Below are 72,089 nucleotides of genomic sequence, written 5' to 3'. Positions count from 1 at the left end.
GACCATTCCACCATCAGTGTTTTTTAAGAGCCTCTGCCATGCTGCTACTATTGGCTCTTAGGACTTGAATTTCTTCAAGAATCCTCCCAGTGCTTGAACTTTCTCTTACACTTGCAACTTCTTCCATCTTTGTCTTGATTTCTTGAAGTTCTTTGAGAGCTTTCTCAAATTCTAATGACTTTTCTCTGATTTCTGATGTCTGCTGTAGTTTGCTGAGAGCTGCAGTGTTGACTTCTGTTTGTTTCTTCATAGTTTCAACAGTTTTTGATAAAGCTTTAATATCAGATCTTTGGTTCCTGATCTCTTCCAGTATCAGATCAAGCTTTTCTTCTGTTGCTGTCTTTCCAGTATAGACAACTGTGATGTCATCAAGCTCCTTGTGAAGTTGTTCTGTTGACATAGCTTATTGTTGTTGGGTAATAGGAGGAACAATTGATGTTCCACCTCTAACACCAACAGAAGACACACTTGCTGCTGTTTTAAGGTTAGGAGGTTGGAAATATTCCCAATCCTCCATTCCCTTACCAAAATATTGAAACTTATTCAAATTCGGGTTTTCCTCAAATCCTTGAACCTTTTCAGGTTCTCCATGAGTTGTTGAGAAACTCTTGTTTTTCTCATCCAGGTTTCCTTGATCAGTAGACTTATCTCCACCTGTTGCCACCTCATTCTACTCCTCATTTTCTGATTCAGAGAATGGGTCTTTGGATTCACTCACAACTTGTTTTTTAGAAACAGTAGCTCTATGTTCGATAATGTAATCTCCTTTAATTGATTCATCATAATCACTATCAGAATTTTGAACAACATTAAATTTAGAGTATTGTGCACCTGTTTCTCCCATGTGTGAGGTTTCTGCATGATGCTCTTCTGCCAAAGGACTCATATGTACATCTTCATCATCTTGTTGAGGTTCTGACTGAGCCTCCTACTCTGTTTGTGGTGCACTTGATTCTTAGGCATCATGCTCCATTGGGGGCACACTTTCAAAAAATTCTTTATTCTCTGGTTTTCTGTTCAACAACTTTAGATATTCTGCTCTGTAGGGTGAATCCTCTGGTATCAGATTCATCACACTTTCTGATAGAGCAGGCACATCAAAATCTGATTTCCAAGAGCCCAAAGCAAACCATGGTCTCATCACCTCAATACTCCACATATTTTCTGATGTAGGAATTTCCATATTCCTTTCAGAAAATGCATCAGAAATCATGATTGACAGAAATATGGGAAAAGGTAGATGTGAATCTATCCTTCCAGTGTTGGTCAATATTGATCTCCTGATCAGAGTAAATATTTCTGCTCCAAAATCAATGTTCATTCCTGTGATGAGGCTGAACATGATTGTCAGAACATTCTTATTTATCTAATCTGTTACCCCAATTTTTTATGATTAGCATTTGTTCAAAATCTCCACTAGCACTTGCAGAAGGCAGAGCTTGTTTCTTTTAAATTCGCCAATCTTTGAGATTTTTACCTTGTATCCCATCACAGCATCAAGTTGTGCAAACATATCATCTTTTGTTGGTGCTTCATCATAGTTTTGGCTTATGGGTAACTCCAGACATTCCCTTATTTTCTCCGGTGTGATTGCTATGAAGATATCTCCCCATATGTGTGTTGTAAGCTCATTTGGATTTGAGAGTTTGAGTGTCTTCACCACTTGTTGTATAAGCTTTTTCGGTACATCTCTAGTCTTTGTTAGGGCTTGAGCAATAGGACACCTTGTTAGAAATTCGATCAAAATTTGGCACTTCGTGTCGTATTCTTCTATGTTGTTGTTCATGGCTTCATTGTTGCTTTTCAAGGGTAGGAATTCTGCTTCATTGATGAATTGAACAGAGTGTTCAACTGGTGGCATGTCGATGTTGATTGCAGCCATGGTGAATTGAGTTTTTTTGCTTCGAAAAAGGGTTTTTAGGGTTTTTGCTTTTGAGGAAGGAAGTTGGAGGTGGAATTCTCTGCCTTTGAAAGATGTATTTATAGTGTTTTGAGACAGAGATCTTTGAGTGTTTTTCGTGGGTTGTTTGTATTTAAGGTGGTTTATTACACCTTAATGATGTTTTAACCCGTTAAGGAAACAACCGTTTTACAAAACCCTTGGTATATCTCCTAAAATTTTAATACAAATCTTTTATTGAAAATCAGAGATTTCAGGGATTTAAGAGATAAACACTAATATCCAACTTGCACCTTTTCTTCCTGTGGGACCCTTTAGTTGTAAAAAGGTCCAATAAAAATCCTTTTTGAAACTGACTTTGTTCCCAACAAGTCTTTGTAATGATGTGTGTCAGAAAATCCTTAAATAAAACTCTTGAGCGTTGGATTTTCTCTATACTTCATCAGAATTCATTGGATTCAAATTTAGAGATTGAATCATATGTTTTTTCTTTTTTTTTTTTTTTTTTTGAGATGAGAGGGAATAAGTAAGGTTTTGAAGATATTACTTACATAGCATTTCTGAACTTCAAATCTTTGCTCTTGATCTTCAAGGAGTGTTTGTTGTGAAAAATTTCACAACGTTATTGTTTCGTTCTTTTGAAGATTAACTAACCAGAAAAATTTTAATCCTTGACAGAAACTTTTATGAATCTTTTTCTACTTTATTACACGTTTCTTTGAATCTGGTTTCAAGCAATGTTAACTGATATTTCTTCTCATTTTTTTTATTTATCAGTCTTTCTGGTTATTTTAAAACTTTTCTGATGTTTTATCAGATTTTCTGGTGAATCATCAGATTTTCTGATGTTTCATCAGATCCATCAGATTTTCTGATTTTTACCAGATTTCTTTAACCTTCATCAGATTTTTCTTCATTTTATCAGATATGTCATTTTACTTCCCCCTCGATCTATTGTGATGTTTTTGAAAACAAAACAAATATATACTATTTAAACAAACAAACAAAAAAAAACTATTCATTATAGGAACTCTTAACATACAACCATAAATAGGTTTTGTGTCCACTATGATTAGGTGATGGAACTAGAGAGGGGACATTCAAGTTTTCTTGTAAGACAACCTGGGCCCTTGGGTACTAGTTTCTTACTCCTCCGAAGTCCAGTTGGCTTGTTATCACCATGGTCACAAAACGAGGAAAGATCAGAAAAGGTTGACGAGTGTGCGTGTTTGCTTCCAAATCTCTCATGAGAAACTTGGAGAAGTTGTAAGGTTTCTCTTGTACAACTGCATGTACCATAAATAGGTTTTCTGTCCACTATGATTAGGTGATGGAACTAGAGAGGGGACATTCAAGTTTTCTTGTAAGACAACCTGGGCCCTTGGGTACTAGTTTCTTACTCCTCCGAAGTCCAGTTGGCTTGTTATCACCATGGTCACAAAACGAGGAAAGATCAGAAAAGGTTGACGAGTGTGCGTGTTTGCTTCCAAATCTCTCATGAGAAACTTGGAGAAGTTGTAAGGTTTCTCTTGTACAACTGCATGTACCACCTCCATCATCCTGTAAGACAACTCATTGAAGTGTCCAATCTTCTTTGAGAGGCAGACACTGAGCTTGTCACCAAATACTGGAACGGTTGAATGAAACCAGATTTGCTGATCTGCCTCGAAACCTTGGGTGTGCGATAACCCATTTCCCTCAGGGTTTCTTCCAACGTTTCCCTTGGGAAGAAGGTGGTGTCTGGGTCATCAGTCAACTGGAGGGCATCTCTAAGAGTTTCCTCCTTTAGAATGATTGTCCTGTTCATCACCTTGCTTTGTATCCACATGATGGTGCCTCTGTAGACGGTTTCTGCATTCCACCAAAACTCTTGAAGAAGTGAAGGGTAGATTATGACATGAGTTGATATTGCATGGCCCAAAGGACTTTGCTTCAACATGTTGTACACCACCCGGCAGACTTCCCATGCAGGTCCTTCAAGCTTTGACCTTAGTCTAAGGTTGTGTGTGGTGTGAAGGATGAGAGGAAAGTGCCCGGTTCTGATTTCTTTTGCCATTGAGGTTTTTGAAAGTGAAATTTTCTGAAAAAGTTTTGAAGTTAAGGTTGTTGTGATAAAGAAAGTCTTAGAGAGTTGTTAACATTTATAGATGAAAGTGATAGTTATGCCATAAATGGTATTAACAACTAAAGATTTTCTTTTCCTTTTCTTTCTCTTCATTTAATACAATATCTGGTTCAGAGAGTATATGGCAGAATTTCAAGCCCCCGTTTGTGAGTAGCATTAAATAACTAGGCAGCTACTTTTATAGCCCCTAATCATTTTTATGCCCCCGTGTCTTTCTATACTCTTATGAAAGATGACGTTGCATGCTTTGGAAGTAAAAGAGAAATGATTTTTTTTTTGCAGAAAATTTTACCTGTCACGGTTGATTTTCCCTTTGGTGGCTTTGAATTTATCTTAATGCAAGTGACTTTCCCACTTTTTGATTTTTTTTAATTTAAACTATGCAAAAGAAAAAAAAAATTCAAAAACAGAATTATCTACAGTTATGTGTTTATACAAATATGAGATATGAATAAGGATGGTAAAATTTATGAAATTTTCTGATAATCAGTTGTGATTTTGATGTTTTAACAGATTTTCTGATGTTTTAACAGATTTTCTGATGTTTTATCAGAATTTCTGATGATTCATCAGATTTTTTGATGATTCATCAGATTTTCTGATGGATCAACAAATTTTCTGGTAAATTATCATATTATTGATAATTTATCAGATTTTCTGATATTTCATCAGATTGATGGATTTCTTTATCAGAAATCTGTTGGTTCATTCTTTGATCATCAGAATTTGCACCCTGATTATCATCGGTTTGTTTTTAGTTTGTGACTTATTGTTTTCTGAAACATCTTCATCTTTTATGTTAACCATGCCAAGTTTGCTAATTAGAAAATTGTGTCTCTTTTCATCAAGAGGTTTTGTAAAAATGTCAGCAATTTGGTTTTCTGTTGGAACAAAGTACATCTCTATTTAACCTTTTTCAACATGATCCTTTATGAAGTGATATCTGACATCTATGTGCTTGGTTCTAGAGTGATGAACTGGATTCTCTGTAATTGCAATTGCACTCTTTGAGTCACATAGAATGGGTATCTTTGTCAAATTTACTCCATAATCCTTCAGCTGAGTTTGCATCCACAACACTTGTGAACAGCAACTTGCTGCTGCTACATATTCAGATTGAACTGTTGATGTTGCAACACAGTTTTGTTTCTTACTTGCCCAACATACCAACTTTTCTCCCAAGATTTGACATGCACCAGATGTGCTCTTTCTGTCAATCTTGCATCCTGCATAATCTGCATCTGTGTATGCAATTAGTTCAAGATTTGTATCCTTAGGATACCAGAGACCAAGTTCTGATGTGCCCTTTAGATATTTAAAACCCATTTTGACTGCTTTTAGGTGAGATTCTTTAGGATTGCATTGATATCTTGCCAGAAAACATGTAGCAAACATAATATCTAGTCTGCTTGCAGTTAAGTATAACAATGAACCTATCATCCCCTATAGGTTTTAATATCCACACATGTTCCTTCTTTATCAGAATCAAGTTTGTTCCCTGTTGCCATGGGAGTTTTTTAAATTGAGCAATTTTCAAGTGAGTATTTGTTCAAAATTGTTTTTACATACTTAGATTGTCTCAAAAATATTCCACCATTTCTTTGTTTGACTTGTAAACCTAAGAAAAAGGTTAACTCACCCATCATGCTCATTTCAAAGTGGTTGTTCATTAATTTTTGAAACTTTTTGCAAAACTTTTCATTTGTTGATCCAAATATAATGTCATCAACATAAATTAGGACTAGAAAAGTGTGACCCTTGTGTGTTTTAAGAAAAAGAGTTGTATCAATGGTACATTTTGTGAAGCCAGAATTGAGTAAGAAGTTTGAAAGTGTTTCATACCATGCTCTAGGAGCTTGCTTCAAACCATACAAGGCTTTGTTTAATTTATAAACATGGTTTTGAAATTTGGGATCAACAAAGCCTTCAGGTTGATGCACATAAACTTCTTCCTCAATCTTACCATTTAGGAATGCAGATTTCACATCCATTTAATATACTTTGAAGTCTTTGGATGCAGCATAAGCAAGAAAGATTCTTACTACTTCTAATCTTGCCACTGATGCAAAGGTTTCATCATAGTCAATACCTTCTTGTTGACAATAACCTTTAACCACTAACCTTGCCTTATTCCTTGTTATTATGCCATTTTCATCTGATTTGTTTCTCAATACCCATTTTGAGCCTATGACAGATTTGCCATTTGGTTTTGGCACCAGATCCCATACCTTACTCTTTTCAAACTGATCAAGCTCTTCTTGCATTGCTTGAATCCAGTCTAAGTCATTAAGAGCTTCTTTGACAGACTTGGGTTCTATCTTGCTTAAGAACCCAGCAAAAGCACACTCATGTGCTGTGGCAGATCTTATTCTCACACCATCTTCTGGATTATCAATGATGTCAGTTTGAACATGTCCTTTTATCCATCTCAACTTGTTGTGAAAAGTTGTTAGTTCTGATGGATTTGAAGTTTCCCCCTGAACATTTGCCTCACTTATATTTAATGTATCAGAATTTTGATTGTCAGATGTATTTTCATTGTTCTGATTCAAGGTTTCTGATACATTTTCCATTTGTTCTGCAGGGTTAGCACGTGAATTTTCTATAGATTTATCTGTGAGAATTTGATCATGTCCTAGGATTTCTTCTGTTACTATTTCAAAGAGATGTTCAAGTTTTTCTTGTTTATCAGAAAGGTTTATTTCCTTCATATATTCATCAGAAACTTCTGTTTCTGACGAATCATCAAAAGATACATATAAACTTTCTCTGATTGTCCTTAAGACAACAATTCTATATGCTTTTGAGGACATTGAATAACCAAGAAAAACACCCTTCTCTGCTTTTATGTCAAATTTTTCAAGACTTTCAAAATCATTGAAAACAAAACATCTACAACCAAATGTGTGTAAAAATTTTACACTTGGTATTCTTCCATTTATAATGTTGTAGGGTGTTTTATTATGTATTTTGTTGATTATGGACCTATTTTGGGTAAAACAAGCATTTGCTATTGCTTCTGCCCAAAAGTGAGTGGGCAGTTTTGCATGAGCAATCATAGTTCTGGCTGCTTCCACTAAGGTTCTGTTTCTCCTTTCTACCACTCCATTCTGTTGAGGTGATATTGGAGCAGAAAAATCATGCTCAGAGATTCCTTTGCTTACAAGGAAGCTCTCAATTTTTGATTTCTTAAATTATGTTCCATTATCTGTTCTGGTCCTTTTGACTGACAATTTTAAAAGATTTTCAATTTTTCTGATAAAATTTATGGTCAGATCTGGAGTTTCACTTTTCTTTCTTAAAAACTCAACCCATGTGTATCTGGAAAAATCATCTACTATGACAAGTATGTACTTCTTTCCAGAAAAGCTTTCAGTGCTTATGGGTCCACAAAGATCCATATGCAAAAGTTCTAAATTTTGTGTTATTGAAGATTCAGAAATTGTTTTGTGTGAGCTTCTTTTAGATTTACCCATTTCACAAGCTTCACAAATTTTATCCTTCTTTGAGGATATGAAAGGTAATCCTTTTACCAGTCCTTTATTTGCTAGTTTGCTTAAATTTTTAAAGTTTAAGTGGGCTAATCTTTTGTGTCACAGCCAACTACTACCTTTGTTGATTTTTGAAAATAAACATAATTTTGGATGTTCATTTTCCTCTTTAAAATCAAAATAGTAGATTGACTGTCTTATTCTTTTTCCACTTAATAGATCTTATTATCATCCATACCAATTAGCAAACATTTTTCTAGTAAGAAGGTTACCTGAAAACCTTTGTCATAAAATTGAGCACAACTCAGTAGATTGTACTTTAAGCCTTCTACATATGCTACTTTTTCAATGGTCAAACATCCATACTTTATACATCCATACCCCAAAATCCTCCCTTTTACTCCATTCCCAAAATTAACCAATTTACCCAGTTTTGAAACAAAATTACTGAGTAACCTCCTGTCCCCAGTCATGTGCTTGGAGCTTCCAGAATCGCAGTACCAGATCTGCTGCACATGATGGTCCTGAAATGGTAAAGTTAGAGGGTTTTTGGTATCCAGACTTGCTTGGGTATTTTTCTGATGAAGTTTTAATCAGATTGTCTTCTTTTGATGAACTTTCATTAGAGTATCTGTTGCATGCTGAGCCATGAACAGATTTTTCAATTTTTGTTTGGAGATGGTGTTGAACCAGCTTCAGAATGTCAACACACATACAAGTTTCTTTATCAGAATTTTTTGATTTCTCTACTTGTGATGGAACTGTTGGATAATTTTGAAATTTTGAGTGAATCACTTCTGGAGTTTTTAAACACTTTTGTTTGGATTCACTCCTTTTTGCTTTTAAGTTGAGTTTTGAGATATCAAAAGAGTTCTCAGAACTTCTTGATCTGCATGATTCCGAATCAGATTCTGATGTAAATTTACCGGAAATCTAATGTGTTGCTTTCACAAAGGTGGTGGGTTTAATTTCATTTGTTTTTACATACCCTAAACCCTCACCTTTGTTCTTTGGTGTAGTTTCAGTAAAGTTAATGAATTCCTTTTGTCACACCCCGATTTCCACACGTTTCACCGGTGGGCCCGGTAGGGGATTACCGTGACGTAGTTGGCAACAATATAGTCAAACCACACAATACTAAATGCACAGCGGAAGCATAAAAATAGATATATTTCAACCATTCAATGTAATATCCAAGTATCACAAATAGTCGAAATAATCCACAGGGGATCAAAATAAAAAAATAGAAATAATGTTCAACAGATGATGGCATCCCAAGCTTGCGAGACTCTAACGATGCTAAGGAGTGGCGAGCCTATTTCGTGTAGAACCTACATTTAATCTTTTTGGGGAAAATACATCAGTTTACACTGGTAAATACATTCAACCAACACTTTTGTAAAAGCTTTAATAAAATTGATTTGAATGCACAAGGCACAAATTCTTTATAACTTGGGATAATTTATAAATTAAATCTTGTAAAAGAATTACATGTTCACTATGCGTTCAGTCGCCCGGGTCGTGCTGGGTTTAAGGTTAATAGACACGCCACAAAGCATAAAGACGTGGCGGGAAAACCAACGGTTATGCCTTTATAAAGATAGACACATTTTCGGGTGTACGCCTACACCCGCGTGTCGAGGTCGTGGCCATTTCGTAAAATGATGCCAAGGATATCCGGGACATGGTCATTAAGCTCCCAAAGGCATAAAGCAAACAAAACCAATTTCTAAACGGGTCACATTGAAAACACCCAACTACTAATGAGTTGGGGTCAATTGCCCGACCAAGCAGTATTTTTATATACCGTAACCCAAGCCCGTATAAGGGAAAATAAGTTAAAAGTATTTACCTGAGCAAGTAATAACCTCAATAAACAATGCAAGTATCTTTTACTGGTCTCCTATTCTGGAATGAAGGTTTATATCAACCTATTAGAATCCTAACGGGTCTTTAATTTAGCCTTAGCTTAGACCGGTCAGTTTCAAAGGACAAATACGGTTTAATCGCGTGAAGGGCGAAAACCGGGAATGGAATGTGGTTTGGACCCAACAAGTTTGAAGACTTGTTTTATATGGGTAATATAACCACACACTGGATTTTGAAGTGAAAACGATAAGGTTTGACCCGTTTCGGCTAGTTTATGCAAACTAGTTACATAAACCGAACCGTACGGGTAAAAGGCGTAACGGGTAACCGTAAGAGTCCTACACAGGTTTCCTAAGTTAATATGCTCTAAAGAGGTTGTGGTATCAGTAGGATACCTTCCATTATGCCCGTAACGAGTTTAAGTCCAATATACGCCCCGTAGGGGTATTTTGGTCATTTTAAAGGTTATAAAAGAGATTTCCGAGTTCTACAGGAAATCTGAGTTTTCCGAACAGTTTATAAAGTCCAAAATACTCTATTTATTATTTAAAATCAGTAGCAACTGGATTCGGGTCAAAATACCTTGTAGAACTCATTTTATTTTCGAGAAGGGTATATTCGGTATTTACCGAATCAGTGCCATAACCGCAGGTTACGAGCAGGTTAAAAATAATTAAAAATCTTTAAAAATTCCAAAATATTATTTTACATCAGTGTGTAAAAGGTTTGGTGTCGAAATTTGGGTTTAGATAGGCCTTATGCTAATTGCGCCGTTTAATTACTAAAGTTTCCGTAATTGCGCTATTTAGCATAACTCCTATTCTAGACCTCGGATTGACGTGAAATTTTAGGGGCATGCTTAGAAATCAGTAACTAAGGTTATTGTCCTTTCACATGTCCAAAATTCTCGTTTTAAAGTAAAAAGGGCGTTATGGTCAACTTTTAAGCATTTAACGGAAATGTGTAAAAGACTCGGACAAACAACGAACCGGTCACAGAGGGTTATACCATCATGTAACTTGGTCCTAAGAGAGTCCTAAGGCATATCTAAAACACACCATAATGGGTCAGAACTGAAGTCAAAGCAAAAGTCAAAGTTTTGCGACTTTTGGTTCCGAACCGGGTCAAAACAGTAAATGGTCGGATCAAACAAGCTTAGACCACTTATAATACTTATTATCATGTTTTATGAGTGTTAAAACAGGTTACACGCCATCTACATTACTGATTATGCATAAAATCGAAAGTTAGCATTCTGTTGACTTTTTCTAAGCAAGTTTGACTCGACATTTGGACTAGTTAGAGCGGGAATCAGAGGGTGCCCTTTTAAGGGTTTAAAGCCCACATGATTACCAACATATAACTACCTTTGATTCGGCTAATCACTGGACCATTTGTGATTAACCGTTAGGTCAATCGTTAATTACGACGGATTGACTTTTAAGCTATACCTAAGCAAAACTTAACCAAGAAAGGGTGGAGCATACTTACAAGAGTCCTATGCACGACCAGGGATGAGTAGTGAGAGTTCTTGAGCTCCAGAAGTGATCAAGAAGCAGTTGAAGGTGTGAAGAACAATGTTGCTACTTATGGTCCTTTTATACTAGTTTAGGCACCTTAGATCTTTGACAACAATGCCTACAAGTGTTTCTAGATGATCAACAACTGTCCCTGAGTGCTAGGGGACGTTTAGGGGGCGCCCATGCTCTCATTATTGCTCAATAAGTTGGTTAAAACACCAAACAGTGCTTCTGTCCGACTTTTCTGCATCTGGGAGGCTGATGCGGCCCGCGTAAGAGATCACTTAACTTTTACGCGGGTCTCCAGAATCCTTCTGACAAGCCCATATCTTCTACTGTCAATGCGGCCCGCGTAAGATCCCTTATTACATTTACGCGGCCCGCCTGAGACCTAAAAGTAAGATTTTTCAAATCTTTTCAATTATTACTGCTGGCCTTTGGCGATTCGAAGGGGTAACTTTGCGTTTTGGGCCTCGATAATTTACGTAGAAGGGCCTCGTGACTTTTACCCTCGCCGTTGAATCCCCGGTTAGTTTATTACTATCCGAAAAGTCCTAACTTTCAAAGTTGACGCTTTTAACCCCTCGCATACGAATTTGATCATAACTTTCTCGTTTTAAAACGGAACCTTGCGAAATTTATATCTACATTCTAGTGAGCGTAATTTACTGTTACAAAGTCTCGGGTTCGTTAAAGGGTCACTTAGAGGTATAACTTAAACATGTTGACACATTTAACCCCTGTAGTTTGTAATCTCTCACTTTCTTCCGCATTTCGTCCCGTACGATCCATGATTCATTCGTTTGAAGGTACGAGCATCATTTAGGGTTACTGTACAGTATATTTATCCCTAGTTGACATTTTTAACCCTCGGATTCACATACTTTCTATGTTTGTCAATTTTAGTCCCTATTTAGTATCTACTACCACGTGTAAACTTATGACACGTGTCAATACATTATAGGACGCAAAATTTCGAGGTGTTACATCCTCACCCCCTTAAAAGAAATCTCGACCTCGAGATTTATTGAAATAAATGAGGGTACTTTTCTTTCATCGTGGACTCTACCTCCCATGTGTACTCGGGACCTCTACGGGCATCCCATTTTACTTTCACAATCGGTATATACTTCCTGCGAAGTTTCTTAACCTGTCGATCCTCGATCGACACAGGTTTTTCAACAAATTTTAAGCTCTCATCGATGTGTACATCTGTATGCGGTATAACCTGTGATTCGTCAGCGAAACACTTCTTCAGGTTACAGATATGGAACACATTGTGGATACCACTGCTCTTCCGGTAAGTTTAATTTGTAGGCAACCGATCCGACACGTTCGATTACCTCGAAGGCTCCAATATATCTCGGGCTTAACTTGCCTTTCTTACCGAATCGCATCACCCCCTTCCAGGGTGATACCTTAAGTAATACCTTGTCGCCTACTTCGAAATTGAAAGGCTTACGCTTCAAATCTGCATAGCTTTTCTGCCTATCTCGGGCAGCTTTCAATCGATCGCGAATTTGGACAATCTTGTTCGTTGTTTCAAATATTATATCAGGTCCTGTCATCTGGACATCTCCAACTTCTGCCCAACAAACGGGCGTTCTACACTTTCTACCATATAGGGCTTCAAAAGGTGCAGCCTTAATGCTCGTATGGTAGCTGTTGTTATAGGAGAACTCGACCAATGGTAGGTGGTTATCCCAACTACCACCTAAGTCGATCGCACATGCACGTAGCATGTCTTCCAACGTTTGGATTGTACGCTCACTCTGTCCATCTGTCTGAGGGTGGTAAGCCGTACTGAAATTCAGACGTGTGCCAAAGATTGTTGGAAACTTTTCCAAAAGTGTGATGTGTATCTGGTATCTCTATCAGAGATGATAGACACAGGCACGCCATGAAGGGCTACAATCTTATCTACAAACAACTGGGCTAATATATCGGAGCTATGAGTCTCCTTTATGGTTAGGAAATGTGCTGACTTAGTCAGTTTATCAACTATTACCCATATTGTATCGTTTCCCTTCTTTGTCTTCGGCAATTTGGTGATGAAATCCATCGTCACCATTTCCCACTTCCACTCAGGAAGTTCAGGCTGTTGTAGCAAGCCCGACAGCTTTTGATGTTCAGCTTTTACTTGCGCACAAGTCAAACACTTTGCTACGTAGGTGGCTATAGACTTTTTCAAGCCTATCCACCAAAAGTTTGCCTTCAAGTCCTGGTACATTTTATCAGCTCCAGGATGAATGGAATATCGGGAACTGTGGGCTTCCTGAAGGATAACGTCACGAAGACCTCCATAAACAGGAACCCATATCCTTCCATTCAATCTCAGAATTCCATCTTTGCCATAGGATAGCTGTTCTTCAGTTACTCCTAGCTTCTCGTTAGGATAGTTAGCTTCTAACACAGCTTCCTTCTGTGCAGCTAACAATCTCTCATTCAGACTGTTCTTGATTTCAATGCTCTTGGCATTGATCCTAATTAGTTTCATTCTTTCTTTCCTGCTCAAGGCATCTGCGACTACGTTGGCCTTGCCTGGATGGTATCTTATTTCACAGTCATAATCGTTCAAAGTTTCCATCCAACGTCGCTGCCTCATATTCAAATCTTTCTGATTGAACAGATGCTGAAGGCTTTTGTGATCAGAATAGATCACAAATTTAATGCCATATAAGTAATGCCTCCAAAGCTTTAGTGCAAATACAATGGCACCCAACTCCAAGTCATGGGTGGTGTAATTCATTTCATGCACCTTTAATTGTCGTGAAGCATAGGCAATCACCTTGCCCTTCTGCATAAGCACACAACCCGTACCGGTGTGCGATGCATCACAATATACGACAAATTCTTCCATTCCGTCCGGCAATGTCAACACAGGAGCATTGCTTAGCTTCTGTTTAAGGATGTCAAAAGCTTCTTGATGCTTAGGGCCCCAATTAAACTTTATATTCTTTCTAGTTAAAGACGTTAGGGGTGCAGCAATCCTTGAGAAATTCTCAATGAAGCGTCTGTAGTATCCTGCTAGACCTAGGAAACTGCGAATCTCCGTAGGCGTCTTCGGCTCCTGCCAATTCATGACGGCTTCAACTTTGGCGGGATCCACTTGGATACCACGCTCACTGACTACGTGTCCAAGGAATTGAACTTCTCGTAGCCAAAATTCACATTTAGAGAATTTGGCATAAAGCTTTTCTTGATGAAGCAATTTAAGAATACATCGAAGATGCTTCTCGTGGTCAGCTTGACTTTTTGAGTAAATGAGGATGTCATCGATGAAGACAATGACAAATTTATCCAAATAAGGCTTACAAACGCGATTCATGAGATCCATGAACGCGGCAGGTGCATTAGTGAGCCCAAAAGGCATCACTAGGAATTCGAAATGACCATAACGAGTCCTGAATGCAGTCTTGTGCACATCTGTGTCCTTGACCTTCAATTGATGGTAGCCTGACCTTAGATCAATCTTGGAAAAGTAGCTCGCTCCTTGCAACTGATCGAACAGATCGTTGATCCTGGGCAAAGGATACGTATTCTTGATTGTAACTTTATTCAGCTCACGGTAATCGATGCATAGACGCATCGAACCATCTTTCTTCTTGACGAACAGAATTGGTGCTCCCCAAGGAGATGAACTGGGTCTAACAAAACCTTTGGCTAGCAGATCATCTAGCTGTGTCCTTAATTCTTTCATTTCCGTGGGTGCCAATCTATAAGGTGCTCTCGCAATAGGCGCTGCTCCTGGAATGATGTCGATACTGAATTCCACTTGCCTATCCGGTGGCAAGCCAGGCAGTTCTTCCGGGAAAACTTCAGGATAGTCAGAGATGACTGGAATGTCTTCAATCTTGGGTTTCTCCTCACCGATAGTCACCTGTGCCATATAAATGACACATCCTTTCTTCAAACATCTGGATGCCTTTAGCATAGATACTTGTGCAGGCAATCCATGTCGAGTATCTCCCTGAATGGTAAGTGGTTCTCCAGACGGAGTCTTGATTACCACTTGCTTCTTATTGCACATAATTTGGGCTTGGTTATGCGATAACCAATCCATACCCAATACTACGTCGAAGCCAGCTAGTTTAAAGGGTAACAGGGATAAAGGAAATGAGTGATTCCTAATGGATATAACACATCCATCTAAAACAGTTGAGACTGTTCCCATAGTCCCATCAGCTAGTTCTACTTCATATTTCACATTCAAGATTTTAACAGGCAATTTAACAACTCACAAAACTTATCATCCATAAAGGATTTATCTGCTCCAGAATCAAACAACACTCTTGCGAATACATCATTGATAAGAAACGTACCGGTTATGACGTTGTCGTTCTGGATAGCCTCTTGAACATTCATCTAAAAGACCCTGGCATTGGTCTTTTTCCCTTCTTCAGCCTTCTTCACTATCTTTGGGCAGTTAGTCTTGATGTGCCCTTTTTCGTTGCAACTATAACAAGTTGCATCTTTGAGTTTCTTGCATTCAAGAGTCCTATGCTCAGAGGACTTGCAAATCCCACATGCTTTCGGCTGGGATTTCGGTTCATATCTGCACTTTCCGAAGTGGTGCTTCTTGCAAACATTGCACTTGGGCCTATCGCCCGACTGTCGGTCATTCTTCTTGGTCTCCGGTCCCTTTTTGTGATCACGATTCCCCCGGTGCTTCTTGCTTGACCTACGTGAATCATCATCTTCACGTTTCCTCTTCTCACCATCAGCATTTCTCAGAGATCTCTGTCTTACTGCATCTAGCGTAAGAGACAGAGATATATCTGCCACGAATCTAAATGTAGCAGGCTTAGAAGCCTTCACGCTAGCTTTTATCTCTGGGGCCAAACCCCCAATGAAACGCGCAATCCGTTTGGGTTCCGGGGTCACAAGGTACGGAACCAATCTTGACAAGGTGTTGAAACTCGTGAGATACGCCTGGCAATCCAGGTTCTTCATGACCAGCGATAGAAAATCAGACTCTATCTTCTCAACCTCGTGCTGAGGGCAGTAGTTTTCTTTAATGAGAGCAATAAATTCCTCCCATGACATGCTATACAAAACAGCCTTCCCAGAGGCTTGAACCAATGATCTCCACCACGCTAGGGCTTCACCCTTAAATGATTGCGATACAAACTTCACCACATCCCTCTCAGCACAACCACTAATGTCCACCACTGTGTCCATTTCGTCCAGCCAGGTCATGCAATCCACAGCGCCCTTTTCCCTAGTGAAATCTCGGGGTTTGCAAGAAACGAAATACTTATATGTGCAACCCTTGGCGCGAGGTGCATTATCGAACACTTTCTTCTTAGGACGGACACTATTCTCATTTGATGAGTGTCGATCGTCATCCTTCTTAGGTTTAGACTGGGTCGAGGGTGGTTTGCTGTGATGCTCAGAATGGGTTTTTGGTTTAGAGTGTGGTGTAGATCGGGTCCTGCTTCGAGACTCGCTATACTCTTCGTACTGCCGATCTAAGGCCGTCTTAACAGCGTCGTCTACCAAAGCTTTCAATTCAGCGCCCGTTATATTAATTTGGGCGTTATCATTGTCATCCTCCTTTGATTGACTATTAACTCCATTTGGGTCAGCCATCGAGATCTTGATCTGCTACAAGGAATATGACAAAATTTTATTTAGGAGTTTATTATGGAATTGTCTTTTATGGCAATCCATTAACCATGGTAAACATAGACCATATTTGGTTAATTTGTTACTCACTTTATTTAGGATTTGAATATAACTTATCCTAATTACAAACAATATTGTTAGTGGCAAAAAAGCCTAGTCACAAGGACGTTTTATATATTATTAGCCAAGATTTCAGAGAATCAAGGCATGAAGGTTTGAACCATAGTTCTTTTACCTTTTCTGACAGAGAGTCATAGACTACAACTGTCTGTTGTCTTATATGACAATAAGTATGGCCCGTAGGCACTACATCACTAATGGATGATTTAACCCATGATTTATAAATCATTAACTTAGGTTTTGGAATCCTTTGAAGGATTCTTATATAAGAATGACGCGTGTGATTTTAACAAACCACATCTGCCAAGAATGTTAACATGTTTACAGAGGTTAAAAGGAATCTGAACCTTTTACTCAGGTCTCACCATCTTGGTCGGGTCTTATAATGACACCAGGCTATGTCTCACCATTAAGATTCTTTATTTAGGCAGACTTAATTAAAAGGAATGATTTAATTTATCTCATATAATAATGTATTAAAATGACAAAGATGAAATTTATAAACTTAACATTCCATTAATCATAATGATGATTACACACTGCCCTAAACGGGACTTTCAATAGACAAATACCTATGCAGAGGTTTACAGAAAACAAGTCCACGCAGGGACCAAATACAAGGATAGATGTCCGCACAGGGACAAAAGATAAGTCTACTCAGGGACTGAAAGGCAATTGTCCACGCAGGGACTAAACATAATAAATGTCCACGCAGGGACTAAAACAATTAGATGTCCACACAGGGACTTGATTGAAATAGGAAATACAATAGAACATATGAAGACTAATGATCTCGCTTCTTCTTCCCCTTTAGCAGGTTTGCTAGGCCTTTAAGGAATCCACGATTGTTCTTACGTTCTTGCTCAAAGTCTCGTTCTACCCTATTTAAACGGTGAAGGATTTCTTCCTGCCCCGGTGGGGAAAAACGTGGCTGCTGTGACGGGTGTTGAACCGGAGGTCTAGTAGGTGCTGGATACCCATGAGCTGCGTATCCTAATCCCCAAGGGTTTCCATAAGGTCCTTCGGGATGGTGGGCGTTGTAATTGGCCGCTACCAAATATGGGTCGGCGTCGGCATAATTATAGTGAGTGTGAGTCGGCAACTCAAACGGGTTATACGCGGTGGAACCGGCGTACGCATGTATCGGGTTATCATAGCCGAATGGTGGTGGAGGTGGTGCAACTGGTGCAGAATTCACCTCTGCTGGGTGGCTCGAAGGTTCACCCATTTGTGGTTCTTCAGGCAGTGGCGGAAAATGACTTGCACTCGAGTGGCGAGGGGTGCTAAAGTGAAATTCCCCTCCTCGAGTGGACATCCGCGCGCCTGATCTCCTACGCCTTGGAGGATCTGGAGGTGCTTGATGAACTGGTGGCGGTGGAGGCGGTGGCGTAACTGCCACGAAACGCGAATCCTCGGAAGGATCCTGCTGCTGTTGCTGCTGGTGAGGTGATGAATGGTGAGAGGGTGTAAAGTACCACTCGCACTGGTTAAACCTCGCCTGGTAACTGTCGGGACCTTGATAGGGTGTTCCATGAAAGGGTGACCCGTCAGAGATCTCGATAGGATGGTTGGGAGTACCTCTTGCAGGTTCGATGGGATCCGTGTCCTCGTCCATATCTACTGCATTATCTTTGGAGAAATGGTCTTCGGGTCCTAAAGGGTTATAACCTATTGGTTCTTGGACATAATCAGCCGGGTTGAACTGGCCTTGGAAGAAAGGAGTGGGATCGCCACAGGAACGGTGCGAAACAGAACGCTGGAGAGGTATAAACGAAGGTTGAGGGTTACTGGGCTCGCTCTCCGAATTTGGTCCAAAAGAGTGACGGTATGAAGGTGTCGAACTGTGTGAGGTAGACCGTCTTGCGGGCTCAAAGAGGTTTCTTCTACGCCTCTGAGGTTCTTCACTTCTTATGCTGGAAGGAGATCGCATATGTGAAGGTCCAGCCTCGTGATCATTATGACTAGTGATCGGTCCTTTGCCTCTTCCTCCTCTTCTATTGCTGGTGGCATATTTCCTGCTTAACAAATTTTTAAATCACAATAAACAATAAAAGACAAACTAGAATAACAATTCGAATTTGTCCTATGTTCTTGTCTAGACTCGAGTATGTGCAATTGTGTCATTGAGATTAAACACATAAGGATAGTGTTTAATTCACTCAACGTTCGCTCTGATATCAACCTGTCACACCCCGATTTCCACACGTTTCACCGGTGGGCCCGGTGGGGGATTACCGTGACGTAGTTGGCAACAATATAGTCAAACCACACAATATTAAATGCACAGCGGAAGCATAAAAATAGACATATTTCAACCATTCAATGTAATATCCAAGTATCAAAATAGTCGAAATAATCCACAGGGGATCAAAATAAAAAAATAGAAATAATGTTCAACAGATAATGGCATCCCAAGCTTGCGAGACTCTAACGATGCTAAGGAGTGGCCAGCCTATTTCGTGTAGAACCTGCATTTAATCTTTTTGGGGAAAATACGTCAGTTTACACTGGTAAATACATTCAACCGACACTTTTGTAAAAGCTTTAATAAAATTGATTTGAATGCACAAGGCACAAACTCTTTATAAATTGGGATAATTTATAAATTAAATCTTGTAAAACAATTACATGTTCACTATGCGTTCAGTTGCCCGGGTCGTGCCGGGTTTAAGGTTAATAGACACGCCACAAAGCATAAAGCCGTGGCGGGAAAACCAACGGTTATACCTTTATAAATATAGACACATTGTCGGGTGTACGCCTACACCCGCGTGTCGAGGTCGTGGCCATTTCGTAAAATGATGCCAAGGATATCCGGGACATGGTCATTAAGCTCCCAAAGGCGTAAAGCCAACAAAACCAATTTTTAAACGGGTCACATTGAAAACACCCAACTACTAATGAGTTGGGGTCAATTGCCCGACCAAGCAGTATTTTTATATACCGTAACCCAAGCCCGTATAACGGAAAATAAGTTAAAAGTATTTACATGAGCAAGTAATAACCTCAATAAACAATGCAAGTATCTTTTACTGGTCTCCTATTCTGGAACGAAGGTTTATATCAACCTATTAGAATCCTAACGGGTCTTTAATTTAGCCTTAGCTTAGACCGGTCAGTTTCAAAGGACAAATACGGTTTAATCGCGTGAAGGGCGAAAACCGGGAATGGAATGTGGTTTGGACCCAACAAGTTTGAAGACTTGTTTTATATGGGTAATATAACCACACTCTGGATTTTGAAGTGAAAACGATAAGGTTTGACCCGTTTCGGCTAGTTTATGCAAACTAGTTACATGTACCGAACCGTACGCGTAAAAGGCGTAACGGGTAACCGTAAGAGTCCTACACAGGTTTCCTAAGTTAATATGCTCTAAAGAGGTTGTGGTATTAGTAGGATACCTTCCATTATGCCCGTAACGAGTTTAAGTCCAATATACGCCCCGTAGGGGTATTTTGGTCATTTTAAAGGTTATAAAAGAGATTTCCGAGTTCTACAGGAAATCTGAGTTTTCCGAATAGTTTATCAAGTCCAAAATACTCTATTTATTATTTAAAATCAGTAGCAACTGGATTCGGGTCAAAATACCTTGTAGAACTCATTTAATGTTCGAGAAGGGTATATTCGGTATTTACCAAATCAGTGCCATAACCGCAGGTTACGAGCAGGTTAAAAATAATTAAAAATCTTTAAAAATTCCAAAATATTATTTTACATCAGTGTGTAAAAGGTTTGGTGTCGAAATTTGGGTTTAGATAGGCCTTATGCTAATTGCGCCGTTTAATTACTAAAGTTTCCGTAATTGCGCTATTTAGCATAACTCCTATTCTAGACCTCGGATTGACGTGAAATTTTAGGGACATGCTTAGAAATCAGTAACTAAGGTTATTGTCCTTTCACACGTCCAAAATTCTCGTTTTAAAGTAAAAAGGGCGTTATGGTCAACTTTTAAGCATTTAACCAAAATGTGCAAAAGACTCGGACAAACAACGAACCGGTCACAGAGGGTTATACCATCATGTAACCTGGTCCTAAGAGAGTCCTAAGGCATATCTAAAACACACCATAACGGGTCAGAACTGAAGTCAAAGCAAAAGTCAAAGTTTTGCGACTTTTGGTTCCGAACCGGGTCAAAACAGTAAATGGTCGGATCAAACAAGCTTAGACCACTTATAATACTTATTATCATGTTTTATGAGTGTTAAAACAGGTTACACGCCATCTACATTACTGATTATGCATAAAATCAAAAGTTAGCATTCTGTTGACTTTTTCTAAGCAAGTTTGACTCGACATTTGGACTAGTTAGAGCGGGAATCAGAGGGTTCCCTTTTAAGGGTTTAAAGCCCACATGATTACCAACATATAACTACCTTTGATTCGGCTAATCACTGGACCATTTGTGATTAACCGTTAAGTCAATCGTTAATTACGACGGATTGACTTTTAAGCTATACCTAAGCAAAACTTAACCAAGAAAGAGTGGAGCATACTTACAAGAGTCCTATGCATGACCATGGATGAGTAGTGAGAGTTCTTGAGCTCCAGAAGTAATCAAGAAGCAGTTGAAGGTGTGAAGAACAATGTTGCTACTTATGGTCCTTTTATACTAGTTTAGGCACCTTAGATCTTTGACAACAATGCCTACAAGTGTTTCTAGATGATCAACAACTGTCCCTGAGTGCTAGGGGACGTTTAGGGGGTGCCCATGCTCTCATTATTGCTCAATAAGTCGGTTAAAACACCAAACAGTGCTTCTGTCCGACTTTTCTGCATCTGGGAGGCTGACACGGCCCGCGTAAGAGATCACTTAACTTTTACGCGGGTCGCCAGAATCCTTCTGACAAGCCCATATCTTCTACTGTCAATGCGGCCAGCGTAAGATCCCTTATTACATTTACGCGGCCCGCCTGAGACCTAAAAGTAAGATTTTTCAAATCTTTTCAATTATTACTGCTGGCCTTTGGCGATTCGAAGGGGTAACTTTGCGTTTTGGGCCTCGATAATTTACGTATAAGGGCCTCGTGACTTTTACCCTCGCCGTTAAATCCCCGGTTAGTTTATTACTACCCGAAAAGTCCTAACTTTCAAAGTTGACGCTTTTAACCCCTCGCATACGAATTTGATCATAACTTTCTCGTTTTAAAACGGAACCTTGCGAAATTTATATCGTACGTTCTAGTGAGCGTAATTTACTGTTACAAAGTCTCGGGTTCGTTAAAGGGTCACTCAGAGGTATAACTTAAACATGTTGACACATTTAACCCCTGTAGTTTGTAATCTCTCACTTTCTTCCGCATTTCGTCCCGTACGATCCATGATTCATTCGTTTGAAGGTACGAGCATCATTTAGGGTTACTGTACAGTATATTTATCCCTCGTTGACATTTTTAACCCTCGGATTCACATAATTTCTATGTTTGTCAGTTTTAGTCCCTATTTAGTATCTACTACCACGTGTAAACTTATGACACGTGTCAATACATTATAGGACACAAAATTTCGAGGTGTTACACCTTTGCTTGTTGAAAACCCTTTACATTTATTTCTTTATCATGAATTTTCTTGTACAGATCTTTCCTTTCTTTTTCATAAAATTCAATTTTTGCTCTGTGATCTAAGTTCTCTTCTATCAGTAACTGGTTTTCAATTATAACTTTATTCAGGATTCTTTGCAACTCATCAGATTTTTTACTTTCTGATTTCTGTTTATTTTGCAGACTTAGAAATTCTCACATCAATTTGTTTAACTTGTGTTCAAGGTCAAGATTATCTAGATTTACCTTATGTTCTGATGTTTCAGGTAGTTCACCAGAAAGTGCCATGAGACAGAAGTTATCCATCTCCTCTTCTTCTTCATCAGAAGAGTCATCTGTCAGCTATCTATCTGTCCCTGCTATCAAACTGACTTGTTGTTGCTTCTTTGCTTCTTCCAGCTTCTTCTCATATGCAACATCCTTCATTTTCTTAGTTTTGCACTCTGATGCATAGTGACCCTTTTGTTTACATTTGTAACACACAACTTCTGCTTTTCCCTTATCCTTTGATCTTCCTTCATCCCTAGATCTTTCTTCCATCCTCCCTTTATCACTTTTCTGGTATCTTTGGCCACCTCCCCTTAACCTCTGCTCAAAAGTTTTGGTGAGCAGTGCGATTGCTTCAGCAAAAGCAGAAAAATGTGGTGATGTATCAGAATTTTCAGTATTTTGGCAGTTTGAGGTTTATGGATCATTGATGGGTGTTCTTTGTGAGTTTGAGATTAAAGCTAAAGATCCCTTCTTTGATTTGATTCTTCATATATCTCTTCTTCTCTAGGGACCAGAATGTTATATAAGTCATGAAGACTCATATTACCTAGTTCTAAGGTGGAGGACAAAGTCATGGTTAGACTTCTCCATTCTCTAGGCAAAGCATCCAGAAATTTTATATTCCTTTCATCATTTGATTTTATAATCCCAAATTTCTTTAGCTCATTCAAAAGTTTAGCAAATCTATGATAAGTTTCATAAAGTTTTTCATTTGGTAAACTTTTAAACTCTCATAGGAGGAAACACAGTTTGTTCTTTTGTTCCTCTTCATCCTTTCCCCTCCTTCACAAAGATTTTCTAACTGATCTCATATATCTTTAGTTGATTCATATGCATCAACTTGAGAGAATATGTCATTAGGAAGAGCCATTATTAAAAGTGATTTTGCCCTTTCATCTGCAGCCATCAGGTCCTTGTCTTCTTGGCTCCAAAGGCTTTCACTTTTGGGAGCCAAGGAGGCAGGGACTCCTGGTGATTGATCAGTTGGTGGAATAGCTGGTATTTCAGTCGTTGGTACATATGGACCCCTTACAACGGATTGAAACAGAGTTCGGTCATGTCCATTAAGGAAGTTGACCATCCTGATTTTCCATTGTGGGTATTCCTCTCTGACCAAGGTCGGAGGTTTAGACATTGAACCAATGTTGAAAGCATTATTCCACGTTTGAAAATTTGCCATATTTAGAGAAAAAGAGATGAGCAGTTGATCGTTTGAAAATGATTTATTCAATGTGCTCTGATACCAATTGTTGGTCCCAGTTGGACTTAAAACTTTCTTTTCACGTAATATGGCAAGTGATTTCAACAAATATGAAAATAGTGTGCGCAAATAGAAATCAAGCTTTCAAGAAACAAAACCTACAGAATTTTCAAGTTTATATCACTTTGAAACAAAATGGTTTACAAGGTGATTGTGAGGTTATTATCTATTACAAACGAATACTTGTGTAATTCTGAGGTGAAAGGACAATGGAGTTTTTGTTGTATGTATTGAATGCTTGGCTTAACTCATCGTCCTTTGCTTGAAGAGCTTTCTATTTATAGAAAGCCTAGAGGCATGAATAAACATTTGTTTATTCATGCATATGTCCTGCAAAAAGTAGCTTCTTAACATATTCATTGAATCCAATTATCAAGTTGGCTTAGTCATCATGAGATCCAATAATGTCAAGTTGCTTTGATTATTGTGGCAGGTTAGAACTTTGTTCAGACAAGTGGGGTTTATCAGAATTTCTGATAACCACTTCATAGAAATTCTGGTGAACAAATCATCAGAAAGTTTGATGATCAGATTTGCCAGAAACTGATGATATTTCATCAGAAATATCATCAGATCCATCAGAATGACCTTTTCTGATAATCTTCTCTTGTTCTTAATCAGCTTCTAATTCTTTAAAGAAGATGTGTTGTTCTTTTCAATCGTCCTATCTGGTTCCTTCTTGTTGTTTGATCTTTAGGACTTTATCTTCTTCTTTAGATCAGGCTGAATTGGTTTTTCTTCAATACTTACAAATAAAGTTTCCTAACAAAGTACATTACAAGAAATTCAAATACAACATTAAAAAGGACAAATACAACAAGTTTAACATAACAAAATAATCAAATCTAGCATTTCAAGCGTGTTTCTAAGTCATTCCTACTAAATACGTCATGAGCATCATCATCAACCTGTAACATGTTAAAAGTAGAGTTCAACGCAAAAGCATTGGCGAGTACATAAGTTTTTAAATACTTAGCATAAGTATAAAAGAATTACTCGAATCCACATGACAAATCTGTATACAAGTTTATCTAGCATGCAATACTAAGTGTCAAACCCGAGTGTCCCCGAGAATTATGTACATCCCTCGCTACAAAAGTGAACGAGACCGTTTATGTATAACATAAGCTTAACAATACCCCGATGGGCGGCGTGCTACTCCTATAGCGCTATATATGTTAAGTTGGGCTAGCTAAGATAATGACAAGAAGCATGTATGTATCTAGCATGAACCTAAGCATAACAATAATCATGTATAACGGATTGAGAGAATAAAGTATGTTCGTGCGTGTTTGTGTATTTTGTAAGTTAACATGTTACAACCCAAAGTGTGTAAAAAGGAAATGGGTCAAGTGTACCCACGGTTTTGCAAGCTTCCACTTGGTAATTCCGTGAAGAGTTGATTGTTTGAGGATGGAACACCGAGTTCTCCTACACGAGGAAACATAGGTGTGTGAGTATTCAGATGATAACGGAGGATTCGGATTCGGAATTTATAGTACACGAGGAAAGTATGTATATGAGAAAATAATCATCTAGACTTAAACACTCGTTTTTGACACTATGCGTCCCGTATGGTTTGATGTGATTTCATGGGTTAAGATACCCATTAGAAGCGTAACGAGATATTTAAGTCCTAGATAATATAACTTATTACCATGACAAATAATCATTTAATTATTATCAAGGGTTCGGTTATGTATATATTTAATATATTTTATATAGTATGTAGTATGTCCAACATGTTTATCATGGAATTTCATAGAAATCAAGCATGGAGGTAGGAGGATAACCGTCCTTTAACCTCTTTCGTAAGATTGTACAATGCACAAGTTGTCACAAGAACAACTCGGATGGTCATGAATGAAGTGGAAAGGAAACACACATACTTCTCAAGGGGCAATCATCAAGTGAGGTGGTGGATCGAAAGTAGGATAACCAAGGCTTCCAAGTAATCACACTCATACCAAAGCACAAGTCTTGTTACAAGAACAAGCTTGGATGGTTCCAATACTTGTGGTTTAAAAACCCTTACAAAACAGAAAGTTTGGAGGCAATTAACACCTCCGAATTTGTGTGAAACAAACTTGGTTAGGGTCACTAATCATGGACTTGATTAATGGCATAAGAACACAAGTTTGTTTGAGGAAAACACAAGTTTGTTTGAGGAAAACACAAGTTTGAAGAAAGTTTATAAAGATTTCTTCCAAAACAGAAAGTTTGGACCTCAAAATGGTGATGTTCCACCTTGGTTTTCTATGGAAAACATGTGAAAACACTCCTAGAGGTGTTCCAAGCTTTGTAGAGGAAGAAGTAGTGAAGAAAATGGAAGAAAAGTGAGTATGAATTCACGTATGTAACTTGTATGAATCTACCTTGAATCTGATTATAATCTGAGAATTTGTTGCTATTTGAGAGTGTTTTAGAGAGGGTTGAAGTGTTTGTAAAGTGATAAAAGAGTGGGGAAGAGGTTGGTTTTATAGTTGAGCTTTAGGGTTAAGAGTTAAGTGTAATTAAGAGGTAGTTGCAACCATAAGAAACACACAAGTGACCGATCCATAAGCTGAAAGTTTCTTTCTGCGGATTAGCGGGGGTGGCGGGGCGCGACCGAGAACCCATATCCCCGTCGCACGGCTCGACGAGCTTGATTCCGGAATTAGTTTGCCGTTTGGCACCTTCAGCCCCTTATGTTTATATATTTTATGTTTTAATGGTATAGAGTGTGTTATAGTGTGATTTTTAAGTATACAAACATATAACTAAGTATAATATAAGTATGTGAATCATGAATAAGTACTCGTGTTCAATGACTTATAAATACAAATGAAGAGCGTATAAGTTGCGTATGTATGATGTGTATTAGCAAGTTTATCACATGTTCCCAAGAATTACGAATAAGGTATAAATGTATAATGAATTAAAACGTATAAGCATGCACGAATATATAAAGTATAATTTGTAAGAAATAACGAATTTTATTTACGATCAAAGTCTCGGATTTTACATCGATACAACGAGATACGATTACAAGGAATACAAGTTTCCAAAAATAGAAATACAAGACAAGCTTTCTAATTAAGGAAAGTACGAAAAAACGGAGCGTTACAGAAGTAATAAAGTTGATGTTATTTACGAAAATGCCACCGCACCATTCTACTCCATAGATTGTTTTGATCCAACGGATGAGGGGCGTTCTCACCGTTTTCACACTTTTATGTGTTTTTCTTAAATCATACCCCTATATATATGTGTGTGTATGCATGTTTATATTAATATGTTGGTGTTGGGTATTTTGAATTTTTTTAATATAAAGAAACCATTATTATTAAAATACAGGTATAAAAACTAAGACACCAATAAAACAAACACTAGAAAATCGTTATCATTTTAATATATTTCATGGTTTGAGATAAGATATAGACGTCTTGTTATTTCACTAAAGAAAAGATAAAAGACACCAACAAAATGAGAAGAAATAAAGGGCACCCAGTACAGTTGTCATGACTCATGAGTAACAAGTCTACCTTTTCTTTGTTGTCCATTTCTCGTTGATACTTACATTGACCTTGACCTTTGACTATGCAGACGTTATCTAGAAAATTCAAGGACTTTGGGTCTGGTTCATAATTTCAATCAAGTAGAGTAAATATTTGACAGTTGAGTAGAGTATTATAAACTGACTTCAGATTAAAATATGTGGTTTATAGTACTTGGCAAAAGATATCTAAATGGATTGACCAGCCTATTATTTTTACACATACAGTAATATAGAATATGATAATTTAAAATAAAACTATTAGAGCCTTATATTATGTGAATATGGTCTTTATATTATAAAAGAGTTAATTGCCAAAATCGTCCTGAGGTTTGAGCACATTTGCCATTTTCGTCCAAAATGACACTTTTGTACCGTTTTGCCCCCCACGTTTGTAACTTTTTGCCATTTTCATCCAAACCACTAACTTAGTTTATTTTTTCTGTTAAGTTAAAGGATATTTGGATGAAAATGACAAATATAAACCACAGGGATGAAAATGGCAAATGTGCTCAAACTCTTTTTAGTTTCTTTTATTTAGTTAATTTTGTCACATATATAATAAAAAAGAATATATATGCAATTTTTATACGAAAAAAATAATAGTTTTGTCACATATTTTTTTATAAATTTTCATCCATCCACTAATTAAGTTAATTTTTTTCTATTAAGGCGAAAGATGTTTTAAAAATTTTATAAATTAATTTTTTTCTATTAATTTTATAAATTAATACAGGATCTTTTATTTATTAAATTTAAAAAGAAATCTAAATACAATTATGAATATTTTTGTATTGTAAATTAGGTATAATATTCTTTTTAACGAGCAACGATACCATACTTCTTTGGTATTGGTACCAAACTGCACCATATCGGTACCAGTTCTCATTTTACATGTTATGGTTACCACTACTATAGAATGAAACATCAGACACGGTCAACGTTTTTTTAGACACGGTAAAAAAAAACCGTCATCAAAAAGTGAGATAAAAAACGGTTTTTTTGTTTAAAAATTAGAGGTTTAAGTAGATTTATTTTTATAAAATTGATCTATATAAACAATTGGAAATTAATTTTTGTATTAATTTATAAAATTTAAAACATCCTTCGCCTTAATAGAAAAAAATTAACTTAGTTAGTGGTTGGATGAAAATTTATAAAAAAATATGTGACAAAACTATTATATTTTTTTTCATATAAAAATTGCATGTATATTCTTTTTTATTATATATGTGACAAAATTAACTAAATAAAAGAAATTAAAAAGAGTTTGAGCACATTTGCCATTTTCGTCCATGTGGTTTATAGTTGCCATTTTCATCCAAATATCCTTCAATTTAACAGAAAAAATAAACTAAGTTAGTTGTTTGGATGAAAATGGCAAAAAGTTACAAACGTGGGGGGCAAAATGGTACAAAAGTGTCATTTTGGATGAAAATGGCAAATGTGCTCAAACCTCAGGGGCGATTTTGGCAATTAACTCATTATAAAAAGAAGTTAAATGCCCGGATAATCCTTGTGGTTTGGCATTTGTTCACCTTTAGTCCTTAACTTTCTAAAATTACAGCTATAGTCCTCAATTTTTTCAATTTCGTTCCCGGATAGTCCATGCCATGGATAGGGGTTAGTTTTCTCAGTTAAGTTGGTATGAAATGACCAAAATACCCTTATTATTAAAAACCCCAAAAGACATTTTAACTATTGGCTATTAGCCGCTGCCACCCCCAAGTATCATTTTAACGTCCGCCACCCCCAACTTAACACATAGTGTGTTCTGTCACCATGTCGTTAACTGATCACTAACTTTTAATCCTATTATTATACTTTTGAGGGTGTCCTAAGATCCATAAAACCTTCCTAAGATCCCTATGACACCCCCAAAAGTATAGCAACAAGATCAAAAGTTAGTGATCAGTTAACAATATGGTGACAGAACAAACCAAGTGTTAAGTTGGGGGTGACGAGTGTCAAAGTGACAGTTAGGGGTGGCAGCGGTCAATAGTCCATAGTTGAGGGTGATAAAATTCAATAACCCTTTAATTATAAATGCACTCCTAAAACAAGAGTACATTGGTCTTTTAAACAATAATATATTTTAGCCCCTCATCTTATTACACTTAAATCCCTGAGTTTAAACATAATTATGGGTAATTAGTTACACTTTTCCTACTTCACAACAAACTTATAATTCTTTTACGTATTCTTGTCATATCTTATAAATTATAATGTTTAAAAAAATCCACTTGCCATATCTTATAAATTATAATGTTTAAAAAAAATCCAAAAGTATTGTGACGACCTACTCATTTTTGTTGACGTTTCGATAATTGTCTTGGTCAGTATTGACGTGTGGATTAAAAGGTACAAGTAGATGATCTTTTAGCGTACAAGTGATTGAAGCCCAACGTACTTAGGGGTTGTTTGGTAGCCTCTGAATGGTCATTAAGAGGCTACCTCTTAATGGAACCATTAAGGATTTTACCAATGAGAAGGTAGAAGAATGTGACATGTGATGATTTACCATTCAGATGTTATCTCTTAACCATTCAGACTTGAGGTTACCTCTTATTCATTCAGAGGTTTTAAACCATTAAGAGGTAGCATCTGAATGGTCATTAAGAGGCTACCAAACAGCCCCTTAGTCATTATCCCATAATGATTAATAGCTACAGAATGTCAAGTGATTAAATACCGTCAATTTAATTCTCTCATCTAAATTATACTTTAGTCCCTCATTTTTAACAAAATTATATATAATTAGTTAGTAGTTGCATTTTATCCTCTTATAAAAAACTAACTCCCCCTCACGATTTTTAAACGGTCATAACTTTTTGCTACATATATATATATATATATATATATATATATATAGGGGTCGCTAAAATAAAAACCACCTCTAGTTGTAAAAACCATGAGAACCACTTTATGGCCCTTAGATCAACTATATGAATGGATGTGATTAAAAGTAGTTAATATTAATATTAAAAGCTTTTTGTCTTATTATGTCCTTAATATTATAATCCAAAAGGGTATTTAAGTAAAATAACTCTATTTTGTCTTTTTATATATATTAATTTTAAATTATCTTTTTTGTCCTATTCATTAATTACTTTTTATTACTTTTATTTTTTAAACATAATTTCTTTATTAAAAACATTTTTAAATTCAGATTTTTTTTAAAAGATTTTTATACTTTTTACAATTTAAGTTTTACGTTAAACTTTTTACGTTTTTTTGACACGCCGTTTTTAACGCCGTTTTTTAACGCGCCGTTTTTTTGACGCGCCGTTTTTCAAGCGTAACGCGCCGTTTTAACGCTGTTTTTTAACGCCGTTTTTTAACGCGCCGTTTTTTACTCGCCGTATTTTACGCGCCGTTTTTTACGCGCCGTTTTTTACGCGCCGTTTTTTACGCGCCGTTTTTTACGCGCCGTTTTTACGCGCCGGTTTTTTAAGGCGTCGTTTTTCTCAATCGGCGTTTTTTTAACGTGCCGTTTTTAACGCGCCGTCTTTTAACGCGCCGTTCTCAATCGGCGTTTTTTTAAACGCGCCGTTTTTAACGCATCGATTTTTTAACGCGCCGTTTTTTAACGCCGTTTTTTACGTGCCGTTTTTCACGCGTCGTTTTTCACGCGCCGTTTTAACGCCCCGTTTTTTAAAGGCGTCGTTTTTCTCAATCGGCGTTTTTTTAACCCGCCGTTTTTTAACGCCGTTTTTTACGCGCCGTTTTTTTAAGTCGTCGTTTTTCTCAATCGGCGTTTTTTTAACGCGCGGTTTTTTACACTTTTTTACGCGCCGTTTTTCCGAAGTTTTTTAACCTGCCGTTTTTTTCAAGCGTTGTTTTTTTAAAAACGCCGTTTTTCCACGTTTTTTAACGCGCCAAATTTTTTTCACGCTTTTTACACGCCGTTTTAACGCGCCGTTTTCCGAAGTTTTTTAATGCGCCGTTTTTTTGAAGTTTTTTTAACGCGCCGTTTTTCCGAAGTTTTTTAACGCGCCATTTTTTACGCGTTTTTACGCACCATTTTTTCAAGCGTCGTTTTTTTTAAAACGCGCCGTTTCTCCACGTTTTTTAATGCGTCGTTTTTTTACACGCCGTTTTAAACGCGCCGTTTTTTTCACTTTTTTTAACGCGCCCCTTTTTGTACACTTTTTACGTTTTGCGTTAAAAATTTAAACTTTTTACGTTTTACGTAAAACTTTTTACGTTTTACGTTAAACTTTTTACGTTTTACGTTAAACTTTTTACGTTTTACGTAAAACTTTTTACGTTTTACGTAAAACTTTTTACGTTTTACGAAAAACTTTTTACGTTTTACGTTTTACGTAAAACTTTTTACCCGTAAAACTTTTTACGTTTTACGTAAAACTTTTTACATTTTACGTTAAAAATTTAAACTTTTTACGTTTTACGTAAAAGTTTTTACGTTTTACGTAAAAGTTTTTACGTTTTACGTAAAAGTTTTTACGTTTTACGTAAAACTTTTCACGTTTTACGTAAAACTTTTCACGTTTTACGTAAAACTTTTTACGTTTTACGAAAAACTTACGAAAAAGTTTACGTAAAACTTACGAAAAAAATTTACGAAAAACTTACGAAAAAGTTTACGTAAAACTTACAAAAAACTTTTTACGTTTTACGTTTTACGTAAAACTTACGAAAAAATTTACGTAACACTTTTTACGCTTCACGTTTTTACGTTTAACGATAAAAAGTTTACGGTTTACGTTAACAAGTTTACGGTTTAATTTTTTTTTTTACAAAAACGTTTTTACGCAAAACCGAACGCAACAGAAAATCGCCATTTTTTTACGTTAAATTTTTTACGTTTTAACGCGCCGTTTTTTTACGTTTTTACGCCCCGTTGTCGCGCGTCGTTTTACGTTTTACATAGAAGTTTACGGTTTACGTTTTACGTTTTACGTTTAAAGTTTACGTTTTACGTTCTACAAGGTACATCATTTTTTTTTTACGTTTTACGTTAAAAAGTTTTTACATAAAAGTTTTCGTTTTACGTTTTACGTTAAAAAGGTTAGATTTTACGTTTTACTTTAAAAAGTTTACGGTTTACGTTTTACGTCAAAAAGTTTACGTTTTACGTTAAAACGTTTACGTTTTACGTTAAAACGTTTACGTTTTATGTTTTACGTTAAAAAGTTTACGTTTTACGATTTAAGTTTACGTTTTACATTAAAAAGTTTTTAGATAAAAGTTTACGTTTTACGTAAAATTTTTATAGTTTACGTTTTACGTAAAATTTTTATAGTTTTACGTTTTACGTTAAAATTTTTACGTTTTACGTTTTAAGTTTACGTATAACGGATTTTTCGAAAATCGGGGCAGAGTTTCCTCTGTTTTTGGACAATCCCGACAACTAAGTGTCGATTTTTTTTAAATACAACAATAAACCAATCACAATTATCAATATACATAGTTTTCGTCAAAATGTCAAAACATAACAAATTTCTAATCAAATTCCAGAGAAGAGTATTTTAGATGTTAAACATTAACCAAATTCCAGGTTCTTGTAATAAAAATCGCTAAAACGCAGAGTTTTCGTCTGCTAAAAAAATTTCACCTCTTGCCTCTCTATGAAACCTTGCTTCTTGAGGTCATAAAGCTGAAAGGAAACTGCAAACAAAAAAGAAAGAATAAGATTCTTGATTGTACAATATGTTACACATTCACACACACACACATGCATATAATCAGGATCAAATAAGATAAGTATTGCAAAGAACTGTAAGAAGTAAGAACTAATTGAAGTAACTTAATACTATATTAACAGAGAAATAAAAAAAAAAGATTTAAACTTACATTCAATCTGACCCGTCGAACCACACCCGAACCGCGGCTGACCAACTTTGACCGAGACCCGAAACCGAGCCGAAAACCCGACAAAATCTGAAGTGAACCCGAACCTAACCCGAACCAAAACTCAAACCACATCAGAATCTGAGCACGAAATCTAAGCCAAACTTGAACCAAACACACTCACCTCTACTGCAGTCGTCGCCGGTGCAGCTTCGGCGCCGGCCGGCTGCCGTCATCACCATCAACGTCATTGCTCAAACCCTCTCCACCACCACCAAACCCATGAGTCTTGATCTGAGGGGTTACCGGCTGCCGTCATCACCATCAATGTCATTGCTCACCCCCTCACTGACGTCGACGTCAAAACCCACCACCACCACAACACCGCTCATCGCCGACTAGAAACCCACCACCACCACAACTCCGCCGCCGCCCATCGCCGACTTGAAACCCACCACCCCCACAAACCCACCACCACCTGAACTACCGCCGCCATCAAAGCCTCACCAAAAACTTTTACGGTAAACTTTTTACGTTTTACGTAAAAGTTTACGGTTGAACTTTTTTTCCACAAAAACTTTTTTACACGAAAACTTGTTTACGCAAAGACGAACGCACCCATAAATCGCAAAGTCGGTAGGTGTCTCGGATATATTTTTATCGTCATCGACGAGGGAAAAGAATATAAAAAACCAACGACACCAAAAAAACAAAAGTGTATCTCGAAAAAAAAAGGGTTTGGCTCAGATTTTTTCCGATAAATTAAAAGGCTGCAAGGTGGGGTTGCGGGTTCAAAAACCTACCCTCCACCATCCTTGCCGTGCCATCGTCATAAAAAAAATACGTTTTTTTTTGCATCATCATTGCCAAGAACGATCGTCAATATCAAATGTCGGCGAAAAAAAGTTTCAGTCGGCACAACGGGGCACCCCCGGCACTAGCGGACACCACGGGGCACCACCGGGCACTATCGGCAACCGCTGTATAGACCCATCATGTGAACATAATCAAAACAAACAACTGTACAGGTACCACCGACATCGATCCAACAGAAACAATCAAAGAAAAACCCAACAAAAACATAATCAAAACAAAACAAGCTGTACATACCATAGCTCCAACAGAAACAACACAATAAGTCCGACCAGTAGCCACCACCCAAAGAACCCAATAAGTCCGATCAGTAGCCACCACCCCTAAACAAACACCCTCAAAAATAACTAGAAAGCAAAAATTCATCAGATTCTTGTTCATGACCACAAAGTTCATAAAAATCACTAGAAAAAGCATAGTTCATAAAAAATGACTAGAAAAGCAAAATCACCAAAAAGTTTAACAGATTCTTGTTCGTGACCCATATATCAAACCCACATATCAAAAATCAACAGATCAAACCCACATATCAAAAATCAACAGATAAAATCCACCGAATATGCAACTTGCTCGAACAAAAGAATCTGATGAACTAGTAAATGGCAGTAGCAACAAAAAACCCAAAAGAAATACCATTCACAGACTTATCAAAATGCCTCTAGTAATATCTTCATTCAAATCTTTACCAACATCACCCCCACAAAAACCCTAATCCAAAAAAGATCAAGAACTCAAGAAAAGTAAAACCCACTTGAGATGTAGTGACCGCCGCCGGAAACACCCACCGCCCATCTACCCACCATCGCCGTCACAGGTGTGGGTGACCCACACCTCAGCCTTCATCCACCGTCACCGACACACCGCCGCAAAAAAAAAGCCATCGAGAGATGAAGATGGGTCTGAGAGATTTGAGGGTGGTTGTGGGTTGCGGAGAAGGATGGGCATGAGGGGACGTTTGGCATCACCGTCGCCGGAGAAACGAGGGGGCGCCGCCGTCACAGGAGATAGGGTGTGGTTGTGGGTGACCGGTCGGAGGTCCGCCGTCACCGGTGATCAGAAACCCAGGGGTTTTCGTAACCTCTTTCTCGATCCTTTGAAACCACACTGGTTTCATATCTTGATTTTAAGAGAAAGGTGAGAGTCTTTTTTGTTTTGTTGCAGGTGAAATAAAAAGAGAGAGAAATGGAATAGAAGTGAAGATGAAACTGACATATATAATGAAAGAGGAGAGAGAAAGAACTATAAATGAAGAGAGATAAGAGGATTTGACATTTTGGGTAAAAGACCAAAATAACCTTATTGTTGGCATACTCTAATTGGTTGAGAGTGTTCTCGCGGTTCTTACAACTGGAGGTGGTTCTCATTTTAGCGGCTCCCTATATATATATATATATATATATATATATATATATATATATATATATATATATATATATATATATATATATATATATATATATATATATATATATATATGTAGAGGATCCTGTAAAAAAGGCCTAAAGTGTGAGAAGGGTAAGAAAGAATCTCAGCCATTAGATCTTTTGATCTAATGGTTGAGATCAATAGGGACCAAATTGTAAAATATTTTCATTAATTTGGACTGATTTGAAATATCTAGGGGCAATATAGTCTTTTAAACCCACTAGAAATTAGGTAATGCACATGTAACTTCCCCCCGTCTTTTTTAAACGTCAATAACTTTTTATACGTAACTTTTTTTTAAAAAAAAACAATTACACCATAATAACGAGCGTTTTTTTATCTTTAATATCAGTACCATATTGCTATATTTATATAGAGAAAAAAATATGTTTCGATCAGATGTTTAGTCAATGAATGGTGTTATATACTTGCTGAATGGTGTTATATACTTGTTGAATGGTTTATATACTTACTGAATGGTGTTATATACTTGCTGAATGGTGTTATATACTTACTGAATGGTGTTATATACTTGCTGAATGTTGAATGGTGTTATATACTTGCTGAGTGGTGTTATACACTTGCTGAATGGTGTTATACACTTGCTGAATGGTGTTATATACTTACTGAATGGTGTTATATACTTGCTGAATGGTGTTATATACTTCCTATAATTAAGGTGGCGGTTATGGGAAGTTTTTAATTAATTGAATTAATGATAAAATTACTTGTTTACCCTTTTCAATTAATTTAGATCTAATGGCTGAGATTCTTTCTTACCTTTCTCTGGTCTTTTTTACAATAACCTTACCCCTATATATATATATATAGAGAGAGAGAAAGTATAATGTACAAAACTGCTTAACGTACATTAACCTACGCGACAAAAAACATAACGTGCGTGATTATTTTTTTTACCATTATAACGTGCGTGATTATCACCAAATAACTGCTCCCATGCGTGATTAACTGATCCATGCGTGATTATGGCCCTGATCTGATGGTTATGCTTGTCGCGTACGTGAAGTATGATAAGGCTTTTTGTATGTTAACCTTGCTCTATATATATATATTACACCAAATAAGCGACTATTTTATTTTCTGTATTTTGATTATAGTATTGCTATAGCTATTTTTAATTAAAAATTGATATGTTACGTGACTAAAAATGTCTAAAGGTCAGTAATAACTGAATCATTAACCGAAACCGAACTGAAATCAACAAAAAACTGAAATAACTGAAAACTGATTAACCGAAACTCGAATTAACCAAAAATGGTTATCGATTTTTTTATACCCTCGTTTAACCAAAATTAACTGAACCGAACCATTCATATTTTCATATATTTCTAGCTTTTATACCTTCAATTCATGTATTTCATATTTAAACCCCCATTTTATGTATTTATACCTCCATTTCATATACCTATACATCCATTTCATGTATTTATACCTAAATTTCATGTATTTCTAATCAAAAGTTTTAGCCCAAGTTTGGTTTTGGTTATTAACTGAAATTCAATGAATCAAACCAAAAACCATCAATCTAATTGAATAAACCAAACCGGTTAACTGAAAACGTATTGTTTAATAAAATAGACTAATCGATGACCTCGATTTCGGTTGAGGATAATAATCTAACCCACCGAACAATGCACACTGTGGCAATGTTTATGTTTCCCGCCACATCGCGCGCGCACCTGTCGGTTATTAACCAAAGCCGGTTATCGGTGAGCAATAACTAAACTAAATCGTTAACCTAAATCACACTTAAAACAGACAAAACCGAACCGAAATCAACCCAAAACTAAATTAACTGAAAACCGAAAAGCGAATTAACCACAAACTGGTTATCAATTTTGGTACACTCTCGTTTAACCAAAATTAGCTGACCGAACTGAACCGAATCATTCATATTTTCATATATCTCTGGCTTTTATACCTCTAGTTCATACATTTCATATTTTATATCTCCATTTCATATATTTATACTTTCATCTCATGCATTTATACCTCAGTTTAATATATTTCTAAGCAAAAGTTTTAGCTCAATTTTGGTTTTTGCTATTAACTAAAATTAATGGAATCAAATAAAAAACTGTCAATCTAACCGAATAAACAGAAGTGATTCACCAAAAACCGATTGGTTAATAAAACAGACTAACCGATGACTTTGGTTTTGGCTTCAGTTAAGGATAATAACCGAACCGACTGAACCATGCACAACACAATGATACAGATTACCCGATTGTTTTGTTTTTGATGTAAATCTATCACAATGATGCTGCAATAAATATTATATGATTAAGAAAACTACCAAAAACGAGTATCGCAATGCGATGTGTCACTCCCGCTGCATCGCGCGGGCATCCTACTAGTATGCACATATGAAAAAACATAAACAATGCAAATGCCACCTAGAATGTAAGGAAATCTAAGCCTCTACCCCAACGCTCAGACCTAATGAACCTTCTCTTAAAAGTCTTTAAACTTAATTACACGTCTTCATAAACCTCTATCCTAAAGAGGTATAACTTTAGCAAACCTTGTTTAATCCATGCATATCTAGCCAAACTTGACACTCTACTTTATCCATCATGTGATATCCTTCGAGATGCTTAGGGCCCGATATTAATTCCATTTAAAATCATGTTTGCTTTAATCAATACTAATCAACTATCCTTACTAGTGTGAAGAAATTCTATGCATTCCAATAGATTCCGGTAACATGAGCAAATTCCTTGAATCCGAAATTCTTTTGGATCTGATTTCTTTAGTTAGACCATCTTAATTTCTTGTATGTCCTATCTTCATTGATTTTTCATTATTCATCTTCATCAACAGTATTCATGGAATCACAGGTCCACTTCTTATGCAACAAAAAACCCCAAACCAAATGGCAAAGCCCAGTCTTTCTCTTATGTTGGCTTTGATTTCTTGGTTTTACAAAGGAAAAAACAGAAATGTACACTCTGTTATAAATAAGTTATATTATGGTAACTATCCACATTCTAACTCTCGTCTCTTTGTCTCCTTTGTATTAATGTAACTATGTAAGAACCCTATGTATAGAGGCTTCTTTCTATTGCATATTTACTTCTCAACGAATAACAATTCTACATTCTCTCTCTCCATAATATATATAATCTTTGTTCTTAGTTATACTTTGTATGTGGGTTGCTAGTAGGACGTTATTTCACAACACGCTCGATTTATTTTTTTAACACAAATCAAAGCTTGAATCGAACCAAGCGTTCAACCAAAATTAAACCAAAAAAAGAAAAAACTTAAATCAAATGATGGTCGAGGATGAATCAAAACTCAAATTCTGAACTATGGTTGACCAATACTATAAGAAATCAAAATCACTGAAATATAGTATACGAAAACGAAATCCAATAACAGAAAATCAACTCTTTCGATGGAGCAATTGGCAAGAACAGTGAGAGGGATTTTGATAAAGGGGTAGTTTAGTCATTTATTTGGACGTTTCAATTTCTTTACCAAATTTATAAACCAGACACCATATCATTTATATTCAAATTCCAATTCCAATTTCATTTTCAAATCCTTCGAACGTGAAGCGCTAGAAGTTTTTACATATTAATTATTAATAATAATAATATTTTCTTCTTTCAACACCAAAAAATAAAATTGTAAACAGATTACAAACAACATAAATGATATAAAGAAGCTATATGTACAAAGAAACAAACTTTACTTGCAACTAAAGTAACTTAAGAAAACAAATCATATCTTGTCTATATGTAGAACCAAAAAAAGCTAGCTTAATGTACAGCATAAGAAACTTAGCTGTGTGTGCCAAAGAAGCTACAAACCTAAACCAGTAAACCCAGCACAGATCCATCAAAACCCGCATACAGGGTATGGACCATGTATAAATAAACAAAGTATACATTTGATGCATATTCCTACGCTTACCAACGTCGAGATCATTAATCATCATACCAAACGTCTATTAAAGTTGTTTGGTTTATTGATCGGCATTCTTATATGTTATCAGACAATAGGCCTAAAAGATGTGTTTGAAAAAACACCTAAGAATAAAATTAAGGCGGACAGGACGAAATCAAAACAAGAAAAAACATTTAAATATTTGCATAAACAAACGACCAAGTATTTTTTCAGAGATTTCATGACTACAATAAATATTGGTCCAGCCAATTGAAACATAATACTAGAATTACAAGTTCTCAAACATATCAAAAATCATGAAAGTAGGGTACATTTGGAGTTGATTACTTGTAAAAATCGAAGTCAGTGTCGGGCTTCTTTACATTGGTCCTGTATCCCTTCTCAAAGTCCTTGGGAAGAATAACGTACCTGTTCTTACGCACTGCATGCATACCCGCTTCTTGACAAATTGCTGAGATCTGTAGGCAACAAACATCTAATATAGCAAAGAAAAGGGGCCCGTAACATTAACATTCTAGTGACAAAAACATTACCTCAGCAGCACTGATCTTGTCTGGTCGAGAAACATAATCTTCCAAATCAACTTCATCACTCAGATTCATTTTAGCAGTGCAAACCTACACAACAATTTCGGTCTTGAGCATTGAAAATACATTCCGGGCGATATTTGAACCCCTTAGAAGTGTAGGGGATGGATCATGAAAAAACTACTTTAAATGAGAACCAAAAACTAACTAAAAAAGCCTAAGAAACATACCGAAAAAGATTTACAATTTTTTTTGTAAATTTTCGCTACTTTTTATATAAAAAAACAAAAATTGCACTCCACATGTGCAGTGCAATAATACAGAAAAGCCTAAACCGCCTAACCCACCCCCCAAAAACCTAAATCCCCCACCCCCCAAAAACCTAAATTCACCCTCCCACCAAAAGCCTAACCCCCCCCCCCCTCCAGAAAACCTAAAAGTAAACCCTAAACATAAACCCGAAAGAAAACCTAAACCCCTCCACCCGCAACCCCCCCCCCCACCCCACACACACACATCCAAAAACTAAATCCTAATCCTAATCCTAAACCTCCAAATCCTAATCCAAAAACTAAATCCTAATCCTAAATCCTAATCCGAAAACTAAATCCTAATCCTAACCCTAAAAGTTAAACTAAACTCAAAAGCTAACTTTAAGCATATAATGCACATGTGCAGTACACATATAATGAACATGTGCAGTACAAGTTCTTTTTTTTGAAAAAAATGTTTTTTTTTATATATAAAAAGTAGCGAAAATTTGTAAAAATAAAAAATTGGCATGTTTTTAGGCTTTTTTAGAGTTTTCTCATTTATCTGTAGCTATGCAGTTAAAATATCGGATATCCGTCAAGGACCGATATTTGAGATATAGGTTATCTCGGTGAGATATCGTTGGTATATCGGTAATTTTAATATAATGAAAAATTTACATATATAGCAATTTAACAATAATAATTCAGTAATATATCAGTGATATATCGGTTATATCGGTCAAATATCGGTGATATATCGGTTATATCAGTCAAATATCGGTGAGATATCGGTTATATCGGTCAATATCGCCGATAATATCGGTACCGATATTTGACACCGATATTTTACTAGGGGACCGATATGACCGATATAACCGATATTTCACCGATATATCACCGATATTAACTGCATAGATCTGTAGTTTTCTCATGATCCTCTCCCTAGAAGTGTAAATAGTGAAAATCTATCATTTCACCTGAAAAACAAGCCTCTTTTGTCGTCTATCGGGCAAAGGGAACTCGATCTTGCGGTCAAGTCTTCCGGGACGGAGAAGTGCAGGGTCCAAAGTATCAGCTCGGTTAGTTGCCATTATGACCTTAACGTTCACGGTTTGGTCAAACCCATCCATCTACATGAACAAGACATCAACTTTGGGGTTAATACCATACAACAAGACCACTAAATCTAAAGTTACATATTGGCCCTTTTGGCTCACCTGATTTAATAGTTCCATAAGAATTCGCTGCACTTCTCTATCAGCGCCAGTCTGTGCATCAAATCTAGCAGTAGCTATTGCGTCCACCTCATCGATAAATATGATTGCAGGTGCATTTTCTTTGGCAAGGCGAAACACGTCACGAACCATTCTCGGGCCCTACGTCAACCATGATATTTGAAAGAAATTATAACCTGACCGAGCGTATTAGATTCTAATTAAAATTAAATAGAGTAAAATGTCATTTTCGTCCCTAACGTTTGGCCAGCTTTGCGACTTTCGTCCAAAGGTTTGTTTTTCCGCAAACCTCAGGCACAAAAATGACATTTTACTCAATTAAATATTATTTCTCATTTATGGTGCATACCTCGCCTAAATACTTCTGAACAAATTCTGAGCCTACAACTCTAATAAAGGCTGCTGTAGTGTGGTTTGCCACTGCTTTGGCAAGCATAGTTTTCCCAGTGCCAGGTGGACCATAGAGCAAAACACCGCGTGGAGGATCTATTCCTATCTGCTTGTACAGTTCATGATGAGTCAAAGGTAACTCGACAGCTTCACGTATTTCCTGCTTCTGAATATCACACCCTCCAATATCCTATAGCAAAATTTTAAAATAAGGGAGAGTCGTTAACTTCATTCATTGGCTTTTTGAGATATTTTTAGCAGACTTACATAATCCCAAAAGACAGTAGTTTGGAAATTACTAAATTGTATAGCATACTTAAGCTAAAACATTCCCTGAGACCTATACAAGCTATAGAAGATACATTGATAATCGATATTCAAAACGCCTGTCACCTGAATCTTCCACTATTATATGATATATCCTAGGCTTAGACAACCAAGAGATGGCAGTGGTTTGTGATATTCTAGACAAGCATAATAGCAGTAAGCTTAAATCTGATAAAAAAGCTCCCACAGAGAAATACTCATAAGGTGCCGAATATTATTATAAGAATAAAACATAATAATGTTGAAACATGTAGGCTCTTTCCTTTTATTATAAGAAATCTGAAAATTAACTGTTTGTAACAGGATACAGTGATATACATTAGCAGGTCTAACGTCACCACAAAGCGCAAAATGTTAAAGCAAAAAGAAACAGGGTCAAAGTTTGGCATTAATGTATCTTTAGTTTTTGGTGGTTATGATGTATCTGAGCTATATGCCACAAAAAACAGGAACCTAGTTTGACGTATGTTTATTCTTGACACATACTATATTCCGTGTGAGAGTGCAAGTCAATGCAAATTCTTAGTGAAGCAATAATATGGCCACAATCTGACATTTGGACCACCCTTGATGGTAAAACCTCAATGCACTAAGGCTCTTTATAGTTTATACTTATACTACCCAACATAGTGAAAGCCTTTTTAACGTCTAACATAGCAATCTATCATATAATATTAAGTTTGAGATAATTTTCTTTGATTTGTATACAACATACAGACCAGAAGCATGCTCACTGTTTTAAAAGGCCACAAAAACAAATTACAGCACTACATGTCTACCTTCACATAAACTAATTCAAAACGCGTTTACTAAATATTTAGGTTTCCTAGATTCACTTCCTACTATCAAAACCTATATTCTCAAAAGCCCTTCAGGCGCACGCCTAATCCCTTAGGCGAGGCACGTCACAAGAAAAACGCCTTGCGGCCATCCAGGTGTTGTAGCAACATTCCAGCAAGGTTCCGGAAAAAAACCTACAAATTCCGGCCAAACTGATCTAAAACATCCAAAAATCGCCTGGCATAAACTAGCCTTAACGTAAACAAACCTAAAACATGTCTAAAATCCCTAAAAATGGTAAAATGTTTATGCTATGCCCTCGCTTTTTACGCATTCCACAGCTATGTAAAATCAATCAGAATTACGGTTCCAGCAACCATATTTCAAGAAAGCCCTACATAATCAATCAACAATCACCAAACCAAAAACATAAATAAAATTCCAAATTCAATAAACTATTTAGAATTACTCACATTATACGTAACATCCGGTTTCTCGGATTGACTAAGAAGCGAAATACTGGAATCAGCCTCAGGCGGCAACACATCAACAAGAGCATTCGAGTGCCGGTGCAAGGCAACAGAAGACGAAGGCTTCAACAACTCACGATTAATAGTACTCAAAATCCTAACATAATAATTACTACCAGTAGTAGATCCAACAATACCGTTATTCTGATCGATCATCTCCATGAACTGACCGATGACGAGCGGCACCGACTGGATCCGCTTAACCTCCTCCTGCGACCGCAGCAGTTCGCGTTTCAGATTCTTCTGCTCGTCTTTTACGTACTCTGTTTGGATTTCGATGAACTCGAGTTGACGGTCTATGGTTTTGAGGTGAGTGTAGAGGTCGTCGGAGTCGGTGGTGGTGGAGGATGGTGGTGGTGGAGGGTTGAGAACCATCGTTGCTGCCATTGTTTGTTGGGGGGAAGGGGAGGTGTGAGGTTATTGGGGGGTTCTTGTGGAGCAATTCATATGTGAATTCTTTACGGGAGTTTCTTGTGGAGCAATTCATCTGTGGATTCTTTATGGAAGTATATAAATTTTAGTTGTTTTATGGAAGTATATAAAAGAGAAAAGTGTTCGGATAGTTCATGTGGTTTACCCTTTTTTCATTTTTAGTCTCTAGCTTTCTAAAATTACAGCTATAGTTCCTAAGTTTTACGAATTTGTTCTCGGATAGTCTCTAGCGTGGATGGGGTTAATTTTCTCAGTTAAATAGGGTATGAAATTACTATAATGCCCTTAATAATAAATAAATAAATAACCTAAGCCCCACCTACCTACCCCTCTCCCTTTTTCTACTCTTTTTTCTTGTTCTGCTCTGTGCTCTCACAACCAAACAATAGCTGGTGACCTTTTGAATTCTTAAATCGGAGAGGGTGTTGGTGGCCTTTCGAATTCTGACATCGGAGAGGGCACACCCCTGCAGTGGCTGATAAACGGCGGTGGGGCTGAACAACGTTGGTCAGATGGTCCAATACCTTTGCAAGCTAACGTAATTTCTTAATCTGATATAACGAATTTTTGTGCAATTTGTGTTTGGTTAGTGGTTTTAGGGGTTCGACGGGGTTTAAGGGGTTCGACAGTGGTTCGATGGCGTTTTCAGGTGGTTCTACGATGGTTTCAAGGGGATTGACGATGTTTTCATGTGGTTCGACGGTGGGTGTTGAGGTGTAGGAGAAATTAGTTTCTCAGGTGCAGGAGGCCTCAAGCCGGTGGTGGTTCTGGTGGTTTTAGGTGGTAGGTGAAGGTTGATGGTGGTGGTGATTCCGATGGTGTTAGGCGGTGAGTGAAAGTGTACGGCAGCGGGTGTCTTGTACCTCAGAAGTGCTCGGAATTGAACGATGGCGAGTTGGTCGGAGTTTAGGATTCTGGCGAGAAGATAGATAATCGTAGAGGAGAGATTTGGATATTGTGTCAAGTTTGACGAGTCTGAATGTGATCTAGGCCCTCTATTTATACAAGTCTAAGGCAGTTAACAGTTGGGGATCGAGTTACGATTATGCGGAGGTGGTTGTTTAATCAGATATACATAAAAGGCATATTATGGGATGATACTTTGTTAGTGGGTTGGTATAAGATGGAGATAAGTGATTAATACAAAAAAAACACGTTCAATCGATGTGTATTAGTGTTTCCAGGTGGCCGGAATTGTCGCCGGACTTCCCGGCCGGAAAAACGAAGAGGAAGAAAGGAGTGGGGGAGAGGTTGTTATTTTTTTTAAAAAAGGTGGGGCCCACTTTATTTTAAATATTATAATTGTTTTATTGTTTAATTATTTCTGTTGAAGTAAGGGGCAATTTAGTAATTTCACATACACTTAACACCAAAAACTAACCCCCATCCGTGCCAGTGACTATCCGGTAACGAAATTGCAAAAGTTGGGGACTATAGCTGTAATTTTAAAAATTTAGGGACTAAAGATGAAAAAATGGTAAACCACAAGAACTATCCGGGCATTTTTCTCTATATAAAATTTTAAAAGCATGTTTATGTTTAAATGTTGTGATTTTAGTTAAAATATTATTTAAACCCTAGAATATACTTGTATTTACTCTATAACTAGATTTTATGCCCCATCTGCGTTACTGGGCGGTAATCCAAATATTTCTCAATTTAATAACATGTATGTTTGTGTTTTGGATAGGGCTGTAAACGAACCGAACGTTCAACGAACAGTTCATGAACCGTTCGGCGGGAAGTTCGTTTATGTTCGTTCGTTTAATAAATGAACAAACATGAACAAGAAATTTCGGTCGATTAGTTAAATGAACGAACATGAACGAAGGTCTCGTTCGTTCGATTGTGTTCGTGAACGTTCGGTAAGGTGTTCGTGAACGTGTTCATGAACATTCGTTGATTTGTGTTCGTTTATGTTCGTATGTTTGTGTTTTAGTTGAAGATCTTTGTACTTTTTTATGTTTTATTTGTACTTTTTATATTATTAAACTTTTATTTATTTTATTACCCTAACAATTAAACTAGGAAACCCACTTTCACCTTGTTTATGCATCATTTCCCTTTCATTTCTCATTATTTACATCGGCGAATACGATCGACCTTCGTTCCACAATAAGGGATTCAAGTTCGAGTGCTACTCTCTGGGCCATCTATCTTTATCCTTCGTCGCGTTCGCCAAATTTATTTGTGGTTGTTTGTGTTCGTGAACCGTTCGCGAACACGCTAATTTCCTTAATGAACGAACACGAACATAAAATCACGTTCGGTAAGTGTTCATGAACCGTTCGTGAACACATTTATTTCCTTAACGAACGAACACGAACAAGGCCTTGTTCATGTTGGTTCGGATCATTTACAGCCCTAGTTTCGGATACTTGTACATATTACTTATAACATAGTTTTAATAAAATTTCATCGAGATGTAGATAAAAATATGGTCATCAAAGAATTTTTTAACGCTCCGTATTGGTTCATCACGGTAGCAAGGGGAATAGGCTAAAAAGGTGAAATACTAAAAAGGAATACAAGTCGAGAGACTAAGGTGGCATTTGTTTTTTCAGAAAAACCTCTTCTGACCTCTTATGTCTGTGTCGCGCAGACGTTTACCTCTGCAGACCGTTTGTTTTTTAGAAGACATTTCATTAAAAATGTTTTCAAACCTCTGCGCGTTCTCTTCCCCACGCAGACATGGTCTAATGTCTTCCCACCTCTTCCAACCTCTTCCAACCCTCTTTCCAACACTTATAACCTCTTCTTCTTTCCTAATCTCAAAACACAGACATCTCTTATCAAAACCCTAGCACCTCTCCTCCACCCCTCTTCTCCTCCTAGCCGCCACCCTCCCCACCGGCCACCCCTTCACCGTCCTCTTCTTCCCCAACGTCCACCTTCTTCCCCACCGACGACCATCTTCCCCCAGCTGCCTCCCTCCTCAGCCGACACTCTCTTAACCGCCGCCGACGTTATCACCCCATCGACAGTATCACCGCCATCTTCCCCAAATGGCCTCCCTCCTCAGCCGCCATCCTTCACAACCAGCCACCCCCTTCACAGCCGACCACCCCCTTCAAATCCGACCTTCAAAGCCAAAAATCGACACAATTCTAGTATGTTTTATGATTATTTGAAGTTTGTTTTCAGATTATTTGAAGTTTTATGATTATTTGTTTCACAATTCTGGTATGGTATGTTTTATGATTATTTGAAGTCTGTTTTCATATTAAACTCAAAACAAACAGTCTTCTTCTTGCAGACTGCAGAGGGTTGGTCCACGTCTACCTCTTCTGCTACAGATGTCTGCATATATGGTCCACAGACTGCAGACATTTTACCTCTGAAAAAAGAAACAACACCTAAATGTGTATACTACCAAAGTTAAAGAAAATGGACTAGATACGCATTTACACAAATTAACCAATAAAAGAAAGTTTTTTTTTTAAATAGAGGGGCTAAAGATGTATATTAGAGAAGTCAAAGATTTAAAAGTAAAATACAAAATAATTAAAATAGGCCCCCCTTGTTCCCACACACCCTATATCTTATTTTCACATCCCTAGTGTATACGGGCCGTATATTTTAGAATGTTTTTGAATAGGAAAATGCGTAGAGAATGTTTTTTTTTATTTTACTATATACAGCCCGTATATAGTTATACGAGCCGTATACATGTGTATACGATTTGTAAAAACTATACGGCTCAATGGATTTATTTTGGGAGGTTTTTGATGTTACCAAGTGTATACTGGCCGTATAACTGTATACTGGCCGTATATATGGATGTTTTTCAAGTATCACGTTTTTTCCCGTAAAAACACCATCATTCTAGGGTTTCTAAACTCTTCATCACTTTTAACAATGTTGATCGGAACACGCCGCTTAAATCAGAGCACAAGTAGAGTAATGTTACCGATCAGTCCATTGATCGAGTAACTAGCAGAATAACCCGACACAAACAAGTGCTCTACAGTTTGTTATTCAGATCTCTATTCGGTCATCTTTCCAAACTACAACACACGATAACTTTAAACTTTATAGTGTGTGATTTGACCAGGAAATGATTGGAGGTGATTGCTACTTTTAATAAGCTGTCATAGTTGTCAAATTCGATTTCAACAAATCTTTTCCTTTTCCTTCAATTTCTAGAACATTCTCCGTAACATGAAGATGTGTCGGGTTCTTCTACTAGTGGTATTTTAATGAAGTATTGAAGATTGAATGTGCAAACCCAACCGTTTTTTTACTACGGAAACGGTGGCTATGCGAAATACAAACCGCAATCTTTTGTGACTACGGGAAACACAAGTTTTCTTTTTGAGCTTGATGGATGTCCATTATCTCAGTTGAGGCGGGCATTGTTTAAATCTGAATATAACTAGATGTTACGTGTAACTTCATTACACCCCCTCCTACAAAAGTGAAAATGACGGTACATCGTTCCACCTAAAATCCCCAAATTATCAAAACCCTAGAAATTGATATGGGGAGTTGGTAATCAAAATCAAGATGTCAGACAACGTGCCTTTCGAGATCCAAGAGGAAATAATCAAACGGCTTCCAGTAAAATCACTGATTCGATTCCGATCAGTCTCCAAATCATGGAAATCTCTCATCGATAGCTCCAATTTCATCACTCATTACAGGTCCTTGTTATTTGGAATCCTTTGATTAGAAAATTTGTTGTTGTTATTGTGCCTAATGTCGTAGATGATATGATGTTTCAAACCGTGCTCGCGTTTGGGGTTTGTATTGAGTCGAGTGACCCGAAGCAAAGAGACCGTTGTGTATCTGAATCAGGTTCTCAAACAAGATGTTACGTGTAACTTCATTAAACCAAGAACAAAGCCTATTTCGAAACACATGTGTTTGTATCAGCGTTGTTTATTGTCACGGCCCCCGACCCACCCTGGACGGAATCGGGAGCCGCGAGCAGTCCCGTGGTACCGGTGATTATTTTGAAAATCATTGCAGCGGAAATTTCATCAGGACCGTGAGTTAGGAAAAATATCAGAGTTTAGAAACACCGGATTTTATTTATTAAATAGATGGGATAAACCCATATTTTACAAAGGTAGCTTTTAATAAAAACAATATTTCTTAATTTGATTTAATTAATAAAATAAGCCACTTCTTGATGCCTTTCTGTGCCGGATCCATCATTTGTTCCCATCTACTGTAATTACCTGAAAAGCGTTTTTAAAAAGGTTTTGTCAGCGGGAAATACTGAGTGAGTTCATTCAGGTTTTATAAAAACAGATTTGTTATAATTCACAGTATTAAGAGCGATTACAATGTTTCTATCAACCAATTATCAAGAATGGGTATTTGTCACTCGACCGGATCTGTGACTGTGGTCATACCACTATTGGGTCCCGTCGCCCCAACTAGTGACGGTTTACTCACACAGAGTAATAATCACTCACATAGAGTGATACTCACTCACCTAGAGTGATAAAAATAGTAATGTGCACAATACCCCACATACCAGCTGTAATTTGGTGATTACAAAGACTTAATCCCTGTAACTATAACCTTGAAAATAATTTGAGGTATTGTAATACTTACTCACAAACGGTGAGAAAACAATTTAAAAAGAAGAATGACTCACATTGCAGATTAACGAGCAATTGATATAAGCCTACTGATTAGCCTTGCTTAAACCTAATTTAACACAATGCACACACACAGGTTAGTAACTAATACAGCAGTTACGTCAATTCACGAGATTAAACCCTCACAACGATTAGTCAGTGCAATACTTGATAATTCAATCGGATTCACAACGAATAACAGAGCATAGTCCGAATTCGAACAGCACTCAAATATTCAAGTCGAAATCACGACGAATAATCAAAGTATAAGCTCAATTGAGCAGCACCCGGACTATCGTTGGATAGTTATAATCGATCGGACGTTGAATCGTAATAGCGATCGAGTTATACCCTGATTGCGGCAGCGTTTCGAGATTAGTGTGTGTTTGTGTAGTATTTTGGCTATAACTTAGCGTAGAATTGGAATTTCTACGTCGAACGAACACCAGAATGCAAGTGCCAGGCCCTTCTATTTATACTGAAAATTTGTATCTCCCGCGTGTCGCGGAAGGTGACAGGGATTCTTCCGCTACTCGCCTGGGAAGTCATTTTTAGGGTAGGGTAGGTACGTGTCCAACTAGCTTAGGTGAGTCGACAGTTTTTATAAATTCAATTTCGACAGCGTATTATATGGATAATCATAAGCTAGGGTTTATCCCCCCTGAGTTTTAGGGGTCCTGATCCTGATTCCGATTGTTCTAAAAATTTTAGGGTTTATGCCAAATTACTTGGGTGTCTCAATTAGGGTTTCCTATAGGTTAAATAAAATAATTATTTATAGTTTCGGGTGAGGGTTGTTACATCCTCCCCACCTTAAGAAAAATCTCGTCCTCGAGATTTCACTGGAATAAATGAGGGTATTTCCACTTCATTTCTGATTCCAGTTCTCAAATATATTAGGGTCCTCCCTTGGGGTCCCACTTGACTTTGACTAATACTAGGCGTTTGTGTTTGAGAAATTTCATCCTTCGATCTTTCATTTGAAGGGGTTTCTCAACAAAGTTTAACTTTTCATTTACCTCTATATCTTGAAGAGGTACTACCAGTGATTAATCATTTCTTGAGATTGGAGACATGAAATATGTCCTGTATTCTGGCTAATTCTTCTGGTAGTCGTGAACGATAGGCAAATGGTCCTATACGTTAAATTACTGGAAATAGTCCTATGTACTTTTGGACTCAGTTTTCCTTTCTTACCGAATCGTACTATTTATTTCCAAGGAGAAACTTTCAGAAGTACTTTGTCTCCGACTTGAAACTTTAATGGCTTGCAGCGATTGTCCGCATAGCTTTTCTGGCGATCTCGGGCCGTTTTTAGTCTTTTCTTGATTTGGGTTATTTTGTCAGGGGTTTCTTGTAAAATTTTAGGATCTGATAATTAACTTTCTCCTATTTTTGCTTAACAAACTGGAGTTTTGCACTTGCGTCTGTACAGTGCTTTGAATGGAACAGTTTCGATACTTGAATGATAATTATTGTTATAGGAGAATTTAATTAAGGGTAAATGGTTATCCTACTTGAATGGTTATCACACATGCTCGCAACATGCCTTCCAAGGTTTTGAATGGTTCTTTTACTTTGTCCGTCTGTTTGGGGATGATAAGCTGTACTTAAATTTAGTCGTGTTCTCATTGCTATTTGGAAATTTGTCCAGAAATGAGAAGTGGAACGACTATCTCTGTCCGATACAATGGAGAGTGGAACTCCATGTAAGGATACTGTTGCATCTACATACAACTTGGTTAACCTTTCCATGCTAAAGGTTTCTTTCATAGTTTATAAGATGAGCTGATTTGGGTAAATCAATCCATGATTACTCAAATCGCATTATTACCTTTTCTGGTTTTGGGTAACTTAGTAACAAAATCTATTGTTAAGAGTTCCTATTTCCATATAGGCATTTCTAATTGTTGGAGTAATCCTGAAGGTTTCTAGTGCTCTGTCTTAACTTGTGAACAAGTAAGACACTTAGATACATGACTGGCTATGTCCATTTTTTTTTTCCTATCTACCAAAAGTTATTTCTTAAATCTTGGTATATCTTATTGTTACCTGGGTACATAGTATACCTAGATCTATGGGATTCCTTTAGAATCTTACTTCTTAATTTTCCCTGCTTAGGTACCCAATTGTTTTCTTAGGGAATCTCCAAATTCTATCACTTCCTCGTTTTAATTCTTTGGCTTGTCCTTTTATTCCTTCAGCATCGTCTTCGATTGCTGTTTCTTGAACTTTCTTTAGTTGCTCCATTAAATCTAATCGTAGATTTAATCTAAGAGCGTGGACTCGCCTTTGCTTTTTACGATACTTATGACTTAAAGCATCTGTAACTACATTTTCTTTTCTTCGTGATACTGGATATCACAGTTGTACTCATTTAGGATTTCCATCCATCTTCTTTGCCTCATGTTTAGTTTGTTTTGCCCAAATACGTACCTTTAGTTTTTGTGATTTGTATCTACAGATAATGTCTCCAAATCTTGAGGACAAAATTATAATTCCCAATTCTTAATCATGAGTTGTATAATTTTCCTCGTGCTTTTTCAAGTGCCTGAAGGCATACGCAATTACCTTTTTGCGTTGCATCAACACACATTCTACTCCTAATTTTGAAGCACCATAATATACTTCAAATCTTCAGTTTCTTCTGGCAATGCTAAAATTGAAGCACTTGTTAACCTTTGATTTACTATCTTAAGAGCTTCTTCTTGTCTAGGTCCCCACTCAAACTTAACTGTTTTATAGGTTAGCTTAGTTAAGGGTTTAGTTATCTTAGAAAAAAATCTTTAATAAACTGTCTATAGTATCCAGCTAAACTTAGAAAACTTCGAACTTTTATGGCTGTTTGCGGAACCCTCTATTTCGTAATTGTTTCTAGTTTAGAAGGATTCACATGGATACCTTCGTGATTTTTCACATGACCCAAGAATTGCACTTCCTGTAGCCAGAATTCATACTTCGAGAATTTGGCGTACAATTTCTCTTTTCTTAACAAAGTTAAGAGTGCATGCAAATGCTCACAATGTTATTTTTGACTGTTGGAATAAATAAGTATGATAACTTAATTTATATACATTTAAATGGTTATTATTATGGTTGGATATTGGTTAGTGCTGCCTTTTTTAAGCATAGGTGATCAGTCCATGCCTAACTAAGGCTAGGCTACTCAATATCTGCTTCTGACAATAACCAGAGTATTAAAATACTGATATATTATTACAAATAATGAAACTAACATAAACTTAAATGGGAGTATATCGGAATAGGAGGTGAATTTGTGTATCATTATCTGAGTAGATGATTGTTTTAAGATTGCTTATATAGAATAAATTAATAAGGCAAATTTAATATAAATAATTTTAAATAAATAATTAAATCCGAGATTAGCGCAATCTTCAGATTTTGTGGAAATGTCACCAGAGGGTGATCGTGATCAAAGAAACATTTTAGTGAAGTCGAAGGCCAAAAACATGTTATAGTTTCAAGAGAAACAAAGTGCTTATTGGGATTATTTTGAATTTGAATATGATGGCTTAAAATATCATATGGGACCTGGAATTGAATACAAATTACGAACAATTTAACTGGGTTTGAACAAAACGAGTTGTAATAAGGAGGTTTGAACATCATTACAACAGAAACCATGGAAAATCGAGTTTTTCAAGAAATTGATTTGATATTAAAGATTCATTGCTTTGTAAAACGAGGTTTTACTATGCAAAGATCAATTATAGCGAAATAATATTTGAACTTTTGATAAAACAACAATTGGTATAATGTCCTCCTATGGTCTTCCTAATTTGAATGAACCATAAGTACAATGAACGTGTGGATTTACCAAGAAATGTAAAAATTTGCTACTATGAAAGAAATCCTCATGGTATGATGTCTATTAGAAGGAGTAGAAACACGAGAGTTAACTTACTATAGGCAGAAGTCAGAATTTTAATAATATAAAAACTTTACTTGGATTTCCGTGTGATAACTAGTGTGATGTTATTATGGAATGTCGAAATAAAACAAAATAGAGAATTTACAAAGGTATGTGATTCCTTTTTGCAGTGTGATTATGGAACGTACCTTAGCGAGATTTGTGTCGTTTGTAGAATCGTGTGGCAAGAGTGTTTCTTTCTAATTAGTAGTTTTCTACTGATAGAATTTAGTATTGGTGTCATCGTGTCCAATTTATACTTTTCAAAGGTCTTGCCTTGGAAAGTCGTGTGTGATATATTTCAACGTCTGTGGACGTATATTTTAAGTTTCATGTGTTTTCTTGTGCATTAGCACAACTTTATATGTTTCTTACTTGTGCATTGTAAATTTTTATACTAATGATATCCCATCTTTAAAGAGTTCTCATTGTATGAGTTACGAGGTAAATGATCAAACAAAATAATGTTTGATATTGGAAAAGAGATTCCTGATAAAGAATTCTAGACACGGATGCTTGTGCTTTATTTCAATTTGTCAATCCTTATGGGTTTTTGGAATTTCCTTATAGATATACCTATCTATATAATTACATGCTGAAATAAACATACCATTTATCAGGTCAATGTATTTAACAGATTCATATTTCCAAGAACCACTCAGGTATTTGGTCATGATACTATTTAGGGAAATCTTGTCACTGATTTGACATATCATTTACCCCGTCTTATCCGGTTTGCGCCGGAGCGGTAATCTCAATATGTCCGGACAAGCTGGAGAGTCTGCTACTCTATACCCAGTTTTGCCGGAGAAAATTTTCTATTTCCCATAAATAGTATCTTTTCAAAAAGTGCCTCTTTTATTAGGGCTTTTATCCAGAATCAAGGAAATTTGTATTCCCATAACATATCTTATTCTAGACCAAATAATATCAATAAGCAAGAATAAATAGCAATTAAGTGCTATTGCCTGCTAACCGTCATACCGGTATCCATTACATTATATAAGTAATTTACCTTAAAATTTATTTTAAGGCAAAATTCTTAAATTCAAGTCTAAATACCATCCAGAGTGCCATCAGATAATATTAAGTTTCTAATTCTCCGTTTCACTTAGGTATTATTATAATACCTAATTGTGTAAACCAGTGGCTTAGCTTATACTAAGGCATCTTTTCTTATGTTCAAGTCTAACTGCTATCAGCTGTGCTACCATTTAATAGAAATCTCCTAACTCTTTTTATTTAAGCTTAAGTATTATTATCACAACACTTATAGGCTTAAAGCAGTGGCTTAGCTCTGATACCACCTTCTGTCACGGCCCCCGACCCACCCTGGACGGAATCGGGAGCCGCGAGCAGTCCCGTGGTACCGGTGATTATTTTGAAAATCATTGCAGCGGAAATTTCATCAGGACCATGAGTTAGGAAAAATATCAGAGTTTAGAAACACCGGATTTTATTTATTAAATAGATGGGATAAACCCATATTTTACAAAGGTAGCTTTTAATAAAAACAATATTTCTTAATTTGATTTAATTAATAAAATAAGCCACTTCTTGATGCCTTTCTGTGCCGGATCCATCATTTGTTCCCATCTACTGTAATTACCTGAAAAGCGTTTTTAAAAAGGTTTTGTCAGCGGGAAATACTGAGTGAGTTCATTCAGGTTTTATAAAAACAGATTTGTTATAATTCACAGTATTAAGAGCGATTACAATGTTTCTATCAACCAATTATCAAGAATGGGTATTTGTCACTCGACCGGATCTGTGACTGTGGTCATACCACTATTGGGTCCCGTCGCCCCAACTAGTGACGGTTTACTCACACAGAGTAATAATCACTCACATAGAGTGATACTCACTCACCTAGAGTGATAAAAATAGTAATGTGCACAATACCCCACATACCAGCTGTAATTTGGTGATTACAAAGACTTAATCCCTGTAACTATAACCTTGAAAATAATTTGAGGTATTGTAATACTTACTCACAAACGGTGAGAAAACAATTTAAAAAGAAGAATGACTCACATTGCAGATTAACGAGCAATTGATATAAGCCTACTGATTAGCCTTGCTTAAACCTAATTTAACACAATGCACACACACAGGTTAGTAACTAATACAGCAGTTACGTCAATTCACGAGATTAAACCCTCACAACGATTAATCAGTGCAATACTTGATAATTCAATCGGATTCACAACGAATAACAGAGCATAGTCCGAATTCGAACAGCACTCAAATATTCAAGTCGAAATCACGACGAATAATCAAAGTATAAGCTCAATTGAGCAGCACCCAGACTATCGTTGGATAGTTATAATCGATCGGACGTTGAATCGTAATAGCGATCGAGTTATACCCTGATTGCGGCAGCGTTTCGAGATTAGTGTGTGTTTGTGTAGTATTTTGGCTATAACTTAGCGTAGAATTGGAATTTCTACGTCGAACGAACACCAGAATGCAAGTGCCAGGCCCTTCTATTTATACTGAAAATTTGTATCTCCCGCGTGTCGCGGAAGGTGACAGGGATTCTTCCGCTACTCGCCTAGGAAGTCATTTTTAGGGTAGGGTAGGTACGTGTCCAACTAGCTTAGGTGAGTCGACAGTTTTTATAAATTCAATTTCGACAGCGTATTATATGGATAATCATAAGCTAGGGTTTATCCCCCCTGAGTTTTAGGGGTCCTGATCCTGATTCCGATTGTTCTAAAAATTTTAGGGTTTATGCCAAATTACTTGGGTGTCTCAATTAGGGTTTCCTATAGGTTAAATAAAATAATTATTTATAGTTTCGGGTGAGGGTTGTTACATTTATCACCCTGTGTGAGCATTGGAAACCCGACAAACAGTCTTGACAACTGTGACAGCTTATCTATCTGTGTGTGTCACATCCATCATGTTATAGCAATCGATTTGATTAAAATTTTACACATTTTTTCTAATTAGCGTTGTTAACTACCAAAAGAATGCATACACAAATAGTTCTAGTGGACGAAGCAAAGGACCGTTGTGTATCTGAATCAGGTTCTCAAACAAACACTACTAAAGTTGAGTTGGTGATAAATATCGAAGCTGTTATCTCGGTTGTTCAGTACTTTTGTGATAATAAAACAAGCAGGCATTGATTTTGCCAAGATTGAAGGAAAGAATCTGGCCATAAGCGTTGTGGATTCTCAGTGTTATTCGAATGTAAGTGGATCGAGTGATACGCTTATCTATTCTGGTCAAGGTGGGCATGGTTTGTTCGGGAGTAAATCACCACCCAAAGATCAACAACTTGTGAGTGGGAATATGGCTATGAAGACGTGTCGGGTTCTGCTAGTTATTCGGAATGTTTCGAATCATCACAGAAGACGTGTCAGGTTCTGCTAGTTATTCGGAATGTTTCGAATCATAACAGAAGACGGATGCGGTTTGCATATTCAATCTTCATTGCTTCATTAAAATTACAACACACGATAAAATGCTTGGAAAATTTCATCAACTCTCCTATATCAATATACTCTTCTCCAGACTCTTAGTTGTTATGAATGACAACTTGAAGGGTCTAGTTAACTTTCAGATTCAGATTCAGGAAACAGATGATTTATCAAAAAACCGGTTGATGAAACCGAAGCTGTTATTTCTGTTATTCAGTACTTCCGAGATCTGAACCAACCGAAATCCACAAATTCCAACAAATTGCATCAGGAAGCTCAACTTGAACAGACGATATGTATCTTCTATCATGCGACGGACCCAATTCTTGCAAGTTAAATCCACAATCAACGTATACAGGTGCAAGAGAATGGCGAGTTATTTCAGTTATTTCTGTTGATCTTCATCTTCATCTTCATCTTCATCTTCATCTTCATCTTCATCTTCATATTCAAATGAAAGCAGCCAAAGGTTCCGTCCGGTTTCAAAGCCGGTTGAGGATTACGAGTGTTCTACAGTCGTTCAAAGCCGGTTGATGATCACAAGGATCGCTCTAATAGATTAAAGAAAGAATAAACCAATTTTTACCATTTTTTACCCATAGTATACGGGCCGTATAACAATATACGGCCCGTATACAATCATCGCATCGTATACATAGTATACGATCGGTAAAAAAAATTTCACATGCTGTATACGGCCGTATAATAGTATACGACCCGTATTTAAAGGGTAAAAATGATCCGGTAAATTTTTTTTTCACATGGTTTACTCTCTTTAATCTATTACAACGATCCAAAAAACGAAGAACAAAGTCAAATGTGATCAAACTTGGACATCAGACGTAAATCTTGATTCAGATCTCTATTCGGTCATCTTTCCAAACTACAACACACAATAAGTTTACACTTTATGTAGTGTGTGATTTGACCGGTTGTATTCAGTTATTTCTATTGATCCACAAATTCCAACAAATATTTCACTCCAGTAGTTGAAACTTGAGCGTAGGAATCAATTCAAAACCCTCACCCTCAAAATCAACCAGAAACCAAAGGAAAAAGGGTTGATAATGGCTGATGGTTCTTCGTTGAGGAAACCAAACGTAGACGAAGATGATAGGCCTGGTAACCGGAAGAGAAAAAACCGCAGTGACGTCGTCGACGATTATGAACGGATTATCGGCCATTATAAATTCATGTTGTTTAACTTCAAGAAATCAGATTAAATATAAAAGTGCCGAGAAAGAACTATAAGCAGAAACTCACCTGATAACAAATAATCAGTTCAAACTTTCAACAATCAACATCTGATAATGGCTGATGGTTCTTCGTTGAGGAAACCAAATGTAGACGAAGATGATAGGCCTGGTAACCGGAAGAGAAATCAATTGTATTTTTTTAGTTGCTTCTCTTGTTAAGTTTCTGAACCAACCGAAATCCACAAATTCCAACAGTTTCTTCGTAGATTCCGTCCGGTTTCCAAACTCTTTTACTCAAAGTTAATATTCACTGTGGTGGATGCAAGCATAAAGTTAGAAAAATACGCAAGAAGATTGAAGGGTACACAACTGAAGGTTCAGTGCAAGAAAAGTTTCTTACGAACAATATGTATCAGGAAGCTCAACTTGATCGGATGATATGTATCAACAACTTGTGAGTGGGAATATGGCTATGAAGAATAGTATGGATAAAAATCACCGGTACGGGTTTTGGTGTTTTGGTAGGTTGAAAGAGGTTAATGGTCCTTGTTTTTCCATGTATGTGACAAAACAAGGATCGTTCTAATCATCACAGAAGACGTGTCGGGTTCTTCTGCTAGTTATTCGGAATGTTTCGAATCATCACAGAAGACGTGTCGGGTTCTTCTGCTAGTAGTATGAGTCTGAGTCCATTGTGGTTCGTGAATGTTTCGAATCATCACAGAAGACGTGTTGGGTTCTTCTATCATGCGACGGACACAATTCTTGCAAGTTAAATCCACAATCAACGTATACAGGTGCAAGAGAATGGTGAGTTATTTTCAGTTATTTCTGTTGATCCACAAATTCCATTGTTTAAATCAGAATCAGGTTCTCAAGACAAGGATCATTCTAATAGATTAAAGAGAATAAACCCTTTTTTACCATTTTTTACCCATTGTATACGAGCCGTATAACAATATACGACCCGTATACAAACATCATATACATTGTATACGATCGGTAAAAATACTTTTTTACCAAGAGTATACGGTCGTATAAACCATATACGACCTGTATACATATGGTAAAAATGGTAAAAACCTCTTTCATCTATTATAACGATCCAATAAACGAAGAACAAAGTCTATTTTCAAAACACAGGTTCATACAGTGCTGTAATAGGTTGTGGTTCAACCAAAATGACATCTAACATTACTAACGGTTCAAGTTTACCTTGTTAGTTTCTCAAACAGTACTAATCATCTGCTTCCTGAATCTGAATCTGAATGTTAACTTTGAGTCATAAACCGTTAATCCCAACGCTTCTCTAAAAAAATTTCTTTCTTTCCTTTTCATGAGGTAAAACCGGTTTCAACATCAAGGGTTGTATCGGAATCAGGCATTGGAAGGATTGTAGTAGTAGGACATTGGTACCACTGTGAAAATTGTTAAGTTTCTGACGCAACCGAAATCCATAAATTCAAGTCAATGATCGTTCTAATAAATTAAAGAGAATAAACCCTCGTTTCTTCATCTTCATCTTCAAGAACAATGATGAACAGATGATGTTTTTTTTTTCGCAGAACGTGGTGGATTGCAGTGGTTTGGGTCTAGGGTTGTCAGAGAGAGAAAAGGAGGGGGAGAAAGAACAATGATGAACAGATGATGTTTTTTTTCGCAGAACGTGGTGGATTGCAGTGGTTTGGGTCTAGGGTTGTCAGAGAGAGAAAAGGAGGGGAGAGAGTCTGATACAATAAGGATGTTAGGAATTAAACGCATGTACGTGACAAAACAAGGATCGTTCTAATAGATTAAAGAGAATAAAGCATGGATGTTGGGAATTCGCATAAACATATATTCGTTTTATAACCTCCTCCTATAAATCAACCACAACTGACAAAGAGCCTGTATTAGAAACCATCCTATGTCTTTTACCAACCGAAGAGGCAGCAAGGACAGATAATACTTCATTTGTCGAGAAACCATACTGTCAAGAAGCTAACATCTTTTACTCATAAACCCTTGAATCCCAACGCTTCTCTAAAAGAGCCTGTATTAGAAACCATTCTATGTCTTTTACCAACCGAATAGGCAGCAATGACAGATAATACTTCATTTGTCGAGAAACCATATTGTCAAGAAAGTAACATCTTTTAATACTTCATTTGTAACCGTAAGGATGATGCAAATTTGTACGTAAAGATCTCTACACAAACTCTTCTACATCTTTTAACCAATTGTCCATCACTTAAGACCTTGAAAGATTTGTTGAAATCGGAGAAAAGAGTAACTAGCAGAAGACGTGTCGGGTTCTTCCAACAAATTGTGTATGTACTTGTGCTGAAGAAACCGGTGATGAATTTGTGTATCTAAATCAGGTTCTCTGCCTTAGATCGGTCATTCCTTGTGATACATGAACGTTGTATTCTTGTCTTTCAGAAGAGTTGGTATTGAACCAAGAATACTTCAAACATTCTAAATCCTACCTAGAAACAAACCAACAAAATCCTGATACTCTTCTAGCAGAACCCGACACGTCTTCTATGATGATTCGAAACAAGTGATTAAAACGCTTCTCCTTACAACTCTCATCAAATGCCTCACCCTTCCTTTTTATTACAGTCATACGACACGTTTTTTTATTCTTCAATCTTTGTTACTTGTTAATGTTTTATTTTTTTCTACTTATAGAAAGATTTGACCACCTAACGACTGTAAAATGTCTTGTGTGATTGACACCTTAAATCCCTTAAATAATTTGGATAAAATCTAATTTTCGTTTCATACGGGTCGTATACGGTTATACGACCAGACAAATTTTTTACACATGATATGGAATGTAAAAAACTGACAAAGTCTGCAGGCACAGACTTTGTTAGTTTTATTTCATTCTATATGGGTCGTATAACTGTATACGGCCCGTATACACCATGTGTAAATAAGTTTTTGCCATGTATTAATATTAGGACCCTTAAAATATGATAGTAGAGATAGGGAATGAACAGTATTAACGGCGTCAATTAACCATCCTTTTTTATATGATAAGTACCACCACCTCCATGGCAGGTGGTTTTGCAACGTGGTGGATGATTCCACCTGCGTGGCAGATAATTTTGCAATGTGCTGGATTTCTAACCACCCACTATTTATCTTTTATACCATTTGTTACACATTTCCACTCCCTTGCCACAATGATAATTTTAGACAGAGAAAAATATAGAAAGAGAGAGAACAAGAAAGACGATCGTGACCGTTCCGACGTCTATAGATAGAGAGTGAAACAGGAGAAAGAGCGCAGCGATAGAGGACACAGATTAGAGAGATAGAGAGATAGGAGTGGCAGTGAAGGAGGAACATGCTGATCGGTTGTGTAGTGATGGTGTGGTGTGTCTGCCATGTATCTAGCAGCGACGACGACGGTTTCCCATCACTGCATGTGGTACCATGGTGACGTGGTGTGTTGGTGGCGGAGAGGATGCCAGTTTTAAATGAGGCGGGGGTTGCCGGTGGCTTCATGGTGAGGAACTCTCTGAAGCTAACACATACTCCACCAAACACCCTAACACCACTGCCGCTTGATGGATCTGACCATGGAAGCGTTTGGGGTTGCAGGCTTGCAATGATCTTCTTGGTAGTTTTGTGGTTAGGTAGTCGTAAAGCAGGGGTGGAGTTAAAATAATAAAGGAGGCGTATGCACATGATCATGAATATTAAAAGATAGAAGGATTCCATATAATGTTGATATTTGGTGGCCAACAGAAGCACGAAACATGAGGTTTGGAAGTTTCAAAATAAGTTGCTTGTGATAATCGAGTTGTATATATTCTTTAAAGATTTATGTTTATCGTCTTATAAATCATATTTAATGTGCGTATCAGATTACAGACTGGTTTATAAACGAACGCTTGTGCACGCCTTTGGAAACTCATGGTTGAAATGTACAAAGAAGAGTTCGGCGATGAAGAGGTGAACTGTGAATCTTCACCGGAACAGGCTGCAAGTTTTTGATTTTGGTTTCGCTCGATCCACTTTAGATGAAGAAAGCGAAGAATGCGATCTTGAACCAACTCTACGTAGCGCGCCGCAACGCACGCGGGGGTATAAATCTAGTTAAACAAAAAAAAAGCCATGATCAATGAGGAAGCGCTAGCCGAGTAGCCAGCTACTAAAGTTAAAGCAGGGGGACTAAACACACATTTACTCAAAGTAAACCAATAAAAAGAAAGCTTTTTAAAATAAAGAGACTAAAGACGTATATTAGCGAAGTTGAAGGTTTAAAAGTAAAAATAAAAAGTAATTAAAACAAATAAAAAGCCATGGCAAATGAGGAACTGCCTTTAATAGTATAGATAATTGTGTTTTTTAATTAATTAATTTACTAATGGGGTGGTGGTCAATTGACAAAATACAAAACCTTTAAACAACATGATTTGGGAGAGGAAAGTCTTGGGTTCAAGTCCCACAGACAACATAGTTTAAAAAGATTGCCGTTCAAGAAAAAATTGAGTAATTTGGATGAAAATTTATGGCTTAAATACAAAAATTGTGAACCTTTTTATAGAAGTTGTAATTTTGGCTAAAAACAAAATGTTGATGAAGTCATTAAATTAATGATTTTAAATGATCATATATAATTACACAAAAATTCTTTGATTCATAATCCACTACATTAAAAGTGTTTAAGTTACCATTCAAATGTTGTAAATTTATTAACGTTGTGTCTTGTTTTGGCAGGGGCTTTTCCAATAGTTTTATCTTTATGTCATTAGTTTATTTTATTGAACGGATCGTGTCATTAGTTGCTTAATATTTTTTAAAACGAGTATAAAAATCCTATTACATTGCTCTTTGGGGGTGAGCAAAGTCCATTTATTGACCCGAGCCGATGTTTAACCGACCTAACCCGAAAACTGAGGATACTGAAATTTTAGAACCGAAACCCGACCCTAAAGGAGAACTTGGGTATTGGTTCCAGAAGCATTCAGGTACATCAGTTTTCCCCAGAAAACCGAACCCGATAAATAAAACAGGAAAATCCATCCATTTCATTCAGAATTCGATCCATTCCGCTGATAAATGCACACTAGTTGATTGATGAATCAAATTATAGTCCAAAATCTTCGTATACAACAATCTATATTGATAACTAATATTAAATAGTATTAAGCACCCCTATCGTTGCGATGGGGCCACCACACTAAACTTGCGACGTGTTATCGCAAATAACTTAGACTGAAACCTAAAACATAGATCTAGGACCCGCGCATCTTGCGACGAACCTGTTAAACGGAAAATAATGCCCCGCGTTGCGTTGGGGCCACCAACACTGAACTTGCGGCGTGTTAATGCGAATAACTTAGACCAAAACCTAAAACATAGAAAAGAATAACTAAGTTGATCTAGAACTCGCGCATTGCGACGAACCTGTCAAACAGAAAACGTTGAACCACACACACGTTGAGCCGTGTTAACTCGCAAAATTTAGAACGAAACGTTGTTATTAGCTTGACCCGCAGAGTCCATCAGGATTCCCACACGCTGCAAGTTGTTATTACGTGGGCCCCCTTAATAATAATTTGCCTTGCATGGTGACCCTAGCATTCTCTCGTTCAAGACAGTCAATCAGTCAGTGAGGGGACACTACTGCCTACCTTTAACATAGAAGGGACCTTCGTGATGGTCCACGGGCCAACATCAGTTGTCATTACTCGCGAAATTGCATGACATTAGACGAAATAGAAATAGAGAGAATCCGTAACAATAACAACTGGAGGGGCACCTTCAAGATGAGTATTTCATCTTCCTTGTCTTGACATGTCATCGATCATGATTAATATGAATCACAGGGTCCTCGTCCCACTAATAGAGTTGTTGTCCAATGTTGCCACCTCTGCCTCGTCGTCACTACCAAAGTCAGGCATCTCCGCATCCACGGGAAAAACAACCATCTTCTACGGAATCAAGCTTAGGGTCTCACTTAGGAACCACGTCCGCCATAAGCTCCGCAATAGACGCAAGGTCAATATTCTCATTATGCGAGTCAAGAATAACAATAGAATTCGAAGTCGAGGGTATCTCGTTCTTGGAAAAGTATTCAGTACAACACACACACACACATATATATATATATATATATATAGTATATAAATATATTCACATAAAATCCCATCTCACCAGGATTTCTATCTTGTATAGGCTGAAATTGTCTATAACACGCAGACTGATAATGTAATGTGTGTATAACACATAGTCTGTTAATGTAATGTGTCTATAACACATAGTATGATAATGTAATGTGTCTATAACACATAGATTGATAATGTAATGTGTCTATTCCTTATAGACTAAGTCACGTAATGTCCTTGCATTATTGTTTTAAAATGAGTTTGTGTAGTGGATCTTGCGTAGTGTAATGCAATGAAAACTTTTTGTTCTTGTAAAAATTGTTTTCATGAGAGGAGCCTAGTGATTGTAGACTAGACTCGAGAAGGAATCCTTGTTCACTACAATCAAAGCTCTGATACCAATCTATCACATCATGATTAGTTCTCATTGCATACGATATAAGTAAACAAACTAAATGAAATAAATGCACACAATGTTCATCCATTGCATTGATAATAAAGAAGTTTACAAGTCACAAGTTATTCATAAATGACACCACAAAGTTATATTGTTTATCCAAAAGACATTAAAATACATTTGATCAATGGCTTATATTGGTTCCTACGGTTCTCACAACTCAAGGTGGTTCTCATTTTACCCAATCCATATATATATATATATATATATATATATATATATGTGTGTGTGTGTGTGTGTGTGTGTGTGTGTGTGTCTGAATTGTCCGTTTATCCGAATATAAGTTTGGGATATGATATAGATGTGATTATATATTCCCTATTCCCTTCTTTGTGTCATGTCTTCATGTATCCACTTATGGATATGTGTGTATATATATGTAAACATATATTTTATACTTGGTCATTTTCAAGTGTTATGGTTTCATGTATTTGTGTACTTGTATTTAGTTATGTAAGCATCCTAGCTTCTAAATACATACACTTTAATGCACAAGTATATATTACACATATGGAGGTGTTTTCTAAATATATATATTTCATCCTAAAATATATATATTTCATCCTGATATATATATAGACACACATCCATTTTAGTTTAAGAAGATAATTATAAGTGTTTAACTTAAACTTTTCACCAAAGTTTGCCTAATCATGACTAAGGTTGCTAATCCCATTTAGCCATGTTAATCACTTATTAAATCCCACCTTAATCATGATTAGAATTATAGAAAATTTTGCCATAGTTTCCCCTATACTATGGACGTTTTCCACGTTTTCAAAACGTATTTTAATCAATTTCCCACCTCTTCAATATCATCAAAACTCAATCAAATTCAAACAAGATCGTTTTTTCATGCATTTTCATATAACTACAACTTCTAGAATTATGAACTTTTACATATGTTTTGTTAGGATCTTTAAAATAATAATCCTCTTATGCTCATCTTCTTATTTTACCATTTCTCATAAACTTCTTTAAGTTGTAATTTCAATATCAACACTTTAAAAACATATTTTTAGTTTCTTTATAAACTTTACATCTTCTAAAATCATTTTTAGGATTACCACTTAGTTCATGATACATCATAGTTGTAAATTGTAGGATCGTTTGCTAACCCGAACGAGTCGTTCAGAGGTTGTCTCTTGCGTTTCAGATGCGGAATAATAAGAAATGCAAGTAGATATAGCTTGTTCTTCCTCCTAACTGCTTGTTTTATTGATTTGAAACGTTTTACAGAGCAATCGTCACACCGGCAGAGCTTCGGCGTGGAATTTCACACACACGTTATGAGGACCGCTCAGACATCCCTTATATATAGGCTGCTGGGTCCGCTCATGTGACACATGTCCATAAGAGCGGACCAGACATGTTCACAAAAGCGGTCCATACCTGACAAATAAGCGGTCCTAACACCCTATGTCCATATGAGCGGTCCTAGCCTATAAAACCTATACAGACTCCCGTTTTCTCGTATTTCGTGCCCTATGCTATACAATACGATGTAAGACCTGATCCTAGACACCTAGACGGAATCAACAGATGTAGTGCACTAACAGACTCCCCCTCAGATGTTGATGGAGTCGACTATCAAGCACCGTCTTCGTGTCTTCACATCTTCAATCTTGATCAGTCTCTGGGCTTTCTCTTTCTCTCTATCTTCAGACTCCCCCTCTCGTTTTACTGGTATTCTTTTGTTCTTCAGTAACATCTTCAGGATCATTGTCTGATCTTCACAGGCTTTTAGAATCAATCAACCTGACTTTAACAGAGATCTTCTGAATTGATTTCCAGGATTGAAACTAGGCTCTCCTTCAACAGAAATCTTTAGAAATCGAAACCTGGTTACCTGCACAATCTTAACTCAGAAATAAATTTTCTAATTTCATCACATATCAAATACCTGTGCACCAACACATGACTCTCTATCAATCAATTTATGATGAACCACTTGAAGAAGATAGATTAATGAAAACAATTAGATTTATACAAACACTCCCCCTCAAAGTTTGCTCATCATGTTTAGCATTCGGATTTGAAAATCAGTTCTCCAACATCAGTTGTCGAAAATCTTTTTGACTTTTTCAAAATTTATGCTAACACACAAAAAAAATCCTTTTGGATTTTTTGAGAGACATTATCTGACATCACTTGAAGACAAAAACATATAGAAATGTAATATTAACAATCAATATTTTGTGAGTTCGTGCAAGAGGATCATATCAGTTTTTGAGACCTATCACCAACACCGTTAAGCTTGAATTCATTTTAAGTTTTAAACAATTTACCTAGATTGTCAGTATGTTTGTCCTTTTAAATTCTCAACACAAAGTTCAATCGATTCGAGATACGATATTAATGTTTTAGAAACTTAAACTTAATTGTGTATCACTCCACTTGAATATACTCCCGTATCCAGATCCCAAATATTCAGTCTTACAGGTGAGTATACCACAGCTGATATCTGTAAAGGGGTTAGGTGCGAAACCGTGAGAGCTCAGGTCAGAACTTCCGTTCAGCAGAGAGATGACGGCTCGACTTTTGGTGGGTCCCCTTTAGAGGATCTTTTGCATTTCAACAGCAGCGACTATCAATTTTATTGTTTCATCAGCATGCTGAGGGCGAAGCTTATGTTTCAAAGCTTTAGCAGAAAGTATTATCCGGGGACTAGGTCAGAACTTCCATTCAGCAGAAGTCCCGGGATAATACCCCAGATATCACTGAGTATAAAGACCTAGTATCTCAGAATATGGGACCTTTCAAACGAGATTTCGGGGGTTACCCATATATCTAAGAATAGTTACCCACAAATCAAGCAAGTTCGAATTTAGGTTTATATCTCGTTTCAATTTACTAAATGTGCGAAAATCTACTGACATATCCGCAGTAAGATTGTTTAACACTTTTTAAACTTTTCAATTCTTTAGCGTGCCGTGATAGTCCACTGATGTACTATCATTTCCTCTTTTTCGCAACAAAACTTTTTTTTGAATTTTATCATGTTTTTGACTTTTTTATCAAATTTTTAAATGTTTTTGGATTTTCTGAAATTTCCCTACTCCCCCTAAAATGCAAACACATTTTAAAGAAAATTTGAAAACTTCTAGACTCTTGACCCACGAGAAACATAAAAAGTAAAACAAACTGTACAGAAACTTGACAACTGACACTGAATCACATCAAATCGCCATTCACTCAGCATAAACAATCAGAACTCCCCCTATCACAAACCATTTTCTCATTTAGATTTCAAAACACTTAAGTTTGTTTTAATCAAAATGATTTTTCCGGAAAATGAATTTGTGTTGATAAAAACCACTTGTAGGTTTATCTTTTAAACACGAGGATGTGGTTCATCATTTTGTCTATCTTTTGTCATGAATAGTAAATCAAGTACAATTTAATGTCCCTGATTTACCATTTTCAGTTCAGAATCACTGTACCACTTGTAAAAATACAAACATCTCAAAATATAACCACAAATACCACTTGTAAGATCAAGATTACCACTTGTAGGAATGTTACGTCTACATCACCATTATACCAATCAGGATGCCGATTCCTGCTTCTCACCTACCAACCTGGAAGCTCCGGCGTAGTCCTTTCACCTGTAAATACATCCAAACATTAATCACAGTCATTCAAACAAACACTTCAAAAACTAGAATGATGCCGATTCCTGATCCACGATATAAACTTGGGATCTCCGGCATAGTCCTAAGACTATCATGGAAAGCAAACTTCCATCCAAGTCTTTTCAGACTTGATGGCTTTCAGCTCTTGAGCTGTAGGGTTGTATGTTGCCTTTTTAGTCGCATAAAAATCTTTAACCCCTTTAGCTCTCCCACTCAACATTTTCCCAAATATCTTTTTAACATTCCCGTTGAATGTTTTCTCGACATCAAAATCATTCTTTTCTTTGTAGAACTGATTTGAAATATCAGTTTTTCCAACTTTCTTTTTCACTTCTTCAAACTTCAATGATGGAAACTCCTCATCATTCACTGAAATCTTCTTTTCAACCTGTGGCTCTTCTGGCTTTGTGGAGCCAGATTCATCGCCGACATTCACTTCACCTTTCTTTGCCACCCATACCTGGTTGTCTTTTCCTTTCTTTTCATACTTATTCTTTGAACACTCACCAACCTCGAATTTTGAATTCTCAAAAATTTTAGGTCTATTGGTTGGTGTGTCAATATCAACAACTTTCTCTTTCAACTTCTGAGAAACTCCCTGTTTTGATTGAACACTTTTTGAGCAATTCCATGCAATGTGACCAGCTTCATTGCATCTATAACAGGTTCTAGTCTCTCTTAGATAACATATATCAGCTCCATTCTTCTTTCGCTCAGCAAGAAACTCTTTATTAGACTGTCTCTAGAACGGTTTCTGCTGTTCCTCCTCAGCACTTCCACCTGACACAAATTCAAATTTTGGTTTAGAATTTTTCATATTTTTATCATTTTCTGGTGGAACAAAACCACGACCTTTCTTTTTGTAGCTACGATTCTGGTTAGATTTCTTTTGAAAACCAGAACCAGGATTGTTGCCCTTTTTCTTATTTAAACGTTGCTGAACTCTAGAAATATATTTTTTAGATTTTTCAAAACTTTTCAAAACTTTTAATTCTGGAATATTAACTTCTATAAGTTTGAAAGTTTTGTTTATTAGTTCCGTTTTAATACTCATTATTGGGAACTCTTTATTGTAATATAATTTGTCCGAACCATTCAAAGTATACACAACTTCGAATGTTTCATCATTCAAATCTGCCTTTGACAATAAAAATTCTTTACTATAAGACCGTTTTTCCGACGAATTTTGACTGTTGGCTGACAACTTTGGCTTTCCAGACCCAGATTTCAACTCAGACTCCTCATCAGTATCCAACACCTGATCGACCATCTTTTTGATTAGAACAAACTCATGATCAGTATCGGACGAGGTATACGTGACATCTATGTTATTTGGTAAAACGTCAGTTGTGTCGGTTTTAAGCTTTATATTGACTGCTTTTTCCAATTGCTCCTCATTTGGTCTCCTAGGTGAATAACCATCCCAAATCGGAGGCGGACATTTGTTGTAACTAACAGTCAATTTCTTACCACAGTCTTTCTTCTCTTTCAGCTTCTCATCTTTGAAAGCTTCCATACCTGCAACAGTTGGGTAAATACGGTCAATGAGATAATCAGAACTAGAATAACTTTGCAATAAGCGTCTAATTCTCTCATTCTCTATCTTTTCCGTCTCCAACTCTTGCTTCCATTTAGCACTCTCTTCAATGTAGAAATTTATTGCTTTTTGTTTTGTCATTAAAACTGCATTTAACATCGTCAGTGCTTGTTCTCTCTCTGAGTTAGTCTTTTGGAGACCAGTTACTGTTTTATTCAAAACATCGTATGATTCTTTCACATAATTGAGATTGAACAGTAATTGCTCCTTTTTCTTCTCGTACTCAGCTATGATGTCGTCTTTAGCAGCACAATTCTTGCAAACTTCCAAGCACTTCTCGCACGGCTTGACGACTTCAACAATCTTCTCAACTTCAATCGTTTTAACAACTTCAACCACCTTTTCTACCTCAATCACCTTTTCTTCTTCTTTTACAACCTCAGTAATCTTCTCAGCAACATTCTCAGCATTTTGAATATCACCTTCAGATTCAGATTGTTGTTCTTTAGCAGCTCGTTTTTCCTTCAGCTTCTCCATTCTTTCTGCAAAATAAAAATGAAAACTTTCAGGAGAAAGATGAGTTTTTGCAATATTTATGTGTTTTTCTTCCTCATCATCACTACTAATGTGATCTGGTGATTGATCAAATTTTACAGACTTATCAGAATCATCATCTGATACATCAGAAACATTCGGTGTTTTATCAAATACAACTGCTTTTTCTTGAACATTTTCATTTTGTACACTTTTATCAGAATTTTGTACTTCTTCATCTGAAACCTGTAAACCTTCATTTGAACTTTCTGACACTTCCTCAGAATGTTCTGAAAGGTTATCAGTACTGTTTGAGCATTCATCAGATGACACAGACTTTTCATCTTCACTTTTCACAGTCTCTCCGATAGATCTCATCCAAGTAGCGAACAAATCTGGCTCCCGGACGATCTTGGCAATGAAGGCTTTGAACTCTCCCTTCTCATCCACAAACATATCCCAACTGAAACCTTCTGGTAGTTTCTCATCATCTTGATTGATAATGCATGCTGCTGTGGCTTCAGATGATATGTAATCACTCCAACTGAAATCTACCAAACATGCTCTCTTGGGATCTTCAATCTTTCTCCCATGAGCTGTCTGAGGTTCTTGGGATTGGCCGACTTGCTGATAGATAGCTTTACGGTAGTAGTCATCTTTCCCGAATGGATTCTGTGCTCTGCTAGCTTCTCTTCCTTTGCACTCCCGCTTGAAATGGCCTTTTCCCTGCATCGAAAACAAGTAACTTTAGATTTATCAAAACCTAAAGTAGATACATGAGCATCAAGAAAGTCATTTCTCCCGGTAATGGTTTTGAATTTCTCAGCCCAACGAAGAACACTAGCAAGACACCATTTAATATCCATGAGTTCCATTTCTTCAGCGTCTATTTGATCGTAATCCTCTTTGGTGAGCATAGGATTTCCGATCCGACCAGCAACAAGACCTTCATAGGATAACAGAACTAAACCCAGAAGTGCCATGTGGTCTTTCGCAGTGTCTTCAGAGAAATTTTGGCCTTCTGGAAGGTTAAGAGCTATGTTGCACTGAATTATGTATCCATTTCCGGTTTTTGTACTCTGAGACTGAAAACTAGTGTTAGTCTCTTTCGGATTCACACTCGGAAACGATGAAAACCCGCTGCTACTCTTGTTCGAACCCTGATCAGCTTTTTCAGATGAATCACCAGCACTGAATGCAGTTTGTATCTTCGGACTTCTTTCAGATTCAGTAACTGGAACACTACCCCGGTAATACATCTTAACATCCTGTTGACCACTCGGACTATTCATTCTAGCAATCTTTTGCTGCTCAAGATCCTGACTCTCTATTTTCTCAATGAACTGTGAAATAGTCAGCCCGTCATACACACCAATATTCTTTAAAATCATCAAATATGTTCCCCACTCTTTTTGAGGTAACGCGTCAGCCAATTTATCCACCCATTCCTCACGACCTTTTTCAACTCCCAACATCGATAACGATCGCACCAAGTGACAGTATCTCTCGATTAGCTTTTTAGTATCCTCTCCCGGCAAACTACTAAACAGATCGAATTCTTTCTTTAACAGTGCTTTCTTGCTCTTGATCATGTTTTCACTTCCCTCGAATTTGATTTTAAGAGCTTCCCACATTGACTTAGCAGTTTTGTCATGCTGTAACAAGATGAATATATCTTCCTTTATTGCTTGCTGCAACAAACTAATCATCATTTTCTCGGCTCTATACATTGCTCGTTCTTGATCTGTAAACTCAGATATCTCCTTTTTAACATGTAATTCAGTTTCAGGCAACGTGTACTTTTTCAATATGCACTCCCATGATCTGAGATGATTTGCCTGAACCCAGTTTTCAAAGCGATCTTTCCACCCGTAGTATTCTTCAATACTCATCA

At 36.8% G+C, this 72,089-nt stretch overlaps 1 protein-coding gene and 1 long non-coding RNA gene across 2 annotated transcripts; both read right to left on the bottom strand.

The window, feature by feature from the left end:
- Nucleotides 1-32,704: 32,704 nt before the first annotated feature.
- On the bottom strand, nt 32,705-35,103 carry LOC110864134. The gene is made up of 3 exons (XR_002549657.2): nt 33,255-35,103; nt 33,074-33,177; nt 32,705-32,887 (listed from the first exon to the last, which is right to left on the bottom strand). It is a non-coding gene; the product is annotated as an uncharacterized LOC110864134 (long non-coding RNA).
- Nucleotides 35,104-39,461: 4,358 nt separating this feature from the next.
- On the bottom strand, nt 39,462-43,838 carry LOC110865785 (26S proteasome regulatory subunit 6B homolog). The gene is made up of 6 exons (XM_022115106.2): nt 43,291-43,838; nt 41,670-41,900; nt 41,303-41,461; nt 41,063-41,215; nt 39,838-39,921; nt 39,462-39,762 (listed from the first exon to the last, which is right to left on the bottom strand). Exons 1-6 carry the CDS (start codon nt 43,732-43,734, stop codon nt 39,628-39,630), a joined length of 1,206 nt encoding a protein of 401 aa, XP_021970798.1. The 5' UTR covers nt 43,735-43,838; the 3' UTR covers nt 39,462-39,627.
- Between the last annotated feature and the right edge of the window lie 28,251 nt (nt 43,839-72,089).

The sequence above is a fragment of the Helianthus annuus genome, chromosome 6, assembly GCF_002127325.2.
Source record: "Helianthus annuus cultivar XRQ/B chromosome 6, HanXRQr2.0-SUNRISE, whole genome shotgun sequence".
Classification (NCBI taxonomy): Eukaryota; Viridiplantae; Streptophyta; class Magnoliopsida; order Asterales; family Asteraceae; genus Helianthus; species Helianthus annuus.
The sequence above is the reverse complement of the archived record's forward strand: the minus strand, read 5'-3'. Positions and strand labels throughout refer to the sequence as shown.

Coding starts and splice junctions, on each gene's coding strand:
- LOC110865785 (XM_022115106.2), bottom strand. CDS start 43,734: ATGGCAGCAACGATGGTTCTCAACCCTCCACCACCACCATCCTCCACC. Junction 41,901..43,290: donor AACCGGATGTTACGTATAAT/GTGAGTAATTCT, acceptor ATTTTGCTATAG/GATATTGGAGGGTGTGATAT. Junction 39,763..39,837: donor ACAAGATCAGTGCTGCTGAG/GTAATGTTTTTG, acceptor TGTTGCCTACAG/ATCTCAGCAATTTGTCAAGA.